This window comes from Dendropsophus ebraccatus, chromosome 4, assembly GCF_027789765.1.
Source record: "Dendropsophus ebraccatus isolate aDenEbr1 chromosome 4, aDenEbr1.pat, whole genome shotgun sequence".
NCBI classification, from domain to species: Eukaryota; Metazoa; Chordata; class Amphibia; order Anura; family Hylidae; genus Dendropsophus; species Dendropsophus ebraccatus.
This window is the reverse complement of record NC_091457.1, coordinates 35870259-35931206: the sequence shown is the minus strand read 5'-3', so window position 1 is coordinate 35931206 and position 60948 is coordinate 35870259. Positions and strand designations below refer to the sequence as shown.

The 60948-nt window shown below is 43.0% G+C and overlaps 1 protein-coding gene across 1 annotated transcript; it reads right to left on the bottom strand.

Moving 5' to 3' along the window:
- Nucleotides 1-2145: 2145 nt before the first annotated feature.
- Nucleotides 2146-40286, bottom strand: LOC138789580 (solute carrier family 22 member 6-A-like). The gene is made up of 10 exons (XM_069968298.1): nt 39909-40286; nt 32912-33015; nt 32669-32823; nt 26908-27076; nt 23901-24024; nt 22938-23053; nt 21499-21713; nt 21314-21422; nt 3848-4051; nt 2146-2430 (listed from the first exon to the last, which is right to left on the bottom strand). The coding sequence occupies exons 1-10, from the start codon at nt 40284-40286 to the stop codon at nt 2343-2345; spliced, it is 1662 nt and encodes a 553-aa protein (XP_069824399.1). The 3' UTR covers nt 2146-2342.
- Nucleotides 40287-60948: the final 20662 nt, after the last annotated feature.

The window sequence follows — 60948 nt, the reverse complement described above, 5'->3', positions numbered from 1 at the left end:
TCTGACTTTTGAACTTATCTGTTTCTGCTTGTCATTTGCCACTTTGATTTTTATCTTTATTTCTTCACTATTGCCAGAACTGTAAGCCAGAAAGTTCAGGCAGTGAAGACAAACAGCGAGTCCTAGAGCTAGGCCCCCAGAACACTCCCTGCCTACTTGCCGACCTGATCCTAGACGGTCAGTGACGACTGGACAGCAGTCCCTTTCTTTGTAACAGGAAGACCGAACAAGACAAACAAAAACAACAAGGGATGGTTAGGCAAAAAGAGGTCAACACTGGAGATTGCAAATATAGTACCAAGTTGGCATCAAAGCAAAAGGTTAGCTAGAGGCCACAAGCTCTAAATAGCAAAAGGTAAACACTAGTTAAATCTAAATATTCTTATAACAAGCAGAAAAGAAGAGTCAGAGGAGATGTCAGATTCCTGGTCCGGGGTGTGATTGAACCAAACCTATTGCATTCAGACCACACAGTGAATGAGAATGAGAGTGGTGAAGGGATCTGTCAAAAAGACAAACAGACAGGTGTGGTAGAAAAACAATCAACACTGCAAGGAAAGAGTCAACAGCGCATCCTCCACTGCACACTACTGACAGAGGCTGGCGCTGAAACGCGCATGGGCATGGATGTTACCATTCCTGTATGAAATATGTAACAATTATTTTTCTGATACAATAAATCATCCTTTTAGTTGATTACTAATTTCAGCCTGGTTGGAACAAAGGGTAGGTAGCGTTGGAGGAGGTGCAAATATTGGCAACTGCTAGCACTGGGAACGCTGGGCACTTTCATTAGATGAAAGTTTAAGGAGTGAGGGGCCACTGGTTCACTGCTCTTTCACCTGCCCTTTAGGCTACATTGACCCTGCAGTCTACAGGAGGCAGCAAACGACTTCCGTGCCCTCGCTCCGCACTTGATGCACACACAATGGCCTTACTCGTAGTGCACGCATTTGTTGTGCCTCTCAATAGAGAGGGGTAAGTAGCCCTTTTCGGTGAGGGAGGGGCCAACTAGTAGTTTTTATTTAATTTAATCCATTATACTTTTGTCACCATCGGAAAAACATTTCTAGAATCAGTCCTTTTCCTAGCTGTTAAATCAGCTAAAACTCTTGTCACCATCTTGACTGCTGCAGCTTCTTAACCCCTTCATGTCACAGCCAATTTTCTTTTTTTCCTCCTCACATTTAAAGAGTCAGAGCTCTATCATTTTTTTCATCTACCCATATGAGATCTTTTTTGTGACACCAATTTTACTGTATAATGACACTCTTCACTTTCACGCCATAAAATATAGCGCAAAACAAAAAATTTGGGAGGTGAAATTTAAAAAAATAATAAAAATTAGGGAGGGGGGGGGGGTGTCGCCATTGTAAAACTGACCCATGGTGACCTACCTAAACCTACCCAACCCATCTATTTCCCCCACCTACCAATATACTGTGTGGCACAAAAAGTGCTGAGGGGTATAATAATCATTTGGGCCACTGTAGATGAAGAAAAGATGAGGAAAGTGCTGGAAAAGTACAGAAGCGAAGATGTTTGGCAGATTCTGCAGAGATGAGCTGTGACTGGAGGAAATCATTAGGGCGGTCTGGGTGAAATGCAGAATGAAGGGGAAAGTAGACCAGAGAAGACGCCACCTGTGAGTCACTGGATGTAACAACACTGTAAACACTTCTATGGTCCATACAGTCTGTGGGGGTAATGATAGCAGTCATTATGTGGCAGCATTATGTAGGGGTATCACTGTGCATGGAGTTCTATAGTAGTATGGAGGTAATATTTTATTACTGCATGGTGTTAATCTTTGCTCCTGGTGTATAGGCAACAATCTTGTATGTTAACTAGATATGTATAATTTTTTTTGTGTGGTGTGGTGGTGGTGAGGGGGTGTACCTAGATCTTTTAGAGGGAAAATGTCAGTTCCTTACTAGGTAGGGAGCTTCACACACTGTTGGGTATCTAATAGGGGAGACCTGTCAGATTCCCTCTACGACTTAGCATGTAGCTCAGTAGACATCTTGTAGGTGGCTGTTCATGGAAATATTCTAGTCGAGGGGCCCTGATAGGTTAACAGATCCATACCCCAGACAGATCCGCCTTTTAAAGTTTCTTTTTTACTTGGACAGGTCATTTAGCCAATACTGCATTGTCATTGTGCTGCCAGCATGGTAGCCTTGATATTTTGGGGTTTCTGCCCCTTCTTAGATAGCATTCTCCTCACTTCTCCAATATCCTTAAAATATCATGTCTCAGATGCACCCATATGTACTCCAGTGATAACATGGTGTCCCAGCAGTATCAGAGTGATCTTTCCAGCTTCATTGGCCCCCCTCATATCACAGGGTCACACGGACAGGATTTGTGGTTACTGTCTCTAGAGGTATAATCTCTTTCTTCTCTTCTTTCTCTGGTGTCTTTTTTCTCCTTTGCAACAAAATGAAATAGAAAACAATTGGTCATATAGGCTTCACTTTTTCTTATACATATTTACTGACATCAAAACTATGCAGTCCCTATACAGCAATGTATGCCTTACAAGGACCCCATTTGTAGCATCACTGTGCAGTGGTTCCCCAGCATGTGATTAATTCACCTTATGATGCTTCCCTTTGGTCAGAAGTGGGCATAACGTTCACATGTCTCTGTATTGATAATTTTATTGTAAAACTTTAATTAAAAAAAAAAACATTGAACAAAAAGTGGGCAATGAGCACTGCTGACTTCTGCGGCTATGTTGGGTGCCATTGGGCTTACTAAAACATCCACTCAGTGGTGCTGCTTAATAAGGCCTCTGCCCTCCCTGTCCAGCAGGATTGCTTACTAATGTAGCTGGTGGATGGCAGCTGCAGAGCATCACAGTGCACTTTTACTCCCCGTGCAAATAGCAGAAAGTTATCAGCCAATTGCATAACCCTCCCGATGCAATAACACTTAGCATTGCCAATGCTGAATGGCTGTTAAGTCAGGGCATACAAAAGATGCAAAGGAATACAAGGACATGTCTGCAGTGCTGTACTGTACATATGGTAAAAAAAATCTTAGGCTGCCCCATTATGGTCATGGTTATTTCCATTTTAGCTAGCTTCCATAGTGCTTGTATAACAGGGCATTTTCATTCCTTTTAAGCCTTCTCATTCTAAGCTTACTATTTAGCCTGGATTCTTTCATAGCTCACACTGATGTTAAAGGGCTGCTCAGGAGAAGGCATCGATATCTAAACTGTCGGGTGCCAATGTCTGGGCCCCACTAACCATGGTGCCCTCAGTACACATTGAATGGCCAGGAACAATAAGTCACAGTCTTTAATATGCCCAACTCTTTAAGAAATGGCTCCATACATATTAGGATGGATCTGTACGAGCAGTTTTGAATATTTGGTTAATCACTATGGGCAGAAAGGATCTAAAGCCCCTATTACACAAGGCGATGTGGAGAACATGCGAGCGCTGATCTGCTGTTCACGTACAGACAGCGAGCGTTGAGAAGCGAGTAAGAGCCGGGGGAGCCGCGGGGGGGGGCTGTCTGGGGGATCGTCAGATTGTCTGGGCAGCCCATTGGAGACAATGGCGGTCTGCTGCCGCCACTCTTATTACACGGAGCGAAGGCAGCAGATTGTTAACAGGCTGATCTTTAGCATTTCAACCTGTTGAAACACAACGATCAGCCGACATCGTACATGTCGGCTGATCGTTGTCTTCTATTACACAAAGCAATTATTGGCCGTAACGGCCTATAATCGCTTAGTGTAATAGGGCCTTAAGAATATATTATTTTAAGAACAAGTGTTTCTATCTTATCATCTGAAATGCTAAAACCTGTACAATTGCACCTTTGAACTTACCCAGTTTCGACCTCTTCTATGGTATCAGGAAGTGGTTTATTCACAGTCTCGGGCAAAAAATAGACAATAAGTCCCGATAGTATGGGTGAACCTCCATATATGAGCAGAGGTAAGAAAGGATAGAATTCACCTAACAACTTCACCAGAGGAGCCACAATGCCACCCAATCGCGCCATGGTGCTACCCAAACCAAGACCACTCTGCCTGAAAATAAAAGAACATATTGGAGTGACACGTTAGATTCTTCTAGGAGTTGAATATGTTCTAGAGAATCTTGGATTGACAACATTCAATTTAACATACAATATAAACTTCTGAGTAACTGCATCTGGGTCAAATCTTCCCGACATTAACAAGACCACCTGGTGCACTATGGATCCAGATAACTTAGTTAAATCCTTTTATAACATTCCAGAGCCAAATCTAATATATGCCAATTGACATTACAACAGGAGCTTGTACCATTTTGAACCCTTATATGGAGAAAGGCTCGGAGAACTGGGCCACAAAATCTGTTTCCATGTAGCTCGAGGCCATCTGCTTACATTTCTCTCTTATCTAATACAAGGAATGAATAGAAGTTTGAGGAAGTGATTTTATGCTAGTTACAAATCTTTGCATCATTTTGAATATTGTTACATGTACATTGATCTATCCTGACTCCGTTCCCCTTAATTCAGTTATAACAGCATCCTTAGGAGTTATTTACAGACAAGGTATGTATCATGATTTATTTTAGGGGGCACAGTGTGTATTATAATTCATTTCAAGGGGCAAAGTGTGTATTATAATTAATTTCAAGGGGCAAAATGTGTATTATAATTCATTTAAGAGGGCACATTATATATTATTAAAGGTGAACTCCATCAAGTTTTCTTGCTTTTTTTTCTTTTAAATCAACTGTTGTCACAAAGTTATACAGATTTGTAATTCTACTAAAATCTAAAGTCTTCCAGTACTTATCAGCTGCTGTATGTCCTGCAGAAAGTAATGTATTCTTTCCAGTGTGACACAGTGCTCTCTGCTACCATCTCTGTTAGTAACTGAAACTGACCAGAGTTCCCCTTTTATTTCAGGGGCACAGTGTAATTTAATTCATTTCAGGGGGGAATTAATATAATTAAAGGGGAACTATCAGGTTAGACTAATCTAACCTGCTAATATGTCCATATTGCACAGAAGACGCAGTATGTCTCTTACCTTCTTCCTCTGCATTCCTCCGGTGCAGTTAGTTGTATTGGCCACAGTCCGGTGAGACTGTGAGATCCATTAGAAGCACTGCCTGCCCCCATAGCGCTGATCCGCCCCTGTCCAACCCGCCCCTTTCTAATTATAATGAGTAGGGTGGCGCTATGGGGGCAGACAGTGCTCCTAATGTTCCCCCTCAGTCTAACGGTCTCACCGGACAGTGGGGAACATGACTAACTGCACCAGAGTGGCACAGAGGGGGAAGGTAAGAGACATATCTTCATCCTCAGCGTACTGTGCAATAGGGACATATCAGCAGAATTTGTCTGTTCCCCTTTAATTTAAGAGCACACAGTATGTATTATAATTAATATCAGGGGGCACAGTGTATATTGTAATTTATTGCAGAGAACACAGTAGTCATTAGATCTCATTTAAAGGGGCATAGTGTCTATTTTAGTTAATTTCGGGTGGTAAAGCTTGTGGCATTATTATATCGAGGGGATGCAATGTGTGAAGCTGTTTTCAGCAGCTACAGCATGTGGCACTAGTTTATCTCAGTATAAAGGGTGAGAATCTTCTGCATCCCTTCACTATTGTTCTCATGTACAGGGAGCTGTAGTGTCACAAAGTGAATTAACCAGACTTGGCAAGTGGTATATCTGTTTATTAGGGTAGAAATAATTCTCTGTGGCACGTGATGCCTGGGTATCCCTGATGCCAAGTAGAGCACCTGTTAAAATCTGAATCCTGTCAATTAATCTGCCTATGGCCTCTAATGGTATGTATTATAATACATTAGTCATGTCCAGCATGTACAGTAGATGTTCTATGGCCAATACACATAACACCTTTCTTCAAATGCACTTGTCCAGTTGATCACCTTCAAAAAATGGTATATATATGAAGTCTTAAGCCTTAAGACACACTATTACATCAGGGTGTGGGAAGGGGTTAAAATTTCCATCTAAATGACGCAGACTAAATACTGAGCTACTAACAAGGAAGAGCCACACATGAAGTCACAGGTGAATGGTGGAAACTTGGGAAGCAAATCCCATTATTATATATTACTGTGAACGACTGCAGCCTCATGACTACTGAGGATATAGCCTCCCAGAAGAGAGACAAAGAGGTTTATTTCATGTATTCTAAATGTATAACCTGTATAAGTCAAGAAATCACTGCACTCCGAGCTGATGAATAACTTATTATATACTGTTAATAAATTATCACGTGTTCATTTATTTAGAAGCCACAATTTCACCAATGCAAACTGTACTCCTCTTTGCCCTATGAAATGGACTTCTACACATGTAGATCTTTCTCACAACAACACAAGCCTAGTATGGTGGCATTGGTTTCTAACACCTGGATAGAGCCAGACTATGCTCCTCTGTCCACTGAGGACAAAAGAGCCAGTGTAAACATAGCCTTAGGGTCCTATTCCACGGGCCGAGCAGGGCCCGATCAACGATGTAAACGAGTGCCGATCTGCTAGATCGGCGCTCATTTACTGGGCCTATTCTACAGCCCCGATGATTGTTAAGCAAGGGCTGCAGGGACATCATTACCGATGTCCTTGCAGCCCTTGTTTCATACATTACCTGTCCGGGCTGCAGGTCTTCTCCTTCTTCCTCCCGGTCCCACGCCGCAACAGCTTCGGAGCGGAGCTGTCTGAACTGACAGACCGCTCAGCCAATCACTGGCCACGGCGGTTCCGGCCAGTGATTGGCTAAACGGTCTGTCAGTTCAGACAGCCCTGCTCCGAAGTTGCTACGGCGCGGGACCGGGAGGACGAAGGAGAAGACCTGCAGCCCGGACAGGTAATGTATAATGCTGCTAAAATCGTCGGTCGCTGACGTGCACCGCTATTCCGCCGTAGCGATGCGCTGGTGGCGAACAATGATTTTAGGTCTGAACCTAAATGAACGATCAGGCCGATCCGACCGATTATCGCTCCGATTTGGCCGATTATCGCTCCGTGGAATAGGCCCCTTAGCCTTCGCTTTGTGCATTGCGTAATGGAATAACTTTACCTTTCTTCTGAAGTTTAACATTTTAGAATGATCACTCATTTGTGCATCCTATCCAGTTTACAATGAAAAATGTCAGATGACATATATGTGGCATTTAATTTGCCCATATAGGCAGCAGATAGAAGTTATGATTAGAGATGAACAAACCTGGAGCACACTAGGGTTTGTCCAACCCCGATTGCTCAGCATTTGATTACCAGTGGCTGAAGAAGTTGGATGCAGCCTTAAGGCTGCATGGAAAACATGGATACAGACTATGGCTTCAAGACTGCCTAGGGCTGCACCCAACTTCTTCAGCCACCGGTAATCAAATGCAAGGCAATTGGCTTCAGTGTCGAAATTCATTTATCTCTAGTTATGATGTATCCCTATTAATGACCCATATAGCCAGCTGTTTTCTTTTAAATTGAAATATTTTATGATCTCTCAAGACACTTTTTAGCTGTATTAGGCGTTGTTCCCACACAGCATCTTTGCTCCCTATTTTGGTCAGTATTTTGCAACCATGGTGTCCTATCTAAGGGTAGCATTAAGTAGTGACAGAGAAGCTGAACAGAATGATGTATCACTTACATTGTTCATTGTACATTGTTATCTATCCATACTGTGTATAGGCAGTCAATGGTCAATCAGCAGCTGGAGGGGGGGGGGGTGGCAAGAATCCTATTCTCCTGCATATTAGGAGAACTGCTAAATAGAATTATACAAGTAATACACTGGTCTGTTCAGCATTTCTGTCACTAGCCTATTTTGCCCTAATTTAAGGCAGAAAACCTAGTGAAAGATCCCCTTTAAATGACGGCCATCCACACGATTTCAACAGTATGTGAACATAGCCTTTCTATGTTTTTTATCCACTCCTGATTTTGGTTGCAAAATACTGAGCAAAAATATTCTGTGAGAACATAGCCAACAGCTGCTGAGGACATAATAATTAAAAATGAATAGCCTAGCTGCAATATTAGACCTACAGATTATTTCTAAGAAACATGGATAGCAGTGTTTTGGGGGCAGTGTATGATGGTATTATTTGAGCACTGTATTGTTATATGGTACATTTTTTTTAACACATCAACGTGACTTTCAAGGACTATTTAGAGTGGTCATGTGGTCCATTCTGACATCACCAGTGATTGGCCACTGCTAAGACTTGCCTAAAGTTAAATGTGCCCTATGTAATATCCTTTACAGACTTTATAGTGAACCATGTAGTGCCCAACTGATGAAACAGTGTGCATTACAGGTCGACTATATAATATTAAGCATCTCTCCTGTCCTTCGTTTGAGTGTGAGTTTTGCAGCTCAGTTCCATTGAAGTGAATGGAGATGAATTGTAATCACACACTTAGCCTGAGGACATTGGTGGTGCTGTTTTGGAGAAAGTAGCTGTGCTTTTTCTAATCCTGTATAACCCTTTTAACAAATACTGCATAACTATTGCAGTAGATGTAGCCTTTTTACTTACTATATGTTATAAATAATAGCACGTTAAATATAAATGTATAGCCTTGCTGAAGATAGTATCAGAAAATATAAATTAAAATAAAATATTCTTTCACAAAACCTGGAATACAATGGCTCTGGGAATGTTCTGTGGCTGTCTGTTCCTGCACAGATGTCTGGGTGACTCTCCAGGGCAGAGATTACCATCACTTGGGATGTAGTTGCTGGAGGTCTGCTGAGTTATTAACACATGGTTCATGTGCGTTCAATGCTAGAATAGGAGAATGGACCTTAGACTACATATAGTGGATGTGTAAAAGTGGATGTAATTTTTATAATGTACTGGATATATCTATTATTATAATGTATCTCAAGGTTATTATTAACCATGTAATTCTTAAAAAAGGAAGTTACAGCATTAAAGCTTGGCTCCCTTACTTTGAGCTGGCTCTATGCTTCCTATGACTCCTATAGGGGAATGCTGCACCTGTTCACTCTTCCCATCATTGAATTATCATGTGGATATTTTCAGTCGCTTGCAAAATAAATCTGTTATGTAACTATAATTATTAAAAAGCAATAACTCTAGGCTTCTTATTTTCTGTAGACTGCTTATTTTTTAGAATTATATTTACATAATTCACTTTGATATGTTGTGTCTGTATATGTATATATCCACCTCTGCAACATTTTCTTATTATTCAGATACCTCTAAAAAAATTTTAAAAAAAATTAATAAAAAAAAAAAAGAAGCAACAGTCTTGATGAGAAATATCCTACCGTTTTATGCCTTTTAGCACCTCGGCAGACCTCTGTGTCTCCATAGTAACAGACTTACAAACAAAGCCTCCAACGCCTCCCCTACTTCTAACTAAAGATGATCGAATAGCGGGAGTTCTCAGGTTCGTTCAAACTCGAACCATTTCATTCAATATGATTCGAGTTTGAACGAACCTGAAAATTCCCGCTGTTCGATCAGCTCTGCTGCTAACTAGTATACATAGTGGTAGATTAGCAAGCACATGGGAGCAGATATGATAGTAGGATCATAGTAACATAGTAAATAACTCTATCAAGTTCAACCTACAGAAACTCTACTGTGTTGATCCAGAGGAAGGCAAATACCCTTATGAGACAGATACCAATTGCCAGTGGCGTAGCTACCATGAAGGCAGGGAAGGCGACTGCTATGAGCCCCCTGCTGGAAGGGGGCCCGAGGAAGCCTGCCCTGCCTTCATGGTAGGTACTGACACTGACATCCGACCACTGTACCCCCAGGGGTCCAGAGAGGAAGAGGGACCCGCCACTGTACTGTTCAGCCCCCTCACTGTAGTGATGGGTGAGCGGGCTGAACAGAGGAGCAGGACCTGCCAGGTCCTGCACGGCACAGGAGAGGAGTGAAGGACCTTTGGGTCACATGACCCAAAGGTCCTGAATACTTCTATGTGAAGAGCAGCCCGGACTACAGCAGGAGGAGGGGGGAAGCCTGGGAGCTGTAATTGCTGTGTATGTGTGTCAGTGAGTGTATATATGTATCTGTGGGAATATGCATATGTCAGTGAGTGTATATATGTATCTGTGTTTATATTTATATGTCAGTATGTGTATGTATCTGTGGCTATATGTGTGTGTGTATGCCAGCAATGTCTGTAGCACTGGTGTATGTGTGTGTGTGTGTGTGTGTGTGTGTATGTCAGTTGTGTCTCAAGTGATTGACAGGTTTGCTCCCAAAGATGTTCTGCAGCAGCTTCTATTAATGCTGGGCTCTAATAAAAGAACCCACCACTAATATCTGCTGCATTTTCTTTTATTTCTGGTTGAGTATTTCTTATTACACTGAGATGATTATTTCCCTGTGTACTGTCTACTCATGGTGTATACATCAGCACTAGTGTAATCACATTACAGCGTATATATGTGTGTATGTCAGTGGCGTATCTGTATATATGTTAATGGTGCCTCTGTGTGTGTATATGTGCGTCATTGTCTGTGTTTGGCAGTGGGGTGGGGGTAGGAAAGCGTACAGGATTCATGGGGCCCCGTACTGTTTTTTGCTATGGGGCCCCATGAATCCTAGCTACGCCCCTGCCAATTGCCCCATCACAGGAAGAAAAACTTCCTCCTGACTTCAGAATGGCAATCAGAATAATCCCTGTTCAACGTTCTATCACATGAAATCGAATGCCCATAGCCTAACCACCTGAGGCTGCTTGGTGTATTACTAGGACTCCTGTGAAGATAAGCCAAAACATCTTGAAACCACACCTTGTACTAGCTGGCTATCACATCATGTATTTAAAGCGGTTATCTAGCTCTACAAAAACATGGCCACTTTCTTCCAGAGACAGCACTGCTCTCGTCTCCAGTTTGGGTGGGGTTTGCCACTTAGTTCTATTGAAGTGAATGGAGCTTAATTGCAAACCGCAGCTGCCCTGGAGACAAGAGTCATGTTCTCTTTAGATGCAAATGGCCATGTTTCTGTAGCGCTGGATAACCCCTTTAAGGACCTACATTCCACAGTGGATATTACTGTGAGTACATGTATGCTTCATTTAACCTCCTGGAAGCCAACAAGTAAGAATACCTCAATTAACATGTGAGAATGCACCCCCAAATATGTGTGCAAGATTATTTACCAAGTTTGCTGTCATGTTTCTCTATATCTCAGTGTCTAGTTAGACTGCTACCAAAAAGAGTACGCCATTGTCTTGCTTAGGGTGTGATCCACTAAAAAGACTATTACACCAAGACATCTGCACACAGGTGGATGCAGTATAATACTCTGAGCAGGAACTGGTGGGCAGGAACTGTCATTTATGCGAATGGTAGTTTCACGTTCCTAAACATTGTTGCAGACCAAATAAAACTTTTTATGGCATCTTTATATCTATCCGATTAAGGATCTGTGGGATATCTTGGAAAAACAAGTTCAAACTATAGATGCTTGACCACATTGTTAAAGGGAACCTCTCACCCCCCGTGCCGGGGTGACAGGCTCCCGACCCCCCGCTACAGCCCCCTATACTCACCTGATCCCGCCGGGTCCCGCTTCTGGATCCGGTCGGGTCACGGAGATCTCAGCCGCTGCAGCCCGGCGCGCGCTGAGAGATGATTCCAACGCTCATAGAGAATGACTGGTGAGTCCAGTCCAGTAGCGGGGTCGGGAGCCTGTCAGCCCGGCATGGGGGGTGACAGGTTCCCTTTAAGGACTAGGGGTGAGTGCAACACAAGCATGCAGCCTATGGCTATGTTCTCACACAGTATTTTGCAACCAAAACCGGGAGTGGATTGAAAACACAGAAAGGCTATGCTCACACACTGTTGATGTGGTGTCCCACCACGGGTGTTGCTATTGGTTACACCCCTTGTAAAAGCCTGTACTTGTTGTACTTATTGTGGTGAGTAGTGATAAAGTTTCACCACTAGATGTCGCTGTTATAGATGTGTGTATTCAGATGCTGCATGGCTGAAGTGTGTAAAGGGTTATTGTTTGTTTATATGTCACATGGATCTGTGAACCTATGGGAATCTTTTCTTCTTTTGTCCTAACACCTTTCTCTTTACTTCTTCTATTGCACTCTTTACCCACTCACAGCGCACTTTAGATACGCTGAGGAAGGAAGTCACATGGGTAGAGGAAGTGCATGGGTCTTTCGTGTTGGACATTGTAGAGGAAGGACGCAAGCTAGACAGCTCTCTACAGTGGTCCTCTTTGGGCCCTGGCTCTCTGCCAGGTCCCCCTGCCTTCAAGAAGGTCAGTCTTAGTCAGGTCCGGGAGGATCACTACACCACTCCGGCCATCCGTGACTACACCAACCCAAAGGACCCCGTAGCAGCCCGGCAGGACACTGTCCACAGGGGATCAAGGTACAACCGGCCTCTAAACTAAAAGCAGGCGTGCCATCACACCTGTGTGAACCGGCAATGGCATCACTACATAACATCTTAAGGTCTGGCTGTATCTCAGCCAACCACCACAGAAGTGGCATCACACCTCACCATCTAGCAAGTGACCTGCCGATCCTCCGACACAACACCTCAGGGGGTCACTATGTTGAGATTGATTGGATTGCCATTGTTTTGAAATAATTTGCCATTAACCCCTTCCCATCAGTAATATGTATATATACGTTCCTACTGCACATACCCAGTGCAGTAGGAATGTATATATACGTTCCTGATGTATGCGGGGCCGCTGCAGTGAGAGCAGTCTGGCACACATTAGTGTGTCCGGGGCCGGAGGTAATGAGAGGCAGCTGCGAAGCTGCATCTGCGTCTCATTAACCTCTTAAACACTGCGATCTATAGCGATCACTGCGTTTAAGGTACTCACTGACAGAACAAGCTCCTGTCACTGAGTGATCGGGACCCCCACAGCCATGCTGCGGGGGTCCCCATCACTTGTGCCAATGGGCCGGGGTAAATCACTTACCTCCGTCTTGTCGGATCGGCGATCTATGAATAGAGTCTGCTCTCAGACAGGCTCTATGCATAGATCGCCAATAACACTGATCTATGCTATGGCATAACATAGATTAGTACATGCAACATTGGAACATTGTAACATTGCTGTTCCCGCACTGTGAACGTTGTAAACAAAAAAATAAGCGCAAAATACACCAGGATTGCTGATTTTAATAAATTATATATCAGGAAAAAAAAATAATAAAAAGCTATCAACATTTTTCTGTTACACCAATATGATATTAATAAAAACTAGAGATCATGGGGCAAAAAATAACACCCCAACCAGCCCTGTAGGTGGAAAAATAAAAGCGCTATGGTTCTTAGAAGGCAAGGAGAAACATTGCATTTATTTTACCCGGACATCCGCGCATCAAAGGGCTCTGTCTTGAAGGGGTGACTGTTGTCACTCAATCTTAACCCCCAGGGCCGCATCTGCCATGAGGCGATGTGAAGTGTTCGCCTCAGGCGGCAGGTCATAGGACTCTGCAGGGGGCGGCACTGGCCGCCCCTGCACAGTAAGCAGCCATGCATATATTACCTGCAGTACGCGGCGCAGGCAGAGGGGGCACGCAGGAGCCGGGCTGGGGGAAGTGCGGCAGTGAAGGAGCTGAAGGCGCACATGTCTGAGCATTGTGCCTGAGCTCATGTGTCGGCAGCAGCAGCAGCGTGAGGCTGGTGGTGGTCGGGAAGGAGGAGGAGGCTGTGTGGTGCAGTGCCCTGTCTGCAGCAGCTTCCTGTACATGTACTGCAGGCTCTGTGTGTGGGGGAGCCCAGGAGACACTGCCGCCTGCAAAAGCATCCAGCTGACACGTGTCTCCACGTGAAGAGGTGGCTGATTGTGGTTTCTGTAGCGCTGCTGCTGGAGGACAGGGAGCACCACTACTGATGTAGGTAGTGTGATTTGGGGGGTTGCTGAATGACTGGGGGCCCACTGATAGAGGATTTACTTGCCCCCGGCCAGTCCCCGGTATGTCCGACAAGCCCCGCCCCCTGATGATAAGCCCCGCCCCCTGTGCAGCCCGCGGGTTGTATGTTAACTCGCACTGCAAGTTAGAGATCACCCAGCTATACAATATACTGTATAAGTGAGGTCACCCACCATATTGTATGACTGAGGTCACCCAGCTATCCAGCATCTTATACTAAGTATTATGTGATCACCCAGCTTTCCCAGTGTCCTGTTCTCAGTATAATGGGAGTTACCCAGCTTTCCCAGTATAATGTGGTCACTCAGCTTTCCCAGTGTCCTGTTCTCAGTATAATGTGGTCACCCAGCTTTCCCAGTGTCCTGTTCTCAGTATAATGTGGCCACCGAGCTTTCCCAGTGTCCTGTTCTCAGTATAATGTGGCCACCCAGCTTTCCCAGTGTCCTGTTGTCAGTATAATGTGGTCACCCAGCTTTCCCAATGTCCTGTTCTCAGTATAATGTGGTCACCCAGCTTTTCCAATGTCCTGTTGTCAGTATAATGTGGCCACCCAGCATTCCCAGTGTCCTGTTCTCAGTATAATGTGGTCACCCAGCTTTTCCAGTGTCCTGTTCTCAGTATAATGTGGTCACCCAGCTTTCCCAGTGTCCTGTTCTCAGTATAATGTGGTCACCCGGCTTTCCCAATGTCCTGTTGTCAGTATAATGTTGTCACCCAGCTTTCCCAGTGTCCTGTTCTCAGTATAATGGGGTCACCCAGCTTTCCCAATGTCCTGTTCTCAGTATAATGTGGTCACCCAGCTTTTCCAGTGTCCTGTTCTCAGTATAATGTGGTCACCCAGCTTTCCCAGTGTCCTGTTCTCAGTATAATGGAGGTCACCCAGCTTTTCCAGTGTCCTGTTCTCAGTATAATGTGGTCACCCAGCTTTTCCAGTGTCCTGTTCTCAGTATAATGTGGTCACCCAGCTTTCCCAGTGTCCTGTTCTCAGTATAATGGAGGTCACCCAGCTTTTCCAGTGTCCTGTTCTCAGTATAATGTGGTCACCCAGCTTTCCCAGTGTCCTGTTCTCAGTATAATGTGGCCACCGAGCTTTCCCAGTGTCCTGTTGTCAGTATAATGTGGCCACCCAGCTTTCCCAGTGTCCTGTTCTCAGTATAATGGGGTCACCCAGCTTTCCCAATGTCCTGTTGTCAGTATAATGGGGTCACCCAGCTTTCCCAGTGTCCTGTTCTCAGTATAATGTGGTCACCCAGCTTTTCCAGTGTCCTGTTCTCAGTATAATGTGGTCACCCAGCTTTCCCAGTGTCCTGTTCTCAGTATAATGTGGTCACCCAGCTTTTCCAGTGTCCTGTTCTCAGTATAATGTGGTCACCCAGCTTTCCCAGTGTCCTGTTCTCAGTATAATGTGGTCACCCAGCTTTGCAGCATCTTATACTCAGTATGCCAATGTCCCGACCTAGTAATGCTAGCTGGTGTGAAACAACTCCCAGCATGCCCAGATAGATGGAAGTTGTAATTTTTCACCACCTGGAGAGTCACAGGAAAGGGGATGCACTAACATTTACACATGTGCATTTTTGTTGCGTTTCGTCTTGATTCTAAATGGGAGACAAGAGAGTTCCTCAAGCAAGACAAAAAAAAAACACATGTGCGTTCACACGTACAGGATCTGCAGCAGATTTGATGGCGCAGATTTGAAGAAACGAGAAATTGAACGACTCTGAAGAGAGAAGACGTCACCTGTGAGTCACTGGATGTAACTGCACCCTGATCACTATACTGTCACTGTGTGGGGGTAATGCTGGACTCTATACGCTAGTTTTTTTTCGTAGCAGTACTGGTGGTATTTATCAGTCATTAAGATGGGGTAGTGTGTTCAGGATGTCGTGGTATTTTTCCCTTGTGTAGTAATAATATTGGTATAATATTTTGTCACTATGGGGTGGTGATATGCAGTCATTATGTAGTGGTATTAGGTTTTTATATGATGTTGATCTCAGTATAGGGGGGGGGGGGCGCTGTTTCAGTTTTCGCCTCAGGCAGCAAAAAAGCTAGAATCGGCCCTGTTAACCCCTTAAGGTCAAAGCCAATTTTCGTTTTTGCGCTTTTGCTTTTTCCATTTTATGTTGAAAAGACCATAGCGCTTGCATTTTTTCACCTAGAGACTTATATGAGCGCTTATTTTTTGCGAAACCAATTGTACTTTGCAATGACAGCCATTATTTTTCCATGAAATATGCTGCGAAACCGGAAAAAAATCATTTGCGCTGTCAAATTGAAAAAACAAAAAACAAATTTGTTTTGATTTCGGGGAGTTTTGCATTTACGCCGTTCGCCCTATGGTAAAACTGACTTGTTATGCATGTTCCTCAAGTCGTTACGATTACAACGATATTTTAAAAAATTCAAACCATTGTTAACAAATATATGTTCCTTAAAATCGCTCTATTCCCAGGCTTATAGCGCTTTTATCCTTTGGTCTATGGGGCTGTGTCAGGTGTCATTTCTTGCGCCATGATGTGTTCTTTCTATCGGTACCTTGATTGCGCATATACGACTTTTTGATCACTTTTTATTAAATTTTTTCTGGATTTCATGCCACCAAAAATGCGCAATTTTGCACTTTTGCATTTTTTTTGCGCTGACGCCGTTTACCGTGTGAGATCAGGAATGGGATTAATTAATAGTTCGGGCGATTACGTGCGCGCCGATACCAAATATGTTTATTTATTTGTTTATTTATTAATTTATATTTATAAAATGGGAAAAGGGGGGTGATTTGGACTTTTATTAGGGGAGGGGATTTTTTATTAATAAAAACACTTTTTTACTTTTTTTTTTTACATAAACTAGAAGTCCCCCTGAGGGACTTGTATATACACAGCACTGATCTCTCATAGAGATCAATGCTGTGTATATACACAGCAAAGATCGATTAGATCGGTCATAGATTGCTTTGGCCTGCTGCAGGCCATAGCAATCTATTGCCGAGCCGGGATCAGCGTCATTGCGACGCTGAGGCCCAGCACGGGCAGAAGAACGGATCTCCCCCCCGCGATCGCATCGCGGGGGGGAGATCCGACCCACTAGACACCAGGGATGTGAAGTGTAAAGCACTTCAATACAGCTGTCAGGTTTGACAGCTGCATTGAAGTGCTTAATTAGCCGGCGCAGCAACGGGACCCGCACCGGCTAATAGAGGCACTGCCCGGCTGCAGATTGCAGCCTGAAGCGGTGCCGTTTAGAGCGGGGTCCCAGCGAGGCCCAGCTCTGAACACCCCCCAGGGCACCATGACGTACCAGGTACGTCATGGGTCGCTAAGGGGTTAACAGTGTGTGAACATAGACTTTCTGTTTTCAATCCACTCCTGATTTTGGTTGCAAAATACTGACCAAAATACTGAGCAAAAATACTGTGTGGGAACATAGCCTATGGCTGTATTCATGTGTTCCTTCACTCCCTAGGGCTGCATCCAACTTCTTTAGCAACTAGTATTCAAATGGCGAATGATCAAGTTGTGCTCATCTCACCTAAAAGATCTGCAGCCAAGGTTGTGATGCCAAAACAACTTCAGAGGTCTGGTGGAGTCCATGCCTTGATGGGCCAGAGTGGTTTTGATGACACATGGGGGGCCTACACGATATTAGACAGGTGATTTTACTAACACTGCACATTGGTGTATAGCATAGCTTAGTGACAACTTCATGTTCTTGTCTTTATTAGATGACTTTAGGTTTTATGACCAGGTATATTTTCTTCCTCATTGCTTTAACGGTGCATTATTAGAGTTAATGGTGCAAATGCTTGTGGTCCAAAATAAATTTCTATGCAATGAGTTTACAATTTAACCACAAGAAAGTAGATGTATTCTTTATGTAAATTTGACGAGATTTCTGTTTAGCGTCTATTCACTTTTGTATGCTTATGTGGATTTTATGCAGGCTAGATTTCTTTTTAATTTCTATTAACACGTAACACTGTTAATATATGCGGGAGGAATTCTAAATGTGTATCATAGTGTAAAGCTCATACATTTTGCAAATGCTATTTTCATACATTATTATATATTATTATTTTATTATATGTTTTTATTATTATATGCCATCATGTTGTTTTCAGCTCCTGGCAAATGTGTGTATCATGTTTAGGCTCTGTTCACACTTCTGTAAACTGTCCATTGATACTCTACAGGAACCATCATATGACAGATACCAACTGCACCTGATGGACTCCAATGATTATGTCATCAGGGCTTTACTAGCCACTCCCTTCTAAGTACAAGTATATATATATATTGGATTCCATTTCAGTCCAATAGAAAAAAAAAACTCATCTTTCAGATCCTCCTAGGATTATCTTAAATAATCTAAATCTAACCCGTAATAGTGCAACATCAATGTTAACTCATCACTACAGTGTTAAAGACACCTGCACTGTATTTCTGTTGATTTTGTAAGAACTGTCGCTTGCACGTTAGAAGTTTATGTTATAGAATCTGCTCAAGGACATATCTTTCATATAACATTAGAATCTTCAATCACCTAGGCACAGAGAATGCAGTCTATCTGATGCTGATGAAGGAATTTGCTTTGATTGCTTACATAACTATATCATCTATCATTCTAAAACATCTCTAGTAACAAACAAATCTAGCACAATCCACTGTATACCATTGCATACACATAAAGAACTACAGACCTTTATGCACAAGGCGCCCAAGCCATGGCCCTCTGCAGTGCAACCATGTGCTTTTAGGTTGTCCCTTAAAGGGCTAAAGCTTCTCCTTAAGAATAACACCAAACTAGCTTCTGAAGTCTTATAGACCATGCAATGCTGCACTGTAAAGAAATATGCAAAGTATCCTTCCTCTAAGAAAATCAAATGCTCTATTGTGCCACCAATTGGAGTTTCTACAGCAAAACCCCCAGCACTGCAAATTTTGGCTTGGTTCACACCACCGCTAATCTCTTTCATTGTTCTGCTCCATCATAGCAGCAGAACATTGAGGACAAGAGCGATGTTGGTTCGATGGCATACAGGACACAATTGGTTCCTGATGGACCTCTGTGTTTCTTTCATAGTATCCAGCATTAGGGAATGGGGACACTACGGAATCCTGGCAGATCAGACTCCGCAGCTCGATGCCGCCTGCATATGTGCCTGTGCCATAGACTCCATTTTATGGTAAGGCAGATTCCACTATCTACGCGGACATCGGAATCTGCCTGTGCATAGAATGGAGCCGATGGCACTGGCAGATATGCGTGCAGCCGAGAGCAGGGATGAGCTGTGGAGTCTGCGGAGGGTGATCTGCCAGGATTCCGTAGTGTGCACATACCCTTATGCTGCAGCGTTTGCAGCTCTATCGGTAATGGAGGCTCCTACAAAATGTTCTGATACAGATGTGAACCTAATTTTCCTCCTGAATTTTGACATTCCCACTAAAGTCAATAGGGAAAATCCACAATAGACTCACAATATTGCTTCCACAAAACGTGATTGCTGTGAATGACATATTTGCACTGCAGGTCAATTTCCATTCTCCAATAACAGATTTTTTTCCGCAGCATATGGATGACATTTCTACCAATCTGATCCACTTTGTACTGTAAATGCTAAGGATATTCTAAATGGAAATTCTGTGCAGAAAATATACATAATATATACTATGTGTAGCCATACTCTAAAGACGAGTATCGGGTCCCATCAAAGGTGCCCATAATGAATTCTGCACTGCATTACTTGTAAATACAGTATGAACCATCAATCCAACCAACCATGAAGGAAGCTATATCTATTCCTAAATGCAGCCCCCCACACTAAGTCATCATTCACACATAATTTCCTTACTTGTGGCCATATAATCAGCTAAACAGAGGTAAATATAAGCCTATGGCTAGCTAAGGCTTCTTACCAGAATAGGTTAGCTGGCTAACCCTGGCTCTTGCCATGCTGGGGACGTGCATTGGGTACTTGAGCTTTATTAACAAAGAGGCTTATATCTTGCTGCTTGAAAGGACTATGGAGATAAAATAAAAAAAGGATGCCTAGAATCCTGATGAGAAGCCCTTTCTAGCCACAGACTTATTTTTTTACCCTGTTTAGCTGTGGACAGGTCGGCTTAAAAGCAAAACCAGGCCAGCTTGACAACGGCAGAAGTTGCTTATTTTAGAAAGTTATTATCTGAATGTAAAAATGTAACTTTGTTCTGGGAAAAAAAAATCTTCAGTAAAAAGAATCTGATAAAAAAAAAAAAAGATAATTATTATGGGGGACTGACCATTGCTGAGAATGTAGAAAACTTAGAGCCCCATTCAACCATATTTTGAAGCCCCATAGAGAATGAATTTCCCACTGGCTAGGCATGCGAAATGTTCTCTTGTATTTTAGCGATTTTGTAGATAGGAAACTCCTTTATTCTGTTATTCTGGGTATTCTGCTCTGCACATGTTATCTCCTATTCATAGGAAAGGGATAACAAGCTGATATCTAGGGGTCCATCCACCCAGACCCCCACTAATTCAGAGAGTAGGGATGCAATTGCCCCACAAAGAGTGTGCCTGTGTATCTACTGCTCCATTCATTCCCTATGCAGCCACCAAATGATTCCGAGTTCAGCACTCCATTCACTGCAGGGCAATTGCATCTTGATTGTGAGGATTGATGGGGGTCAGCTTTTTATCCTTTTCAACATGAGCATTTTTCCACATTCTGGAAGCACAGCTGGATATATGAAAAGTATCATGTGTCTTCTTTTCCTATCTGACAAAATCAGCTGTTTGGAACATGAATTACAGCTGACAGATTACCTTTAATATTCATGTTTTCAGGGTATCTTGCTGATATATATTAGCATACTGGCTATATAGAACTTAAAGAATTGTTCCACTAATTATTCCAAAGCAAGCTGAAGCCGCTCACCGATCTCCTACGGGAATCTGGGTGGTGCACGGGGCTGCTGTCTTGGCAAATAGCCATTCAAGGTGCATAGAAAGACGAATGTCCAGCTCCAAAACTCTGTTCCCATATAATGCTTTGTTGAACATAAAAATCGACACTTCATAGTCCGGTTGCCTAATTATTCCTGGCCACTAAAGTATTTATATACAGGAGCTTGCTTTAATGTGACAGAATATTTGGTGGAACAATTCTTTATTATTACTCTGCAGCAGTTTCTGAAATTTTTCATTCTAAGGAAATTACATTGTCAAAAATAGTTGTGCTGCAAGCAACCAAACTGGTAAAATCTGTGTTACCAGATGTGTGAGCAGATGTGACAGCAGCACCCTCTAGTGGAGGAGCACAATTTGTGCTCCAGATAAATAGACAGGCTACCAGAGTAAGGCTAGCATGTACAGTCTGTATTATTTCATTAGATTACATTCATAGCTGTAATACCCACCTGATGACTGTAGGGTATAACTCTGTGGTGTAAAGAAAGACACAACTGAATGACGCAGCCAAGCATCCCTTTCCAAATACTGCCAAGCTGGTTCTTAATACCTGAAGATCTGAAAAGACAACATTAATAAGACTGCTATGTATAGAGAGATGACTATGGTCAAACTGGTTGAATGGTTTTCTTACCATTTGGAACAAAAATATTTGCCATTATTGCAAGTCCTCCAAGGATGAGGGAAAAGAACTGTGTGACTCTTCGTCCAATGTAGATCATGCCTGTGGTGGAAACGAGTTTGGCTGGAAAATCGACAGCTCCAAAGATGACCTGAATAAGATAGATGCTAACTCCAAATTTTTGAAGGTCCATAGCCAAACCATAATAGGCAAAACTTGTGGAGAACCTGTACAATAGTAAAAGCTTGTGAGCAAAGATATTTTGGGATTATACAAGGTGTACTAAGGAGACATTGGCCTCTATGTCTGCATTGTCTCGCATTTGACAATCCTCACTGTCCCCACAGCGGTGAAACAAACCAGTACCCCCAATGTTTTTCCCTTAAAGCCTACTAGTACTCTTTGATGTATAGAACTGGACTGTTTGCCATCAGTCCTCAAACAGGCATCTCCTTTCTCTTACTTCCCTGGAAAGCACCTATTCCTCTCTGCTATGTCATTACACAATGCTGTCTAGAGCTCTCTGGCTGGTCAGAGAAAAGAGGAAGCCTTGATTTACCTTACAGGTAGAGTGTGGTCCCTCTACATGAGGCAGATTGAATTTACATGAACACAGTCTAAGCTCTCTCATCCTCATTCTGCATAGCACAATCTAAGCCTTGCACCATGTCCTCTGTTCCATAATGGCCAGGCAGAAGACAAATGTTTCTAGGGACGTGTTACATCTAGTGGCTAAGAATTAAGAGCTTTTTCTGGGGTAAGGTGTAATTTTTAGCAGATGCAGTGGTTTAAAAATGATTAGATATCTCAACAGCTGCCAAATTGGAGAGAAGTCATTTTAACATTTAAAGTGATCATTTAACCAGGTACATTAGACATGTCCTGAGTTTGGTGCTCGGCCAAATATCCAATGTTTGTGAAGGCCCCCCAACCCTCCCTTGTCAGAGGAGAGAAGGAGCGGGCATGTTGGATGTCAACTTTGTTCTCAGGGACATAAGCTGCCACCAGAGGTCTCTAGCAATGCCCCCCTCCTTCCATTCGAAATACATGCATGCTCAGCCAGGAGAGATACAGTATGGCTAGCTTTACTTTCTCCACATTACATTGCTTATGCAACACAAGACTACTCTTACGTCACAGCTCAGTACAGGTGAAGCTTTCATGAGACCAGCACCTTTCAGATTATCAGCAACTTAGTCACAGTACAATTGATTATAAATCAACACTTAAAGGCATTTTTATTTCATAAATTTCATAAATTATATCCTAGGCAACTGCCTATTCCACTTACTGGATCTACAGCTCAAGGGTAAATTCTGTAATTGTTTACTGTCGCTACATTATTCCACATACACATATACAGACAGGCTCTCAGTACTTATAGATGATAAACTAAGTAGAAATCCCACATTCATTTATCATGATCCTGACAATGGGTAAATCCTGCTTACCATACAAAGCTCACAGCAAAAGAAATTCTCCGCACATTGCTCGTCCGAACCAAATCCAGAACTGTGTAGGATGAATTGCCACAAGCCATCTCTTTCATCATGTCAGACTTTAGTGACTATTGTGAGAATGAATAAGACTATTAGAAGACATATAAACCTGAAGATCACGTCTGTAATCCTTTATAGAGCTTCACACGGCTAAAACACAAATGCATGTGATAGGTTAGGCTTTTGTTCATTTGTCTCCATTGTTTGCTAGTCGATAATAAAACAGGGTTGCTTAATAGAACAGCCATGATGTTTTGATGGGACGAGAATATTCATGCCAGACCATACTATTTATAAGCCTCATATATGTGTGTGTGTGTGTGTGTGTGTGTGTGTGTGTGTGTGTGTGTGTGTGTGTAATTTAAAGTGAAGTAACACATAGTGGGTGAGTTGCCTGACACTATCCACAAAGAATGACAATGCCATAGTGCCTAAGATGGTGGCTAGGTGCATTTTCATAGAAGAGATTAAAGGCATATGTCACCATAAATGATATATGAAGGTGCATTTTAAATAACCTACAAATAATAAAAAAAATTAGTCAACCCTGTCACAAGGGCCAAGAAAATCATCAACAGGGTGGGAATATTTTACGTACTGTCAGATTATGAAGGAGCAGACATTAGGTGAAAAGCTACCACATGCATAAAATAGCTTAGAACTAGAGATGAGCGAACCTCTAGCATGCTGGAGTCCATCCGAACCCGAACTTTCGGCATTTGATTAGTGGTGGCTGCTGAAGTTGGATAAAGCCCTAAGGCTATGTGGAAAACATGGATTGGCTGTATCCATGTTTTCCAGACAACCTTAGAGCTTTATCCAAGTTCAGCAGTCCCTGCTAATCCAATGCCAAAAGTTCGGGTTCGGATGGACTCGAACCCGAACCAGGTTCGCTCATCTCTACTTAGAACCAACCTCCAGTGTTATCTTCTCAGCCTCTTCTTGCTTTCCATTGTACTTGGCTACTCTTTTCATTTCTGTAACAGCCTTGGAAGGATTACCAGAGAGAACAAGCCATCTGGCAGATTCTGGGAACCACCTAAGAACAAGAAGATCAGACATGGTGTCCATTAATAGTAGTAACATTGCTCTTTTAGGGGGAGATTTATCAAAGGGTGTAAAATTTAGACTGGTGCAAACTGGCCACAGCAACCAATCACAGCTCAGCTTTCCTTTCACCAGAGCTGAAAGCTGAGCTGTGATTGGTTGCTGTGGGCAGTTTGCACCAGTCTAAATTTTACACCCTTTGATAAATCTCCCCCTTGGAAATCTCAACCTTGGAAATGACTCGACATTGTTTTCTGGAGATAAAGGCCAGGCTTCTGCTTTGTTCATGGTTTATATGTGGTGGGATGAAGAAAAAGGCATAAAGCAGTGGCATTCCTATCATAGAGACAGGGGCCCAGCAGATGCAACAACCTAGCTATGGGAGGACACTACCTACAGGGGGAATTAACATGGAGACAAAGGGGGACATTTATCAAGGTTGTGCCCCTGGTGTACACCAGGGAGAAGGCGTAATTATGATACAAATCCATAACTGCTGGAAGCAAGTATAGACTTGTTGCAGGACTGACAGGGTTTACTAAAAGGAGTGTGCCTCTTAGTGAATTCAGCCGAGGGGAAGCAAACAGGGCCAATTTAAAGAGGATGTACCATCAGGTACATCCTCTTTAATCTGAACCCACGGATTGAACGGCGCCGTCACGGGGAAGCCGGTGCTGCGGTCCGTTCTATGCACCGGAACCGGACGGTGCTCAGGCACTAGAGGTAGGCCGGCCCGCCTCCAGTGGGCCCCCTGTATGACGCGGCTTGTAACGTGATATTCCACTCAAACATAATTTCTCATATGTTGCTGCCCATGATGAGACTAGCAAGTCCTTCCATACTTGTTATTATCTGTTCGGTCTCCTTCCCCCAGTTTTGAGATGCTGCTTTCTGCTGAAGATACAAACAACTGTGTACGAGCTTTTCGCTCTGTCTCTCTTTTCTCTCTGTCTAACCCTCCTCCCCCCTCCCTTCTAAAACGGCTGATGTAAACAAGTACAGTATAATTATTGTTATCATTTGTATAATGTATGGATCGTTTTATTACATTTGTCCTGTTGGCCAAATTACCTTGGATTTTTACCAATCCTAAAGTTATGGTGAATCCTTGCAATATGCCATCACTTTATGAGATGTGAATACCTTTCTAATAGCAACATATTTTGTATTGAACTTAGCCTTCACTGAACAATACATAGGAAAAGCAGCGCTTATTAGCAGATATTGCATTGGACTATATTACTGTTTAATCATCAAATAGACAGTGACATTTATGTCTTTGTGCATCCGATGTTTCTCTCTACATTATCTGTATTATGGTGATAAAACGCGTTTACCGTTTAAGGTGATAACATTTCACATCAAGGTATTCATTTTGCCTGAAGAGAAACAATGCACGTTCATTTGAAAATATTTTCTTTGATGTGCAAAGAGCAAGCGGAGCAGAATACAGCTGGGCTTTTTGTAGAGCAGGCCTCATTTGCGTGTGTTCTTTCTCTTAGGCGGCACAAAAGCTTCTATAAAGTGATGTGTTTGCGTAAATCTGGGAGAACAGTTTTGCTTGTTGCCAAATCTATCTTTTTTACTTAAAATGATTAGCAGGATTTTTTTTATTTTTTACGTTTTTGCTAGCAGGGTTTCTTTTATGAACATCAATGGGTCGTGATGATGTTTTTATTGCTACACAGAATTCCTTTCTTTTAAATATTGAAACATTAAAGTTAAGCTCCTGCAAATACAATGTCCTTATTAAAATGTTTACACATAACCCCTTGAAAATCTAAATATTTATGATGTTCTTTAGCCTATACATCCTACTCCAAATGTGGAGCTGAGAGAAATGGAGCTTGTTGTTGTTTTTTTTTTGTTTTTTGTTTTTTTTTTTTGGGGGGGGGGGGGATATTCTGAAAATGATCTACTGGCTGAAAACAGCATTATAAAAAAAATTATGTGTGTTTTAAACATACATACATTCAGAATGGGTAGAGAGGAGAAAGCTGCTGCCAGACTCTAGTGGTGGCTTATGTACCTGAGAGCAAAATGATCAGGCAATTGAAATGCTACCCTCCCCCTCCTCTCCCCCCAAATCTGCCATTGGAATTGGAAGGCTGCTATACACATTAGATGGTTGACCGGTCCATACAAAATCATTGGGTTTAGCCAACAGATTTCTAATGTTAAAGAGAATGTACCATCAGTACATTTAGGATACAAACGCACACACCATACACTCAGCATATTTTCTGCTGCGATACGCAGCAGATACGCAGCAGGTACACAGCAGATTAGATCTAAATAACTAAACACAGCATCAAATCTGCTGCGTATACGGTGTGTGTGTTTGTACCCTTACTTTAAGTTTTACATGAATAGAATGAATAGAGAATAACTTTGGATCTTGGGATAACCCCTTTAAGGCATCATACATATGACAGCTGCACGGGCTTCAATACACCAAGGCACAGTGTGTCACTGAGTGCAGCTCTGTAGGGCATGGTGCTATTGGCCCATAATATGGCCTCTCATCTGGCATGGCATGATTTTTATTGAATCCAACAGAAAATCTGAATTCATATGAAATCAAAAGAATAAAAATGTGTGGTATAATCCAATTAAATTGTATGGATCTGTGTAATTGTAGAAATATATCATATAACCGTGTGCAATAGCCTAAAGTTTCGATTACCAATTTCACAAAAAAAGATCTTTTTATAGCAACATTAACAATCCTCCTAATAAACAACTGGCAAGTTAAAGTAGATTTACAACTTGTCATTCTGTGCCATCAATTTAGAGTTAGTTACGTTCTGTTATTCAAAGACTTTTCTTTTAGAATGTTTTTCTATACAATTTTGCGGATATCCATATTACTCACCAGGAATAGAGAAAGAATATAAAAAATGGAACAGACACAGTAAGTTGTAACCATCGCCAATCTCGTATGCCGTATGCTAAACCTGCCAAGACAAGCTGCCCTACTGTGTAGGAGTATCCTGCCAAGGTGCCCGTGATAGTACGAACTTTGGTTGGGACCCATTCTACAACTGTAAAGACAAAATGTTACAAGAAAAACAATGAACACAATAGAGAACAAGGATCAACAATCCTAAAAAGTTGCCAGGGCTGTAGTGTTCCAGGGATCTCCCATCATGTAAACTGAATATATTATACAATATTATAGACTCATTAGCCTTACAACTACATTAAAAATCTACAAAAGACCTAATCTTGGTAAGAATCATTTTTATTTCATTATGCCAGATTACACAGAGCAGCTTCAAAGCTATAGTTACAGGCAAACGGGTGAAATTCTTTATTTTTGCATTTTTTATATAGTCACATCTGCATTATTAATATTGAACCATTGATTTAAATCAATGTGATATAAATGATATATATGCTCCTTTTGTTATGCTCCCTGGAAGCATAAACTCCACAAAAACTCACTAAACTAATTGCAGTAGATATAGATTATATTATCGCCTAAAGATACGGTAGTGATATGGAATGGCAACATAAAACCTGTATAGCTGTGTAATTTACGACGTGTGGGAGTCATTGACACTGGTGTATAGATAAACATGGTATAAAATCATAAAGTATTAGCTGACATAGAGCTTTAACATTGTGCCTGGTATTATGGGAAGTGAGAATATTGCAACTTGCTAGATATTTATGTTCTGCTACAGAAATGACAGAAGGAATAGCAAAGGATCAGCACAACTAAATAGGAAAACATTCAGAATTGCTATTTAATATGGTAATAAAGTATATACTTAAAACAGATGTGTCAGTATAGCAATACTCAACAGGTAGTAACCAATGGGGAACTTTACAATCTCAATGTAAGACTTACAATGTAAGTCTTCTTCTCAGAAGATGTATTTTCCATGAATAACTAGGAAATGTTTAACCTTTAATGTTTAATACCTAGACTTAAAGTAACTTTGTTCCACTGGGGTCAGTTCCTGTGACCTCTAGGTAACTGCCCTGCATGTTTTAGAGAGGTTCCTGGCATGGACAAGAGGATCCTTCTGTGGCTACTCTCCTCCTTGGTACTTCTTAGCACTGCATAGTTGCTGTGGCTGGCATAACAGAAATCTGCAGCTTGCTTGCTCACACACCGACTAGAATCAACTAGACTCAAGACTAACTCCTCTCACCAGGAACTAACTCCTTCCTACCGGGGCTTAACCAAACCTTCCTGTGATTGGTGGGAGCTGTGTGTGCAAAAGAGAAAAGATAGAGGATAGGACAGAAACTGGAGGGAAAGCACCTACACCTGAAAGTGGATAGGACAACACATGTAACAGAAAACAGGTAACCCTTCAGCTGCACACAAGAAACAACAAGCACCTAGTGGGGAAAACACTAACTGCAGTGGACACTTTATCCTCATCTGTGTGAACCCGAGGGAGTTACCTTACTCAGGGAAACTTAAAGGTAAACTAACAGCAGGTGAGAAGGCTTTAACCTGTTGTTATGTTCCCATATGGAAGGGGACACAACTTCATTTAAATACACTACCGTTCAAAAGTTTGGGGTCACATTGAAATGTCCTTATTTTTTAAGGAAAAGCACTGTACTTTTCAATGAAGATAAATTAGTCCTAACTTTAAACAAATACACTCTATACATTGCTAATGTGGTAAATGACTATTCTAGCTGTAAATGTCTGGTTTTTGGTGCAATATCTTCATAGGTGGATAGAGGCCCATTTCCAGCAACTATCACTCCAGTGTTCTAATGGTACAATGTGTTTGCTCATTGGCTCAGAAGGCTAATTGATGATTAGAAAACCCTTGTGCAATCATGTTCACACATCTGAAAACAGTCTAGCTCGTTACAGAAGCTACAAAACTGACCTTCCTTTGAGCAGATTGTGTTTCTGGAGCATCACATTTGTGGGGTCAATTAAACGCTCAAAATGGCCACAAAAAGAGAACTTTCATCTGAAACTCGACAGTCTATTTTTGTTCTTAGAAATGAAGGCTATTCCATGCGAGAAATTGCTAAGAAATTAAAAATTTCCTACAACGGTGTGTACTACTCCCTTCAGAGGACAGCACAAACAGGCTCTAACCAGAGTAGAAAAAGAAGTGGGAGGCCGTGTTGCACAACTAAGCAAGAAGATAAGCACATTAGAGTCTCTAGTTTGAGAAACAGACGCCTCACAGGTCCCCCACTGGCATCTTCATTAAATAGTACCCGCAAAACACCAGTGTCAACATCTGCAGTGAAGAGGCGGCTGCTGGATTTTGGGCTTCAGGGCAGAGTGGCAAAGAAAAAGCCATATCTGAGACTGGCCAATAAAAGAAAAAGATTAAGATGGGCAAAAGAACACAGACATTGGACAGAGGAAGACTGGAAAAAAGTGTTGTGGACGGATGAATCCAAGTTTGAGGTGTTTGGATCACAAAGAAGAACGTTTGTGAGACACAGAACAAATGAAAAGATGCTGGAAGAATGCCTGGCGCCATCTGTTAAGCATGGTGGAGGTAATGTGATGGTCTGGTGCTGGTAAGGTGGAAGATTTGTACAGGGTAAAAAGGATCCTGAATAAGGAAGGCTATCACTCAATTTTGCAACGCCATGCCATACCCAGTGGACAGCGCGTGATTGGAGCCAATTTCATCCTACAACAGGACAATGACCCTAAACACACCTCCAAATTGTGCAAGAACTATTTACAGCAGAAGCAGGCAGCTGGTATTCTATCGGTAATGGAGTGGCCAGCGCAGTCACCAGATCTGAACCCCATTGAGCTGTTGTGGGAGCAGCTTGACCGTATGGTACGCCAGAAGTGCCCATCCAACCAATCCAACTTGTGGGAGCTGCTTCTAGAAGCGTGGGGTGCAATTTCTCCAGCTTACCTCAACAGATTAATAGCTAGAATGCCAAAGGTGTGCAATGCTGTAATTGCTGCAAAAGGAGGATTCTTTGACGAAAGCAAAGTTTGATGTAAAAACAATGTTATTTCAAATACAAATCATTATTTCTAACCTTGTCAATGTCTTTACTCTATTTTCTATTCATTTCACAACGTATGGTGGTGAGTAAGTGTGACTTTTCATGAAAAACACAAAATTGTTTGGGTGACCCCAAACTTTTGAACGGTAGTGTATGTAAACATAACAGCAGATTAGAGTCTTCTAACCTGCTTGTAGTTTCCCTTTAAGCCTCAGGCAGGGTGTAATAGCAGATCAGTAAGGTGGTATTATTGCATTATTACTGCAGTGTACTGTAAAAGCAACTGCATAGTCAAGTTTTCTGGATGGGCTAGAAATATAAATAAAAAAAAACTTTATAAAATGTAAAAAATCTTTACTTTTAGTAAATATTAAAAATTCTAAATCTTCCCTCTGTTCCTAATTATCATATAAAAACTATGAAAACTTGAATTGGTATTGGTATTCTTGGTATTGCCACACACAGAAATGTCTCAAATACTAAAAATTTTTTGCTCCCCCGATGAATAAAAAGTAAGAATTAAAAAACTGGTCAGAACTGCCAATAATATCAAATGGTGGCTGCAAAACATAACCATCACATAGCTCTGTAGGCAGTAAAATAAAAAAAGCTATGGTGCCAGAACATGCTGATGCAAAGCAAGATAAATAAAATATATAGGAAAATATAATAAAAATAATATAAGTAGAACTAGCAATCTCTAAAAATAAAACCCAAAATAAAAAGTTATATTGCATCTTTTTCCATTCCACCAAAGAAATAGTATACAGTATATATTTTTTGCATCTTATTGCATTACATGAAACTCATCCTGCTAAAAAATAAACCCACATTGGGCTATGTTGACAGGAAAGTGAAAAGAGTTAGAAAGTAAGGATGTAAAAAAATCTAATAAAAAAATTAGCTGGGGTTAAAAGGTGAATGGTTAAATCCGGGAATTTGGATAATGAATCATCTGACACCTTGATCCCTTCGTATATTACACAGGAAACAGCCTGAAATACAGAAATGATCATTTATTCCTCAGTTTTTTCCCATTTATTGTGTCTTTTAGCATTTTTTTTTATTTGATTCTGTTCTATGCACAACCAATAATGTAGGAAATAGAAGGTGGACATCAGTTGAACAACAAGGCTGCGCAGCCTCCTCTGTCGATAAAGGACACCACTTGATTTCTCATGGGTGCCAGATGCGGTAAAGCAGATAAATGGATCATTCTTCTATTATTTCAGTTTATCTGAGTGCATCAAAAGTCTGCGTTCTCGGAAATGATCACTGGTAGCTGCAGATTTCCAGTGCTAGCCTCTTAGATGGCTTCAGGGAAACCATGAAACCCGAATAACATTTGCATCCTATCTGCTATTTCATTGCAAAGTCTCAGAAGCATGGTGACACTGATGGAGTCTGTCACTGCAGTGTTTTCTCTTGTCATAAGAATACTTGTTCATAAACTTCATGTGAATGGCCTCCCACAACGTCTTTGTTACATGAAAAAATACGTCTTTTGATAAAGACAGACGTTTTTAAGGATCTTTATAAATGTCCGTCTGTATTAAAAGATAGATTTTTTTCACTTAAAAACCTCTATTAAAAAATAAGCTCAGGTTTTCCAGTACTTACCAGATTCTGTATATCCAGCAGGAAGTGGTAAATTTTTTTCAGTCTGACACAGTGGTCTCTGCTCCCACCTCTGTCTGTGACAGGAACTGTCCAGAGCATGAGAGATTTTCTATAGGGATATGCTACTGCTCTGGATGATTCTTGACAATGGACAGAGGTGGCAGCAGGGAGCACTGTGTCAAAATGCAATGCAAGAATTGAGTTTGTTTCTTGTTTTTTAAATAGAAGTAATTTACAAATCTGTATTACTTTCTGTGACTAGTTAGTTTAAAAAAAAACCCAACGAAAAACATTTTCATTGCTTTTCTGTAGGTAGAGCACTTGAATCCTTTTCCATAAGACAGCAGTTATTTCATCAGACATGTCAAAAGTTACTGATCGCATCAGGTCTCACTGCTGAGACCTGCTGCAATCCAGAGCATTTGGAGAGCACGGCTATGCACTTCACTCCTCGGACAAAGATCTCACTCTTTTGCTTCATAGATTATAATGACCCGAAAAAGTCATATTTGATTAATAGCAGGGGAGAAACACACCCTGCTGCACTCTCCCCTGGCTGTATCACAGTGGGTCTCAGCAGTAAGACCTGATGCGATCAATCATTTTTGACATGTCTGATAACATGGCAAAAGTCATTACAAATGATAGCAACTGTGGGGTGCTCTTTTCTGTGAATTGCATAATCCAATATCTAATTCAAGAAAAAAAGTTGATGAGGCACTCACCACATTGTGACAGTTTTTTATTGATGCTTCATTGTGCGAGATACATTTCGTGAGTTGCAGTTGATGACGAGGCCAAACACCTAATTCATAATTAGGTGCTTGGCGTTCTCGTCGGCCCACAAAATGTAACTTGCACTGTGAAGCATCAATAAACTGTCACAATGTGGTGAGTGCCTTTTCAACTTCTTTCCCTTGAATGTATTATCAATAATAAATACAATCCCACTCACATTCTCTTATTTTAGTCATATTTAGGCCCATTGTTTTTCCAAGGAGAATTATCTAAAAAATCCCCAAATCTTTCAAACACACTTTACATACTTAATGCCGTAGTGTTGAGTCCTATTCCAGATAGAGCCATTCCCCCAAGGAAGCGGAACACACAATAGGATAGATAATTTGGAGAAAAGGCTGTGCAGATCCCGCTGACAGACATCTGTAAGTAAGACCAGATCAACAATGCTCTTCGTCCATACCTAGGAAAGTTTGTGATTTTATATGATTGCAGTGTTCTATGTAAAACAAGAGTATACAACAAAGTATATATGATAATGTATCTCTCACTTGTCTGAAAGTCCTCCAAGGATGATGGCTCCTACCAAGACACCAGCCATGTATAGTGATTGAGCCAGCTGTCTTCTGTTTTTGTTTCCACATACCAAATCCCACTAAAAAAGCAATGGTGTATACATTTACTCCATATTAATTGTTTTTTTTTTTTTAAACAAAATGTGTACAGTGTTGTCTTTAATGGTCACTGTCATTTAAAACAACGTCCCTACATGTCATACCCTTTGTCATCCTTTACATATTTGATAGCTACCCACTAATTTCTTCCCACCCATAAAGGTCTGCAACTGTGCCTGTTTTTCCTACTTTTTTATGCACTTCTATGTCCACAAAGCTGCCTCCTGAATGTAATCTCGCCTCCCCAACTATAGCTTGTCGTCCACATTATCATCAGCTACAGCAGCAGTAGTTTAGTACTTTGTGTAGCCCTCCTTGCTGTGCTGTTATTATTTCTTTGATACAAAGGTATTAACTCACTTTTAGGGTATGTTTACACACTGAATAAATTCAGAAACCTACAGCCGTATTGGTCATTGTTCTCAACGGCCGTAGGTTTCAGAATTCATTGATTTCTACTGATTTCAATAGAACAATGGTCGTTGTCGTGCACACAGTGCATCAACTACAGCCATTGTTCACTGCGGCCATACAAAATAACGAACATGTCTATTTTTTTATGCCCTTTGTTCGCAAAAAATGGCCATAGAAAATAGACTGTTCACACACTGCCAGCCACAGTGTGAACAGTCTATTTGATTTTCATTCACGCCCATATGGCCAACAGACTTCTATGGGTGGAAAATAATGTTCCTATGGACTATAATGAATTATAGGCCAGAAGGAACACGTAATACAGCGGAAGTTGTTTGACACTCAAAATAACGGCCATATCAAACGGCCTATGTATTACATTGTGTGAACATTGCATTGTGTGAACATTAAGCTCTCATGGGCAAATATAAATATACAGTAGACCAACCAGTAGAATGAACGGCTGCTCACTCTTGTCCCTGTTGTTTCTGAGACCTGGACAGCCACATAGACTTGCATTACGAGTCCATCCAGGTAATGTGACACATAGTCAGGAGTAAGCGGTCTAAGCGTGTACCTTAGACCTTGACTGAACAAAACTTTTTATATGTCTCTCTGACATATCAAAAGATTTTGTTAATGACATTTTGTTAATGAAAATAAATTTCCTGCATGACATATAGGAGCTGATAAGTATAGGAAGAGATATTTTAATAGAAGTAAAATACAAATCTATATAACTTTCTGATATCATTTGATTTGAAAGAAAAAGATTTTTGCTGGACAACACCTTTAAGCACATATAACCCATAGTTATATCTAAGTAAACACTGTAGGTAGTCCTTTCCAGTTTTAGGCTCGGTTCACACGTTGTAAGAGTGCGGCTGTATTTGCGGCTGTAATTGTGCGGCGGTATTTTTGGTGGTTCGTGTGTATGCTTGGAAGTATAGGATATGCGGCTGCACAGTGCACACTATGTATGAATCTACGGCCCTATCGTAAACGGACCCGTAAAAAATGAACAAGACCATTGTTTGCGGCTGAATATGCGGCCGTGGATTGACAGGCGGTCCGTACGGAGTACTTCAAAAATAGCCGGCAATGATGCCGAATGCCGATGCCTCTAATAGTTAATATATTAAATTAATCAAACACATTTTCTTTGTAATCAAGACACTTTCGTTGATCAATAATTTATTTCTAACGAATCCATCATTTTGCAATTAAATATACTGTTAAAAAAAATAGATATATAAATAAATGTATATTTATCTATATATTTATTTTTTGACAGTATATTGAATTGCACAATGATGGATTCGTTAGAAATAAATTATTGACCAACGAAACTGAATTTATTTCAACGAAAATGTGTTTTTTTAATTAAATATTAATTAGTACAGGAAGCTCTATAAGCCGTTAATTCATATGCCGGCAATAGAGCTTTCTGTACTAATCATCACTTTACTTTAATGAAAACATCAAATGTTTCTTCTAATTATGTTATCACAATAGCATTATTAGAAGAAACATTTAGAATTATATGTGCGCTCAGCTGATTGGCTGTTCGGCTGAGCGCACATATAATGAGCCGGTCCGCAGTACAGTGACTTCATTGTGCTGCGGACCAGCGAAGAGGACACATCGGGGTGAGTATAGAGCTCTCCCCACCCCCTCCCCGGCACTGCACCCCTCCCAGCAAGGAAGGGGGGTCACTTAACCCCTTCCTTGCTGGGATGGGTGCAGTCTGACATCAGTCTGGCCCCCAGGGGGTTAAGGGGGATGCAATACATCCTCCCTTAACCCCTTGGGGGCCAGACTGTAAGCAGCGATCTGTAAAGATGCTGCATACTGTAAGGAGCACAACACCGCTCACAATGATGGGTGTTGTGCTCCTGTTTGTGTGTTTTTTGTGTGTTTCTCCCTTTTTGTTTTTCAGATATCGGTATCCTGGGGATTACGTCGGATTCCATGGACTACGTCGATGACCAGCGTTTTTTTAATGTTTTTTTTAATAAAATGGTCAATGAGGGGTGTGGGGGTGTTTTTATTTGAATAAAAAAATTTGTAAACTTGTGTCTTGTCTTTATTTCTTTACTTTATAGACTTAGTAGTGGAAGCCGTCTAATAGACGGAATCCATTACTAAGTTGGGGCCTAGTGTTAGCCGGTATAAAATGGCTAACACTAACCCCCTATTATTACCCCAGTACCCAATGCCACCAGGGGTACTGGGAAGAGCCGGGTGCCAGTGGTCCCGGAGCGTCAAAATTGGCGCTCCTGGACCGGGCGGCAGCAGGCTGGTAAGATTTAGGCTGGGGAGGGCCTAAACCAATGGCTCTTCCCACCCTGGTGTTACCAGGCTGCTGTCGCTTGGTTTTTAACCCGGCTGGTTATAAAAATAGGGGGGACCCTATGCGTTTTTTTTTTTAAATAAATAAATAATTAAAAAAAAATGCATAGGGTCCCCCCTATTTTTATAACCAGCCGGGTTAAAAACCAAACGACAGCAGCCTGGTAACACCAGGGTGGGAAGAGCCATTGGTTTAGGCCCTCCCCAGCCTAAATCTTACCAGCCTGCTGCCGCCCGGTCCAGGAGCGCCAATTTTGACGCTCCGGGACCACTGGCACCCGGCTCTTCCCAGTACCCCTGGTGGCATTGGGTACTGGGGTAATAATAGGGGGTTAGTGTTAGCCATTTTATACCGGCTAACACTAGGCCCCAACTTAGTAATGGATTCCGTCTATTAGACGGCTTCCACTACTAAGTCTATAAAGTAAAGAAATAAAGACAAGACACAAGTTTACAAATTTTTTTATTCAAATAAAAACACCCCCACACCCCTCATTGACCATTTTATTAAAAAAAACATTAAAAAAACGCTGGTCATCGACGTAGTCCATGGAATCCGACGTAATCCCCAGGATACCGACATCTGAAAAACAAAAAGGGAGAAACACACAAAAAACACACAAACAGGAGCACAACACCCATCATTGTGAGCGGTGTTGTGCACCTTACAGTATGCAGCATCTTTACAGATCGCTGCTTACAGTCTGACCCCCAAGGGGTTAAGGGAGGATGTATTGCATCCCCCTTAACCCCCTGGGGGCCAGACTGATGTCAGTCTGCACCCATCCCAGCAAGGAAGGGGTTAAGTGACCCCCCCTTCCTTGCTGGGAGGGGTGCAGTGCTGGGGAGGGGGTGGGGAGAGCTTTATACTCACCCCGATGTGTCCTCTTCGCTGGTCCGCAGCACAATGAAGTCACTGTACTGCGGACCGGCTCTTTATATGTGCGCTCAGCCGAACAGCCAATCAGCTGAGCGCACATATAATTCTAAATGTTTCTTCTAATAATGCTATTGTGATAACATAATTAGAAGAAACATTTGATGTTTTCATTAAAGTTAAATGATGATTAGTACAGAATGCTCTATTGCCGGCATATGAATTAACGGCTTATGGAGTTTCCTGTACTAATTAATATTTAATTAAGAAAACACATTTTCGTTTAAATAAATTCAGTTTCTTTGGTCAATAATTTAATTCTAACGAATCCATCATTGTGCAATTAAATATACTGTCAAAAAATAAATATATATATAAATATACATTTATTTATATATATATTTATTTTAACAGTATATTTAATTGCAAAATGATGGAATCGTTTACATTTAATTATTGAACAATAAAAGGGACTTTATTAGACAGAAAATGTGTTTTATTAATTCAATATATTAACCATGAGACACATCGGCTATAGTGCAGAGGATCGCAAACCCCGGTAATAGCAATTCATGTAAACTGTGTTCCCTGCTTTCCCAGATGCATCCAGAGGTGTTTGCATCACTTTCTTAACATTTTATTTGTTATTTTTAGTTGAACCAGATTTCCAAGTAAATGACCGTATGTTTTGAGCCGCATGTCTATTTTTTCCCACGGCCGGAGTTTCACCCCGCACATTTACAGCCGCATAAAAAATACAGCCGCACAGTTACAGCGTGTGAACCCAGCCTTAGGCTACGTTCACACACCGTTAAAGACCGGCCGTTCCGTGACCCCGGCCGGGTCACGGAACGGCCGGTCTTTGGCCGGATCATCTCGGCCTGTACTTAAGTACCGGCCGGGTGATCTTTCTGGCCACGGAGCTCTGATGCGGGCGCATCAGCGTGCGCCGGCATCAAAGCTTGCCATAGCCGCTCGCTTCACTGTGTGAACTGACAGGTCTTTCTGCGGCCAGAATTCACTGAATTCCGGCCGCAGAAAACTGACCTGTCTTTTTTTTCTGGTGCCGTATGGGATCCCGGTCGGAGCGTATACGATGTGTGTACGCTCCGGCCGGGATCCCATTGCACATAAGGCTTTGACACACCGCAAAACTACGGCCGTAGTTCTGCGGCGAGAACTACGGCCGTAGTTTTACGTTGTGTGAACATAGCCTAAAGATGGGCATACACAAAGGATCAATAAATGAAGCAGAATGGGCCAACCATTTAATGTGTACGATGACCTCCTAACACCTCACTGATGCAGATGTTCATGGAGAAAATATTAAGGCTTGTTGGATTTCAAAACACCATTTTGTTCTCGGGGACAAAACCCACTGCCAGAGGCATATGTGGCTAAGCAAAGTATACAGGTGCATGGGGGATTAAAAGATATAACAGTCAACAAAATGTGCGTTTGGACAACAGATATCTAAATTGTATGGCCATCTTTACTCAGAATCCATGAAGTGATAACTGTTGTTTGCTAAAGCATTATCTATGTCTTATTAGGTGAGCAAATAAGCTTTCAGAACTGACAGGAAGAGAGCAAGTTGATCACTGAGGAATTTCTGTCTCTGACTTTTGATCCCACTTAGCAATTTTTTTTCCTGCTAGTTAGGCCTAAGTACAGCAATATACAATACTTCTAAACATACATGAGGTGCAATGCACAGATATGTCATTTATTATCCAGGTTTGTATGACCATTTTAAGCTTACTATAGATAAGATTAGATAAGGTGAAACCCTCCCACCGTGTTTCCTCGTGTCTCACCTCTCTCCCTTCCGTGCCACTCACCCCTCTCCCTCCTGTACCGCTCACCAGTCTCCTTTCCATGCCCCTCACCACTCTCCCATGCCGCTCACCACTTCCTCTCCAGTGCCGCTCACCACTTTTCCTCCCGTGCCGCTAACTACTCTCCCTCCCGTGCCGCTCATCAGTCTCCCTCCTGTGCCACTCACCCTTTACCCTCCCGTGCTGCTCACCCCTCTCCCTCCCATGCCACTGACCACTCTCCCTTCCGTACCACTCACCAGTCTCCTTCCCATGCCCCTCACCACTCTTCCTCCCGTGCCGCCAACTACTCTCCCTCCCGTGCCGCTCACCACTCTCCCTCCCGTGCCGCTCATTAGTTTCCCTCCTGTGCCACTCACCTTTCACCCTCCCGTGCTGCTCACCCCTCTCCCTCCCATGCCACTGACCACTCTCCCTTCCGTACTGCTCACCAATCTCCCTCCCATGCCGCTCACCCCTCACCCTCCCTTGCCGCTCACCACTCTCCCTCCCATGCCGTTCACCACTCTCCCTCCATGCAGCTTACCCCTCACCCTCCCATGCTGCTCACCCCTCCCGTGCCGCTCACCACTCTCCCTCCCGTGCAGCTTACCCCTCACCCTCCCGTGCTGCTCACCACTCTCCCTCCCGTGTCGCTCACCCATCTTCCTCCCCGTACCACTCACCACTCTCCCTCCCGTGAAGCTCACCCCTCACCCTCCTGTGCTGCTCACCACTCTCCCTTCCGTGCCGCTCACCACTCTCCTTCCCATGCCGCTCACCACTCTCCTTCCCATGCCGCTCACCCCTCACCCTTTTGTGCCGCTCACCACTCTCCCTCCCGTGCTGCTCATCTGTCTCCCTCCCCGTGCCGCTCACCCGTCTCCCTCCCCGTGCCACTCACCCCTCTCCCTCCCCATGCCGCTCATCAATCTCCCTCCTTATGCTTGTCTGGTGCTGCTCCCAAAAAAAGGCATCCCCAAAAAATAGGACAGAGTGCCTCTTTGGGAACAAAAATTTGTGTAAGGCACTGTCTTATTTTCGGGGAAACACTGTAGTAAGTACTAAGTTCCATTTATGTTCTATATTTTGAAGTGTTGCTCCATCAAAGTTAAAGGTTCCCCATGTTCTAGTTTCCTAATTACAGAATAAAAATCCCTTCATCATGAAGACCTATATGGGGCTACAAAATGTCACACTTTCTTGGGTGTTCAAGATGTTTCATGTTATAGTCACTTTCTTTCCTCCACACAGCCGGCATGATGAACAGATTATCCTAGTTCAAACGGAAGACTAGTAGTACCATAGTTTTTACCGTAGCATTTGGCCTATTGATGTGGATGTAGGGGGTTGTCCACACATTATAGTATTCTGTAGTCACTGTTTCTTCAGATTTCATATTACATAAACTTACCTCAGTGATGATAGTTGAGGTAAATTCTTCTCTGTCATATTCATAACCCATCGTACAAGATCTTGTTTCTACATCTGTACCGTTATGGGATGTCATATTGGAACCCGTTGGTGTCCACTGTATTTCAACAAATTCCCGGCACGAATCTGGCATCCCTTTTTCATCCAATGGGCTAAACGAGCCCACCCAGCCCTCACTGGTGCTGTTAAGTATCCCTGTATCATTTATTTTACACCAGTGATCTGGAATTGCGGCACTGAAATTTTGCAGAAGGTTATGACTTGCCATTAGTAATATGGGAAAACACAGCAAAAAAACCTGTGTTATCTGGAAGCGTCCCATTCCTCCTGTTCTCTCCAACAGCTCAGCAAACCCCATGACGGATAACTCAAGTTGACCTTTCTATCCACGTTCACCGGCCAAATATGGAAGCAGATTGTTTTCTTAAAGTAGATAAGTTGTTTTGATACGGAAATTCAAATTCAATAAGAAACGTTTCCACAACATAACAGAGAACAATTCCACAAGAAATTTCTGTGTTCTGTATCTGGTTTTTGTGAACAACTCATGCCAAGATTTCCAAAGGCATTCTTAACCAGGATTAGAATACAATCCCCCGTTCTTGCTCAGAATTATGTTCTTTAGTCTTTGAGTATTGAAAACCCTTGTGAAAACTTTAGGTAATTACTGCTGCTTCATTAATAATCCTCCTGTTTCCTTTAGATTTTCGATGCTGATGTTATAATGGAAATATCCACATTTTAGTTTTCCCATCAGTTTACAGATAACTTCGGATTCATCCTTATTTTTATTTTTTTTTATCCCTAGAAGAGCAAACAACTCTGTTAACGTTAATGTGCGGTTGTGATACAGTTGTAATATCCTCATTCTATTATAAACTATCCCATATCTTTCTTCTTATAATAATTATTTAGAATTCTTGGATAAATTATAACATGATAAAAGAGCTTGGCACAATCATAATAAGTGTTGCGCGAACTGGCCTAATTCTTCGGCATTTAACTCCTGGCGGCTGGAGAAGTTAGATGCTGCCCTAGGGTTGCCAGAAACAGTTTGCTCAACATTAGTCTTAATTAGACTGTATTAGTAAATTCGCCATAAAGGATTTATCCATAGGGTTCTACATCATTGAACTTATGGAAACAACAACATCAGGTATACCATCAGGGCAATGCAGATGATAATGTAATCTGGGGTTCATGCTAATAAACACAGGGAAGAGGCCCACACATGGCTTCCAACCTAATGTTTTCCTTTTTTCTTGATACATTATCCAATAATCATGGACGAACAGCTTTTTATGGGCAAAGTGGAAAACTATAATGAAGTAGAAAACATAGCTCAATATGTTAATTGGAACCCGTCTTCAGAATTTTCTCTGAGATGTTAAATTATAATAATTTCAATGACATAGCGTGAGAGGACTATTCTCATTACAACTAACATAGCTAACATAGGAATTTGCTTCTTTTCCCTGCTGCGCTGCTTTATTTCTCCCATCATTGACAGTTGGTGGTCTAGGTTACAGACCACTGCTCTAAAAACAGTGGTCTGGGTGATGTGTATAGCTGGAGATTATATATCAATATGTATACTTTATCTATATAGACCAGCCAAACCACTGCTTTTAGAGCAGAACGGTGGTCTGTAACCTAGACAATGAGATGTTAAGAATGGGAGGCAAAGAGCAGCGTATCAGGAGAAGGAGGCAAGTTTGCCAAATGAATGTATTAGCAAAATATAGTATAACTATATTAGCTGAGATAAGAATACCTTTACGTATCACCAGCCTGAAAGAATCATGGACAAATGTCATGATTGTCATTGTCATTGTCATTGACAAAGGTTGCAAAAGGTTTTCAACCCTGATCTCCAGAGACACCCCAAATATATGGCCTAATTATTACCCTTTTCTATTTCTATCAAAATGACCCCCAGATTATATGGAACCACTGGAGCTTGAGAAGATCTTTTTTCTGCATTAAGTCAGCAATATGAGCCTGTTATTTTAACCCTCGCAATAACCCCTTTCCTCAGATGCCCATCATATATTATGGGATACACAATAGAGTAATTAGAAGACATGGATGAAGGACCCTCAAACAGTTGACTGTTTAGGACCCAGATACACTGAATTGTAGCCATGCAGTCATAGCATTAGAACTACCCGATTAACATTGTTCAGGCCACCTTGAGCTGCCAAACAGCTCTGCCCCAATGAGTTATGGACTCTACAAGACTTCTGAAGCTGTCCTGTGGTATCTAGCACCAAGACATCAGCAGCAGATTCTTTCAGTCCTTTAAGCTGTGAGGTGCAGCCTCTATGGACCGAAGCACTTTCTCCAGCACATCCCACAAATGTTTGATCAGATTGAGATGTGAGGGATTCGGAAGCCAAATCTACATCATGAACTGTTTCTCATGTTGCTCAAACCATTTCTGAACAATTTTTACAGTGTAGCAGGTAACATTGTCCTGTTGAAAAAGGCCTGTAGCTGTTTGTAGCTGTTTTGCTCCCCTGGCTGTTACCAATTCACTGGTTGTCTTTCCTTGGCCCTGTTTTGGCAGGTACTAATCATTGCATTCTAGGAATATTCCACAAGTCCTCCTATTTTGAAGATGCTCTGACCCAGCTGTCTAGCCAGTTGTCTATCACACTCTCACAGGTTCTTACACTTAGGGTACTATTACACGGCCAATAAAGGCCCAATTAATATTGTAAACTAGTGCCGATCATCTAGATCAGTACTGCGCCTATTACATGGCCCGAATTGTTTAGCAAGGGCTGCACGGACATTGTTAGCGATGTCTGTGCAGCCCTTGCCCAAACAGTTAATAAATCACCTGTCCATGCTCCCAGCCTTCTTCTGAGCTCTGCATGCGTCCCGGCACCGCGGTTGCAGCTTCAGAGCGGTCTCTGAGTTGCCAGGCTGCTCAGCCAATCACTGGCCCGGATCACGACGATGCATGCAGTGCGCAGACCTGGAGCATGGAGGGGTAATGTATTAACTGTTTGTTCAATCATCAGCCATCAGCTGCGCATCACTATTAGGCAAAGTGATGCGGACCTGACGCCCAATGATTTTAAGAAACCCTTAGCCGATGATGGATTCATCGGCTGATCATTGTCTCTATTACACGGATTCTCTATTAGGCTATGTTCACACTACGTAAAGAGACCGGCCGTAAAGAGAACGGCTGGTCTCTGCCCAGATCATCCTGGCCGGTACTTAAGTACCAGCCGGATGATCTTTCCAGCCGCAGTGTTCTGATGCGGGCGCATCGGCCCGCGCCCGCATCAGAACTTCACATAGCACACAATGAAGCAAGTGGAACCGTTTGCTTCATTGTGTGAACTGACAGGTCTTTCTGTAGCTGAAATTCACTGAATTGCGGCCGCAGAAAACTGACATGTTAGTTATTTGCAGGTCCGCATAGATCCCGGCCGGAGCATAAACGATATCCCATAGAACGAGGCAATGTTCACAGGCGCATAAAGTACGGCGTACTTTTAAGTAGAGTGAACATAGCCTTACAGTGACTGTACACTGGCTGCCTAATATACCCTACAATTTGACAGGTACAATTGTTATGAGTAATGCTGTGTTTACACGTAACGATTATCGTGCGAATTTGCGCAATAACGATCGAATTCGAACGATAATCGTATGTGTAAACGCAGCGAACGATCAAACGACGAACGAGAAATCGTTCGTTTTGATCTTTCAACATGTTATCAAATCGTCGCTCGTCGTTTGCGAAAAATTCGCCGATCATTCCGTGTAAACAGTCGTCGCGCAATAGTCCGGCCGCCCGCAGCCCCGCACGGCCCCCTGCTCATCCGCAGCCCCTGCGCCGGCTCGATCGCCAACCCCTGCCGCCGCCGCTCTGATCGCCACCGCCGCCGCCGCTCTGATCGCTACCCCCGCCGCCGCTCTGATCGCCACCCCCGCCGCCGCCGCTCTGATCGCCCCCCCCCGCCTCCGCCGCTCCGATCGCCCCCCCCGCCGTCGCCGCTCCGATCGCCCCTGCTGCTGCCGCTCTGATCGCACCAGCCGCCGCTACTCCGATCGCCCCCGCCGCCGCTTTGATCGCCCCCGCCGCTGCTGAAGAGGAGCACTGATTGGCTGAAGAGAAGCCGTTTGAAATTCCCGGCTTCCCTCTTCAGCCAATCAGTGCACTGAAGAGCGGAGTCGGGGATGTCGAAGACCTGCTACGCGGCGGCGGCATGGGGGTGGGTGGCGATCAGAGCGGCGGCGGGGGGAGGCGATCGGAGCGGTGGGGGCGGTGGGCTGGCGATCGGAGCGGCGGTGGCGGTGGGGTGGCGATCGGAGCAGCGGCGGCGGTGGGGTAACGATCGGAGTGGTGGTGGGGTGGCGATCGGAGCGGTGGCGGCGGGGGGGTGGCGATCGAGGCGGCGGTGGGGTGGCGATCAGGGTGGCGGGGGTGGCGATCAGAGCATCTGCGGGGGTGGCGATCGGGGCGGCGCAGGGGGCTGCGGTTGACTATGGGGCCGGGCTGCGGATGAGCGGAGGGCCGGGCTGCAAGCGGGGGGCTGGGCTGCGGGCGCGCGATCGCAAAATGATTTTTACGTACGATATATCGTACCGTCTAAACGCTGATCGTTATGACAAAAAAATCGTTACTCCGACATCGTTAATCGTACGATCGGGCCAATTATTGTTTTGTGTAAACGCAGCATTAACCAATGTTATTCAGCTCACCTGTCAATTATCTTTTTGTTACAGCTGAATTGGAGCTACAAAAATGGAGCTTGATATTAGAAGAATAGAGCAGTGATCACTATAGAGATATTTAATCAGCCCAATGTTGGCTGTAAACAAGGCTCAGTGTTACATGATGCAGGTTACTTTTAAGGTGAAGCTCCACTGTTCATTAACATTGTATGTATAATATCTTGTACTGATGCCTTTGTTTTCATCACCCTTTGATGCTGATCATTCCAATTCCATAATATGAATATTTAATAGAGGTTTTCTAAGCAATTTATTTGGCTGTGCATGTGCTAAGGAGCAGTAACCATATTTACAGATAGCAACAGATGTTCCTGTACATCCCATATACTACAAATATATGTGAAAGCAGCAGTTAAAGGCAAAAAACATATACATATATTCACTCTTACATTTGCATTCTATATAGCCAATGTTAGTTAAAGGTGGAGTTTTCCTAAAGTTACTTGATTGCTTTACAAGAAGGACAAGTTGACATGTGTATATAGGCATCTGCTAATATAATTACATTAGAATATGGATGAGACGGCATCAGTACTGAACATAAACATCTGCAACACCTTCCTGAAAGTTCTTGAGAACAATAGTGAGAAAATCTTACTTGAGTAATCAGATGGCCAAAGAAAATCATCCAGTCCACTCAATGGATTCCTATGAGTTTCTCAGGTAGGTGCTGAGTCAAGATCAATTGAAGAACTTTGTTCTACAGCCCATTCTGTTCAAACACTTGTAAAGCTTCTGTTGCAGGTCACAGCCAACACAGGTATTTGTGTCCCAAGATCCTGGATTATATAGAGTCAGAGTCCAGCAGAGTTAAAGTATCACTGCAATCAGTGGGGGATTAATGAGAGGAAGCTGAAAATGTGGGGAATGTACTGTAAACTGGGCAAAGTGCATGGGGTAGAGAGTGTCACCGCTGCCTGTTACAGAACCACACTGCATATGGTACAGTTATATGGTGTTCTTTATCCTCAGAGGTCAATGCTTTACTGTATACTGTATAGTAGGGTTCTCCTAATGCTTGCTCACATATGTTCTAAGAGGTGAGTACCCTGTTTTATCTAGGAGTATTTCTAGAATTATATACCGTCACTTAGTACTCCAGCTACACATGGCAGAAGGCAAATATGTGAACGTTCGAGAACATTCGTGAACTTCGAGAACACTTGGGTTTGTCCGTACACAAGCATGCAGCATTTGAATAGAAGTGGCTGCCGAAGTTGGACACAGCTCTAGGGAGTCCTCAAAGCTTGCTGACTAGTGTTAACAACTACGCCTTTCCCCCCCTACATATGATGCTGGGGCTATTAGAGGTAAATGGAAAGGGACGAGAATCAAAGATTAAAGTTACAATGTACCCAATGATGATGATGGTCATATCTCCTACCAGCCTATAGAACTGGTCATTCATATACCTGTGCAGCCATCCATCATAAAAAGCCACTGGAATACCTGGCATATTTGGTGTCAGCTGTACACATTTGCACTCTGGATCTGGCCATCTTCTAAGATGGCCATTGGTCAGAGATGGGTCACTTGTGCTGGTGAGGAGATTCATGTGAAATAGAGTCGCCCTTTATAGTACAGACCAGTGGGATGAGAGTCTTACAGGGTATATGGGCCGGACCATAAGCCACAATGTTTCGGATCCCAGAAAGTACTAAGGGTACAAAGAGAAATTACTCTCTAAACAATAATAAATAGAAATAAGCATCCTTGCTTCACAACTCTCACCTGTCGTACTGACCCAGTCTTTGTTACCTGACTCCTAAATAATCTCCTTAAAAATCCTCATAAGCTGGTGGTCCCCTTTTCTAATGTCGGTTCAACCAAAGCTACACTCAGCTACTAAGATTCTGACTGAGCCCAACTTAGGGAATTCCTTACACCACTGCCTTTTCATAGGGGACTCAATAACATAACCCCATGCACTTTCTAGATGTTTCTGTTAGGTGTTGTAATCCACTAAGGAGGCAGTTGGTGGTGCTGTGCATATAGGGGTACTCTGATGCTGATAAAAAAAAAAATCAATCAATCATAAACATAGGGTGAGATTTATCAAAAATGTACACCTTTTTTTTTGGAGTGGGAAAATCGCTAAATTTTGAGCAATTGCATAGCTGTGCAAAATTGTGCGACTTTTCCCCAACATAGACTGATCATGCCTACTTCAGCTTATTGCTGAAAGTAGGCATGATTTATCATGTGCGACTATCTAAAATAATCGCACATGTGTCGCAAACTCACTCCACACTAGAAGTGGTCTATTTCGCCACCTATAATGTGGAGCCAGTTTGCTCCGTGGGTCCACGGAGTCTAAGGGGTTAAGTAGTGATGCAGGAGCATCACTACTAACCCCCTGTGGCTGTACAGTAAGGAGGGGTGCTTAGCGCACCCCTCCTTACAGTACAGGAGCAGGGAATTCCCTTAATTAAGCTGGTCCCTTAATTAAGCGGTCTGCTTCTGGGCGGGAAATTTGAAATCTCGGCACAGCAGTAACAGTCTGGTCGCGGCAATTTCGGGGACTGCTGCCAACTGCTGAAGAAGACTCAGCAGGTAACCCCCAGCCCCTAGCATCAACCCCCCCTTCCCCTTGGAGATCGCACTGCATCTGCACCAGCAAGGAAGGGGGCACTTTACCCCCCTTCCTTTCTGGTGCAGGTGCAGTGCCAGAACAGTCTGGTCCCCAGGGCGTTAAGTCCCTGGGAGCCAGACTGTAACTCCCATGCCCATGCTGAAGGTCACCCAGCTTTCCCAGGAACCTGTAAGGGTTAACCTTACAGGATGCTGGGAAAGCTGGGTGACCTCCAGAGTTACAGTCTGGCTCCCTGGGACTTAACCCCTTACTTGCTATTTCTTTTTGCTTGTGTCTTTTCTTTTTCAGATACCGGCATGCAGAGGATTACGTCAGATTCGTTTGGACTACGTCGATTTTTCTCGGTGTGTTGTGTTTTCTTTCATTACTTTACAGACTTAGTAGTGGAAGCTGTCTGATAGACGGAATCTATTACTAAGTCAGGGCTTAGTGTTAGCTGGTATAAAATGGGGAGGGCATAAACCAATGGCTCTTCCCACCCTGATGTTACTAGGCTGCTGTTGCTTGGTTTTTACCCGGCTGGTTATGAAAATAGGGGGAACCCTATGCGTTTTTTAAAAATAAATAAATAATTTAAAAAAATGCATAGGGTTCCCCCTATTTTCATAACCAGCCAGGTTAATAACCGAACAGTAGCCTGGTAACACCAGGGTGGGAAGGGCCATTGGTTTAGGCCCTCCCCAGCCTAAATATTACCAGCCTGCTGCCGCCCCAGTCCAGAAGCGCCAATTTTGACGCTCCGGGACCACTGGCACCTGGCTCTTCCCAGTACCCAGGGCCGTCTTATCCATTGGGCAGGGTAGGCGGCTGCCCGGGGGCCCTTGCGTCCTAGGGGGCCCCTGCCCTCTGTGACCTGTATTTTTAGCTTTATAAGACGCACTTATAAAACTAAGTGCGTCCTATAAAGCAAAGACGGCTCCCAAGCAGTGCTGAGCACCGCAAGGAAGCCGTCCGACCCGCCCCCTCTATTGCCGCTCACTATGCATATGCATAGTGAGCGGCCCTGAGCCACCCCCTCCACCCGCCCCCTCTATCGCTTCTCAGCTGACAGCCGATCAGAAGCCCAGGAAAGTGCAATGAGCAGCACTTTCCTGGGCTTCTGATCGACTCAGCTAAGCGGCGATAGAAGGGGCGGGCTGTCCAGTTACTCACCCGTCCGGCGGCCCCAGCAGCTCCTCTCCCGGCAGCGCACACTCCCGACATCCTCCGGCACAGGCAGCGGGGTACAGAGACGCTGCCTGTGTCCTGGATGTGTCATGCAGCAGGTCACTTCCGGCACAGGCAGTCTCTCTGTACCCCGCTGCCTGTGCCGGAGGATGTCGGGAGTGCGCGCTGACGGGAGACATCAGCTGCTGGGGCCGGCGGACAGGTGAGTAACTGGTTTGTTGTTTTGGGGGGCACTGGCTACTATGGGGGCACTGGCTACTATGGGGGCACTGGCTACTATGGGGGGCACTGGCTACTATGGGGGGGGACTGGCTACTATGGGGGCACTGGCTACTGTGGGGGGCACTGGCTACTATCGGGGCACTGGCTACTATGGGGGCACTGGCTACTATCGGGGCACTGGCTACTATGGGGGGGCACTGGCTACTATGGGGGGGACTGGCTACTATGGGGGACACTGGCTACTATGGGGGCACTGGCTACTGTGGGGGGCACTGGCTACTATGGGGGGCACTGGCTACTGTGGGGGGCACTGGCTACTGTGGGGGCACTGGCTACTGTGGGGGGCACTGGCTATTGTGGGGGCACTGGCTACTATGGGGCACTGGCTACTGTGGGGGGCACTGGCTACTGTGGGGGGCACTGGCTATTGTGGGGGCACTGGCTACTATGGGGGGCACTGGCTACTATGGGGGGCACTGGCTACTATGGGGGCACTGGCTACTATGGGGGGCACTGGCTACTATGGGGGGCACTGACTACTATGAGGGGCACTGACTACTATGGGGGGCACTGGCTACTATGGGGGCACTGGCTACTATGGGGGCACTGGCTACTGTGGAGGGCACTGGCTACTATGGGGGCACTGGCTACTGTGGGGGGCACTGGCTACTATGGGGGGCACTGGCTACTATGTGGGCACTGGCTACTATGGGGGGCACTATATGGGGGGATTGGCTACTATGGGGGGCACTATATGGGGGGGATTGGCTACTATGGGGGGATTGGCTACTATGGGGGGCACTATATGTAAAGATGTGGGGGATTTGATGGTGGCGGTTGGGGGGGGGCAAATTCGCACCTCTGCCCAGGGGCCCATAATACTGTTAAGACGGCCCTGCCAGTACCCCTGGTGGCATTGGGTACTGGGGTTATAATGGGGAGTTAGTGTTAGCCATTTTATACCGGCTAACAGTAGGCCCTGACTTAGTAATGGATTCCGTCTATCAGACAGCTTCCACTACTAAGTCTGTAAAGTAATGAAAGAAAACAAACCGAGAAAATGTCTTTATTCAAATAAAAGCACCCCCCCCCCCACACCCCTCGTTGACCATTTTATTGAACAGTAAAGTCCGCTGGTCATCGACGTAATCCTCTGCATGCCGGTATCTGAAAAAGAAAGGGAGAAGAAAATGCTCATTACCTAGGAGGCGAACCAGGGCCAATGAGACTATTTAGAGACAATTCTGAGACCATTTAGAGACAATTCTTAGCCAAACAAATCAGCACCACAGAAAATAGACCAGGCTTATCTCTGATAGTAAATTGCACTTTAAATAGACCAGTCTATTCTTGCCAATGCAGAAATAGACCACATCTAGAAAAATCCCCTGTTGATAAATCTCCCCCATAGTTTTTACACTTACCATACCCTTCCCTCCTGAGTCTGTCTCTGTTTGAATTTCCCACTGTTTGCAGGTCCCTGAAGCTCCAGTTTGTGTCTTCATTTTTTTCTTCACTTCCTGGTTTGGGCTTTCCCATGATGCACTTTGTCTCCTGTTATATCTAACTGACTCTGTAAAACTGTTAGATGGCTTACAGCTTGCTCAGCCAATCAGAGATGAGCAACCTGAGTCATCTGACAAAGGGAGGCTGACTTAACAGGGCTTAGACCCGCCTCCCTCTGGATGATGTCATTGTCACAAAATGGCTTCCACAGAAAAGCCTGGGGTCAACAGTCATTACATAAGAATGAGTTTACTTCACTTCCTGGTGGGGCATTGAGGGGGGAAAAGATATGGAAGAGGGGCAGATAGGTGATTGAAGCATATTGCAAAGTTATATAACTTTGTAATGTGTTTCAATTATTGGGAAAAAGCTTTTTCGCTGGAGTACCCCTTTAACTCCTGATTGTGATGTGTGTGATTGTAGCTAGCGACCCATCTCTATAGCTTGTCTCTATCATACATTTTAAAATAATTACATACACAGGGTCCATTCTTGGCCCAGCCTTAGGGAAAAAAAACTTCAGTACCCTGCATTTCCGTTAAAAAATCTCAAGTATTTTAGTACTTATCAGCTGCTGTATGACCTGCAGGAAGTGGTGAATTCTATCCGGTCTTACACAATGCTCTCTGCTGGATAACTCCCTGTGTTTTGTCTTGGTCTCTTTGGAAAACAGTTTGCAGGTAGGACAAGGACTTAATAGCTTTTCTTCTGGGATAAGAAGTCATTTTGTAAAATAAGTCATCTACTAATATGTTAGAAGTCACTTGGGTTATAAAAGGAGAGAAATTGTATTAAATGTATTTAAAGGTTTACATTTCATGAAACTCAAAACAAATGTAAACTGGGAAACAAACATGAATTCCTATAATAATAATAATAATAATAATAATAATAATGCTATATTGTCTTGGCTATATCAAAGAGTGGCACCAATAAGGTTCCCTACAAGAGCTGCCATTTTATAGATGACAAGGCATCTTATACAGGGTCATATGTGTTTAGTATTGGATAGATGCCAAGAGATCTCTAGTGAATACTAGGCTAACAGTGCACACTGAGCCACGTGACTTCAAGTTCAAGATAACACAAAAGGTATTAAAGTTTAACATCATTACCGTCAGTGTCAACAACTCATTTACCTCTATCAAAGTTTGATCCTTGTGTCCAACCATTAAAATCGTTGACTAATCATGATTAAGCACTTTGCATTGTAAAACCTGTAGAGTATCAGAGCTTGTGTTTGTACTGAGTTAGTGTAAAAATAAATCACTGTTGTATTGTAGTTGTACTGGAAAGGAAGCTGTTGTTTACATTAAAGGGGGCTCTTTGCAAAACAGACTTACAGCCTTAAGCTCTTATTCCACAGGCCGACGGAGAGGAGCAAATGAGCGCTGGCAACACTTGTTAGCTCCACGTTCCCCACCTGCTAAAACCGCTAACACATGGGTGAGTGCGGGAGGGGCCGCGGGGAGGTGTGAGGGGGCTGCCCGGGTAATTGCTAGATCGTCCGGGCAGCCCATAGAGGATAGTGGCGGTCTGCTGCCACCACTCCTATTCCACGCAGCGGATTGCTGCTATATCAGTCGCTTGTTTTTCAACATGTTGAAAAACAAACGACTGCAATGATCACCTGACATGAACGATGTTGGCTGATTGTTGCCTTCTTTTCCACGAGACAATTATCGGCTGTAACGGCCGATATCAGCCGAATACAGGCGATAATTGTTCTGTGGAATATTGCCTTTAATGTCCCCATACACTATTGTCAGCCATACCAACCACTCATTACAGGTATGACAATCGGTATATGGTGGACAGGGCTCTCCCAACCAACCACCAACAGATGATGGGTGCTAGAAAATCACCACCTGACCCCTTTGCTCTTGGAGAGATAAGGCACCACCAGAGCTCTCTGGCTTCCCTCCCCATAGAGAACATAGGAATGTGTGTTAGTTGTGGTTTCAATATTTTTAAGGCAAGAATTGTGTTAAATTCTATGAATTCTTTTCTATTCTTGTCATTAAAAATACATTAAAAATTCCATTAAAAATAGATCCATATTAGCTAAAGCCTAGCCCCCCAACTGGCTCAGGCAGAATCAGTGGGGAGAAAAGGAAAATGACTCCAGTGATCCAGTTAAGATGAACAGCTCCAGTTGATTTCTGCTGAGCCATGAGTACAGGTGTGGGCAACACCTAAAAAAGCATTGGTGTTTTTCTAAGAGGCTATCTACCTGTCTACTGCTTATCCACACTGATGTTTTTATTATTCATTTTCATTGGATCGCTGGTGTCATACCTGCACTAAACTGAGTTGTGAACTCAAAGTGGAGTGGAGTGGTGAGCTGGCTGTATACTTTTCTTACAATTAGCAGGGAGCCAATTGCGGTCTGTATATTAAAAAAAAAAAAATCTACACTACACTACAAGTGATTACTGCTCTTTTAAATAGAGCACAAGGTGTAATGGTAGTATGACCATGAATAAGATCACCATAAGTAGTCACAATGCATTGACTCTTGTATATGTTAGGGGCTTTTGTTCTTGGAGAAGTTTTAAGGATTGAAGAATTAGTTACACACTGGAGGAAACTTTAAAACGTTTTCTGTCTTTTCCTCACCAAGGATGGCGGGTAAAGCTTGAATTGGGTGATTTATGGCCAAACTGGACTGTGTATGCACCTATTATTATAAGTTGCAGGTTTTCTGCACAAACTCCTTACTTCTTTGCTATAGGCTTGGGGGGGGGGGGGGTGATGGGGCAGTGTGGGCACGAGACATAGGGGCCTCATTTCAGGTTTCGCCTCAGGCAGCAGAAAACCCAGAATTGGCCCTGTGTGATCTCCTTTATACATTTTTTTAAGTCTTACTTTTGCTTCTACATACTCTACAATGTGCTGTAAAAGCTCTATTTTCTCTGTATGCCCTGCAGATTTTGTCATTATCACCAGCCTGTGTGAGCTGTCCTCCAGGATTTCTCTCCCTCTTTCTATCTAAACTGGTGTGTAGCAAACTATAGGTTGAAAAGATCTTTAAATGTCCATTCCTTCTAATAGCTTACACCAATATAGTATTTTAAGGGATCGGTGGACCCTGACCCCTGTCCACTCCAGCTTATTCATTTGGTGATATTTTCATATATTTTTCTTTGTTCCTAAACTTGCTTGTTTTGTACATTTGCATATCTATTGTGTGTGTTGTACTAGTACTTTATTTCACAAGGCAATATGACATCCTTTGTAGAACTTAGTTTTAGCATATTTTCATGGCTTTATACTTGGAAGTGGACATTTGTACCTCAGTGTCAGGGTCTTGTGACCGGACTATTAACATAGACGGTCTCGTACAGTGTCATGTGTAGTTTTAATTGATGTTAGGTGTTGTTTTGTGTATGTGATATTGCTTATATTCCAATAAAGTATTTTGATTGGCTTAGGGTCTATTCATGTCAGTAAATTTTTCACTTCGCTATTTTTCACTAGCAATCCACAAATTTCCATCCATATTGCATCTGTATTATTTTGCTGATCCACAAAAATGAAATAATATTCTAGTCACTACTTGCAGATTGCGGATCTGTATTTTTATGGATCGCATCTGCATTTGGAGTAGGTCTAATTTTTTAACTGCAGAAATCTGTAAGATTTTTGTATGTCCTCCATGATACCCTTCTTGTACTGCACAGAGTAACTTTTTATTTTCTAACTCAAGATGTCTGGGGTAAAAATGTGCATTTACCTATACAGTATACCAGTTAGAGATGAGTGAATCTATTAGTAGATTGGGCCCTAATCTGTAGACTTGGGAAGCAGAAGGTGGAACTCTAGATTTTGCCCTGCCATGGCAGGACTTGTCCAGGATGGTTGGAAGCTACGGTATGCCTATTCTCCATTTCTATTATGTCAGTGACATAACCTAGCGCTGAAGTCACTGCCTGTAACTAGGGTTTATATTTAAAGCCTAGAAAGGTTATCTGACAAAAGAGTCCGACCTGTTCAATATATTGAATGCTTGAACACTTTTATATATTGTTAACCATATACATAGAATAGTTATTTTTTTCCAGTTTCTCCATAACCATAGTTGGTTAGTCCCATGGCCAACACATGTCTGATATAATCAGTTAAGAGTCAATCACAGACATGCAGGTTGATTTTGCCTTGTATAAATATGTCATCTAAAAGATTCTGCCTTTAAGGGTATTAGTTGTTTTATGTTATATAAAATAACAAATAAAAATGTGTTCTCCAAAATGATTGCTTAAAGACAAACAGGAGATGCTTTTGCACAAACACAATCAGTATGGCCTTGTTCACGTTTGTTCTAGAATCCAGCAGATTGGCCCTGCTTACACTTATCAGTTTACTTCTTCATCTGTTTGGACAGGGTTTGTTCTTATCGTTACACATTCCTTGTTTTACAAACTGTTACTTTTACCTTTCAGTAAATTATTATGTAGGATTACTCATTGTCCCGGAACTGATTTTGCAATAGTCTATTGGCCAGAGACTATGCACATGGATTAAAATAACATCCAGAATGGGTCTTCATAAGATTTTGGAGCTTAAAGGAGGAGTGACTTTACAATTGCTTTACTGATAACTTTTTATGTTGCGTAAACATCTTCCTATTTATCTAACTATATTACATAAGATTCATAGGATTTCTTTTTCATGTCGTTTTTGATATATCATTTTCCTTATGCCTCAATACAACACTTGATAATTGTCAGCCATATCATTCCATAAAAGACTTGCAGCGTTCCTATAAGGGTCAAACACATTTTCTGTTATAACAAGATTTAGTATTAAGTGCTAGCCCTAATGCCCCATAAAACAGCTAGTTAGAAGACATTGGTTAACATTGCCATTAGCCTTTATTTTAAGAGTGAACAGTCAGCTCTCATAGTTTCTCAGTGTCTCACTGCCCATTTCAATAAAATGTAGTTGCAAGTGATATCTCCAAGCAGAGAGATCATGTATCTTGAGGGGATAGTTTGCAAAGTACCATCCTTTTTGTTGTTGTTGTTGTTGTTGTGGGGGGGGGGGTATTTTTTTATTTTGCCTTACTTCTAGTCAGAGACAGGCCAAGAGACGTTCCTGTTCCTGTCACTGTTCCGGCTGCTGGGTGCAGAGAGGAAACTTGTAGAATAGTGTGTGCCGCCACCGGTAAGGTGAGAGCGAAAGCTCTTGCCACAAAGAGAATGGGTCAGACCATTAACTAACTTTACTGGGGTACAAATCCCCACTCACACCTGTGTGAACCTATTTCAGACTTTGATAGTCTCATTGACCTATAGGGAATTGGTGGCCACAGATATGTTCTTACTGATTAGAGCCAGATCTGTGTTCTTTTTTGCCATCTTCTCTGAGCTGTTTTTTAACAACGTTTACTGACATGGTTTACAGCATAGGCATGGACATAATGAACATCTCCAGACCCTATTCCACAAATCTCTCAGCATACTCAGTAACATGTGCAAAGATCACATGAAGGGAGGCTAAATTGCTATAGTCTTCTCTATCTACTACAAGAATTCCCCAAATTCTTGCAAATTAGGACATTCCCATAGTAAATGGAAGAAATGCGATTCCTCCATAGAACATTTAGGACAATTAGAATTGGATCTGTGTCCTCTCCTCTTTAGGTCTTTGGGCGAAAGGTATAAACCATATAAGATTTTAGGCTATGTTCACACTACGTATATTTTCGGCCGTAGTGCGAACCGCAAATATACGCCCGTAGTTTTGAGGTTGATGCGTACGCTTGGAAGTATACGATTTCCGGCCGCACAATGCACACTACATATGAGCCTACGGCCGGATCGTATACGGCGCACTAAAAAATGAACAAGACCATTGTTTGCGGCCGGAACTGTTCCAACTCACGGCTGTGGATGCCAATGCGGTCCCGTACGGAGTACTTATTTCAGCCAAATTGAACTTGATTTTTAGATTAAAAATGTTCTGTGTGGTTTATTGGGCTGGGCTAAGATTTCCAAGTAAATTACCTGTTTCAGACCGTTTCGAAACAAGCTAGTTAAGCATAGTTAAGCATAACTGTACTACGGCCGTATGTTCGCGGTTTGCCCGCATGTTCGTAATCCGGCCGCATGTCTATTTTTCCCACGGCCGTAGTTTCAGCCGCACATGTCCGGCCGCGTACGAACTACGCCCGGACATATACGTAGTGTGAACATAGCCTTAAGCTGTATCAGCCTATGGGAAGGGTTGACTGAGATATCCTGTATACCCTCAATAATATCCGACCACTGATCGTTAGATAGAATTCCGATTCTTAGTTCCCACTTCTTCCTCGCTTTATGTAGATAACCGCTACCCCTTTCTTTCAGTAATCTTAGATAGATCTCAGAGAGACATTTTCTCCCTATGATGGGCGTCCTCAAGTACTCGAAAAAATCATGTGAACTAACCCACCACATATCATTATTTAATGTTGCCCTAAACGCGTGTTTTAATTGCCAATATATAAACCAATGCGAATCAGAAAGTGAAAACTTATTCTTAAACTCATAAAAAGAAAGTAAATCCCCTTCAGATATAATTTGTGATATATATTTGATCCCCTTTTGGCACCACAGAGGGTGATCCTGAAGAGAAACAAATTCTTTTAAATAAATATTTCCCCAAATGGGCGAAAAGTAAAAAACACCCTTAATCTTAAATAGCCTTTTCAGCGCTTTCCATGTCTTAGTGTACAACTCAACTTGTGAGAGAATCTTAGTGCCTCCAAAGCCCCCTTCTAAACAAACAAAAAAATCATCAGAATTGTGCTTAGTGTTACATAATAAAAATTGAATAACAGGAGATAGCTTCCATTTCCTGAATAATTGGGCACCTATGGCAAGAAAATACAATCGAAAATCAGGGAGGGCCGTTCCACCCTCATCACATCTCTGGTACCAACCATGATATCTTATCCTTGGCCTTTGTTTCCCCCAAATAAAAGAATTCAGTACGGTCTCTATTCTACCGAACCAGGCATCAGGGATCCAAACCGGTGAAGAAAAAAAAACAAATAAAAATTGTGGCAACAGAACCATCTTAATTATGCCCATACGGTCTGCCATAGATAATGGCAAACGCCCCCAAAATTCCACTTTCTTACTAATTTTGGCAAAGAGCAGTTGCAAATTAAGGACGATATATTTACTTACATTTGATGTAAGCTTTATCCCTAAATAATCGATCGAGTCATCCACACCCAATACGCGAACCAATGAACTATTGAAGGCACAACCGTCCCCTATCGGCAGCAGAGAGGACTTCAACCAATTAACCCTCAGACCAGAGACATTTCCAAATTTAGAAACAATATTTATAACATTATGAACTGCGCTCTCATCCCCCCTCAGAAAAAGAAGAATGTCGTCCGCGTAAAGCAAAATTTTATCTTTATCACCCTGCAATCCATAACCACACACTTCATTAGACTTCCTTATCCTTATAGCCAAAGGTTCAATAAAGAAAACAAATAATAAGAGGGACAGAGGGCACCCCTGCCTTGTCCCCCTCTCTAAACTGAACCAGTTAGTAACCTTACCATTATAGATAACATTTGCAATAGAAAAAGTATATAGAAGTTTAATCCATGCTATAAAACAGTCCCCGAGTCCAAACGCTTCGAGCACCCTCCAGAGGAACCCCCACTCCACCCTATCAAACGCCTTCATTGCGTCAAGAGACAGGATGGAGTGGGGGGCCCCAGATGGCAGCTGGACATTAGCAAAGGCCCTTGAGATATTGTCAGAAATGACCCTACCAGGTACGAATCCAGTTTGATCACTCTCAATTAGACCAGGAGTCACCCTACCCAATCTAAGAGCCAAGACAAGCCAAGGAAATAATCTTGCAGTCACAATTAATCAAGGAAATGGGCCTATAAGACTCTGTTGTAAATCTTTCTGCTTTTGTTCTATCAGGGTGATACTAGCCTCTCTCATAGAGGGAGGGAGAACGCCCCTAAAACAGGATTCATTGAATGTCTCTAGTAACCAGGGCAAAAGAATATCTGAGAACTCCCTATAAACCGCAAAGGGCAGGCCGTAGGTACCCGGCGCCGACTGACCCCTAAAGCTCCCTAAAGCTGCCTTGAGATCGTCCAATGTGACAGGGGCATTTAAAGCCAGACACTCCTCCTCTCCTAATCTGGGAAATTCAGTCGGACCCAACCATTCGTCAATCTCTCCCTCCATACCATGGGACTCCGACCGATATAACCCAGAATAGAAATTGTGGATGACTTGACCGATCCCCTCCTTTGAGCTAACCAACCCGCCCTCTTTGTCATACAACGCTACTATAGGAGTTCTTGGCTCCTGTACTGGGAAAATCTTTGCCAAAAATTTACCCGGTTTGCCTGATTCTGTAAAATACCTCAGCCCCCTGAAAAAAATACTATGTTGGGCCTTTTGAACCAGAAAGGCAGAATACTGAGACTGAGCAGCCCTAACCATTTCTCCATTCTCTCTAGAGGGCATATTGGAAAATATTTCTTCCGCCCTACTGGCCTTCTGTTTAAGTTTATTCTATTGAGCTAAGAAAGCGTTTCTTTTGATATTCACCTCTCTAAAAAGGATCCCCCGAAGGAAAGCCTTCAGTGTATCCCATACCATTAGAAGGTCAGCTGACCCCTTATTTATCTGCCAAAAGGCCTTCAGCTCGTCTCTAATTTTAGCTTTATCATCAATAATAGAAAGCCAGTATGGATTAAATCTGAAAGGATGATTGCCTGGCACTTCAAACCACGGGCCTCTAATTCTTACCATCAGGGGGGAATGGTCAGATATGGACCTAGCTTCATATGACATACCATAAACCCACTTTAACATATGGTCACTACAGAGGGCCACATCAATTCGTGAAACAGTCATATGAGATGCACTGAAACACGAAAAAGCCTGAGTATCCCCGTACAGCGATCGCCAGATATCCCTCCAACCAGTTTCTACAAGCAGTCTAACTAAGGGGGGGACCTGTGAAGATCCATACTGAGCACCACCGCTCCTATCGAGTGTACTATCCAAGACCAGGTTCAAATCACCACATAATATAAGCGGGGGGTCCTCCCTTTCACCCGAAAATAAATATAAATCATATAAAATTTGTGGGAAGAATGGGGGAGGAACATACAGGCACGCCAATACCATTTCCATATCAAAAATCCTACAGTGAAGAAAAATATACCTACCCCTACCGTCTATTCTTTTATAAATCAAGTCAAAGGAATCCCATTGTGAACATAAATAGTGACACCTGCGGAGTAGGTTGAAAAAACAGAGTTATAGGTGTGTTTAGCCCAGCATCTAAACATTCTGCCAAGTGTCTCATTTGAGCAATGGGTTTCTGCTAAGCAAATCACACCCGGCAAATGTCTATTAATCAAATATGGCGCACCTCTTGCTCCTTTCCCCCATTCCCCTCACATTCCAAAAAAACACCTTTAATTCCTCACCCATTCCAAAAGAAAAGAAAGAAAAAAAAGAAAAGAAAAAACAAAAACCTCCTCCTCTCTCTCTTAACCACCCAACCAGCTCCCTAGACCACCCCACCCCACCACCCCTGCATGGCTCCCTGCATGGCTCTCTGTTATCCAACGCAGCTAGCCTCTATACTATCCGTACGAATCCCCTGCCCCTCCTCCCCTCCCCCCCAATACATCTCTCTATGAAAAAAAACATTACTATATGTGATCCCCACACAAAATAAATCCTCACAAAAGATAATCAAAGCCCTTCCCTATCTAGCCAATTAGTTGCATCTTGAGAGTTCGCAAAAAAATGTACCACATCCTTATGGATTAGGCCGGAAACATAAGAGAATAAGAAATGGCGGCTTGCTGTAACCTTTTCCTGACTTCTCTAAAGCCCATTCTCTTAACCTGCGTTGCCCTAGAGAAGTCAGGAAAAAAAGAGACCTTTCCCCCATCATACATTAAAGGAGATTTTTGTCTAGCCAGTCTCAAAATAACGTCTCTGTCCCCAGAACAAAAGGTCTTAATAAGTAACGTTCTGGGCTGGCTGCCCGGAGGTGGCTGTTTCCCTGGGACTCTATGAGCCCTCTCCAGACCAAACATATTAGAGAAGGACTCCTGACCAAAAAGATCGACCAGCCATGTCTGGCAAAACTTTCCCTGCCTCCACATTTTCAGGGAGACCAAGGATCCTGATGTTCGACCTCCTTGACCGATCCTATATGTCAGTCAGTTTTGCTTGGGTTGCTGTTAGTTGTTGAGAGTGTTCTTTAACTGTCTGTTGCAAATCCATCACATCCTTCTCTAGTGATGGAATAGTTTGTTCGAGGGTGCCTATTTTATCTCTTATTTTGTTGAGGTCTCCCCTTATAAAGCCAATATTGGATGACAAAGCTCCCGTGCTAGGGGTGAAGTGGATAGTCGACTACTAGACAGATTAACTGCTGCACCAGGTGACTTGAGGAATCTGTCGATATTTACAGCCTTATCCTTAGGAGAAGCAGATGTCAGGGGTTTTTTAACAGTTTTACATGGTATATTTGTTGACACAAAAATTCTCCCTGCATGGGACAGAATATAGAAACACCTTCAGAACATATACATTCTCCTCCAAACTCTCCAACTCAGACTCCCTTGTAGGGTACTTACGAGACCTCTACGCAGTGGCGGATTTAATGTACCCTGGGCCCGGGGCTGTCCACCCAACCCGGGCCCCCCCCCCCCCTAAACATCTTGCCACCTCATCTGGTCCTTTGCTCTGCCCCCCCCCCCCCCCCCCAATAA

Bases quoted from the DNA above. Each gene is read 5' to 3' on its own strand.
- LOC138789580 (XM_069968298.1), bottom strand. From the start codon at position 40,286: ATGGGGTTTGCTGAGCTGTTGGAGAGAACAGGAGGAATGGGACGCTTC. The intron at 24,025-26,907 runs GTGAGTAATATG...TCTTGTTCTTAG, and splicing joins ATATTCTTTCTCTATTCCTG to GTGGTTCCCAGAATCTGCCA. The intron at 2,431-3,847 runs GTAAGTTCAAAG...TTTGTTGCAAAG, and splicing joins ATAGAAGAGGTCGAAACTGG to GAGAAAAAAGACACCAGAGA.